Here is a 72,089-nt window from a genome sequence, read left to right as displayed (position 1 = left end):
CTTACTAAACTTATTAACATAAAATAAAATATTACAATACATTAAATTAAATGTAAAATCAATATGCTAAAGAAATTATATCACTGATTTACAGATAATACTCTAATTTGCAATTAGCTCCCCTTGGGCCAATCTACTTGATAGTCAAAACCACATAGTCCTGTGAATGTATTTATGAGAAAACAATGTCGCCTGTCCTAATGTTATCTTTAAATGGAGCAATACCAATTAATCTCATTCCTTTGCCATAAGTTGTTACTATGAAATTTTTTATTCCACAGAGATGATTTTTACACTTTTTCTATTCCATTCACTGCTTTCAATGTGAGATCATCTTGGAAGACTGCTATCTGTTCATTGGTGCAATATTTACTTCATGCTCTCTTTGGGGAGAGCATGCTTTTTATTATTTTGCTGATCTCCTTACGGTTGATAACTACTGATAATATGGGAGCACACTCTCTAAAATGTCTCTTCCCATTTGATACTTTGCAGTATCTTCACAGTTGTGTAACAGGGTAAGATTGCTAAGTTTTCCCAACCGCTCTATCTCTTACAAGAGATAGAAGCATACAAGGCAGTCTTCTAGCTCCTGTTTGAATGCATGTAAACACTTAAAACAGCCAATGCTTTTGCACAGTCAGTGTCATACATCCTTATTATTTCTGTCCTTTCCATGGCTCCCTTGAGTTTTCTTGTATTTTTACAGGGAAACTGAAAGACCAGTGGCACATCCCCTGTTCCAGATCCCGTCTGTCCAGCTTGGGTGATCACGGTGTTGTGCTTGCACCACCATTGCCATTGGATTATCTGCAGGACCATGGGAACACACAAGCTTTCCAACCACATCAAGCTCAAGAATTCGCTGAATGTTTGTGTTTTCCTGGTTTGGGGGAGTTTTATTGTTGTTTCTAATATCAGTGTGTTACTTTTGAACTTGAACAGCTTACTGTTAAATATCAGGTAGATAACAGAAAAGTCACTAACTTGTAATTATTTATACACTAAATGTATACACAGGAGGAGTAGATAGACATAGAACAGCATAAGTAAATGAAGAGGTGTGCAGGCGCAGTGAGATGCATGCATACCACAGCAGGTTTTATTGGAAAAGAGGCAGAGGTACTAGTGGTAATAAACATAAAGAAATACTGCACGTTTTCTCACTTGCTTGTTCTCAGACCCCAAATGAATTATCACTAGGTCAGGTCAGTTTGTTTATTTCATTTTTATATCCATGCAGAAAAAATAAAGACGGCAAATGTTTTGAATGAAGAAGTAATTATTAAAATTGCCAGGTTAATGCACTGGTCATGAAAAGAGAGTGAAAGCAGTCCTAAAGATCCATTACTGGATCTTCTGCACACAGTCACGCTGATAATTGTGATACTGATTGATGGGCAGTCATTAAACTCAACATGAGGTTGCTTACTGGTTTGTGGCTGTTTGTTCATAAATAGCCACCTTCTCCTGAAACTTCCTTGAAACACCTCCCAGGGCAGGAATGTCTTTAGTCCGTTCTACAGGAAGGGAAACCGTTCTACAGGGAGCTGTGAAATGACTAGTCCAAGATGTGGATTCTGCTGAAAAGGCCCAGAAAAATATTTTCATCAGATGGGTCCTAATACAGCTTTTGACCCTCAGCTGATTTGTCTTTCTTAAAATATTGAATCAAGATTAACTCAAAGCAAATTGTTTGCCTGTGCTTCATACTGCAGTAATCATTAAATCTTAATTTTTGAAGAGTGCCACACAGAGAAGCCCCACTGTAGAGTTTGCCAGAGAGCTGGCGCATTAGCTGTTTACAGAGAAAAGCCTTTTAAAAAACAGCATCAACAGCATAGTGGAATGGTTTTATAGTCAGCATCCCTTTTGCAGCTTACTTCTCCATCCCTGACGTGCAGTTGAAACGCTATCTTCAGGAAACGCTATCCCTCCTCTTGGGTTTTCCGTCTGAGGGATGTCCCTTCTCTGGTTGTACTGAGGTTCAATTGCCAAGGTTGCTCCACCAAAAGACTTATAGCAAAGCAATGCCAAAAAGCCCTGGTAAGGGGAAAAAGTAACAGAGTTGCTGCTGCTGCTGGGGCAGCTTCCCCCTTGGGCTCAGTTGCACGCTGTGTATTGCTTTGTCTGATGATGGGGTAAGGTAGTTCAGCAGCTGGCCAGAACACCCTGATCCTTCACTTCTCTCATACGTGTCTTTGAAGAAATGTGGGTTTGTCACAGTTTTCAGGACCAGGAAAACTGTCTAGTAGAGCTTGAGTCCCCACTGCACCTTGGAGTGACCTCTGGCCAGGGAGCCAGAGAAAGAAAAGTCTGACATCCAGGGTCCCACTTCAAGTCACAAGAGAGCATCCTGAGCCTACCCACACTCAAACCATGAACGGTAACAGGGAATTTGTTTTCTGTTATTTCTTCCATTCCCAACCCATCTTTCAAACAAAGTGGAAGGAAATGGCACAAAATATTAATTTTCTGGGGTTATAATCTCAATCCTAAAGCTTTATGTCTACAAGCAACATTCTTAGATCAAGAAACACACAGAAACACTAATTTTGTACATATTCCAGATATTTTATACAGCATTTATTTTTTACAATTATTCAATGTGAATCTGCAGATATATGAAATTGTATGTACAACCAGAAAACTTGTAAAAGCACCTAAAATTCCCCTACAGGGAAATCTGTACCGTGTAACAGAACAGAAATCCCTGGACTAGTACTGAGCTGTTACTGTTAACTGCATCAGTGGCATGTTGCTTTCAGACTAATTAGCTGAAAAATAGTTACGTTATTTCAAAACCTTACCTATTGTTTCTTCATGGTGCTATACATGCCTAAGAACACATCTTAGCTCAGGTATCAACCACTGCATGGCATCATATAGATGTTCTCCTCAGTAGGCTTGGTTTTAAAATTTAAAAAAATAGTGTCCTTGTGCTGAAAACTTTGTGGAACATTCTGATACAAAGCTGTATTAATTCTATCAGGAATGATTTATTGTCCCACAACCTAGGTACTTTAAACTAATGGCAAACAAATGTAAATATTTTGGATAACAGGTGATGGGCTTATAACTATATAATGAGAATGCTAAGAAGCAAGATTTAGTCTGTTCAGAAAAAATGTGAATCTGAATGTGAAATTTTTTGTTTTAAAGCTGGGGGAAGAAGGAAGGAGAGGATGTTGGAGTCATGTCATTTGTCTTCCCAAGTGTGTCTACCCTTATGTGTGATGAAACCTGGCTTTCCTACAGATGACTGAACACGTGCCTGCCCATGGGGAGCGGTGAATGAATTCTTTGTTTTGCTTTGCTTGTGTGCACAGTTTTTGCTTTGCTGGTTCAACTGTCTTTATCTCAGCCCATGAGTTTTCCCACTTTTACCTTTCTGATTCTCTTCCCCATCCCACTGTGGGGGAGTGAGTGAGCAGCTGGGTGGGACTTGGTTGTCGGCTGGGGTTAAACTACAACAGTCCTTTTTGGCACCCAACATGGGGCTCAGAAGTTTTCAAATAAGAACAGATTTTACTGAAATGTGCTAGGTCAGTTTTATAGCTGTTATTGCTGTTTAGCTATTAATTGGCAGGCTGCTGTGCTTGCCATGGGCCTTGCTTGCCCAACCTGCTTGCCCGTATTTAGAGTCCACTGTTCATTAGTGGTCACTCTTTGCTTTCACTGCTGCTCTAGTGCTGTGCCTGGGAACACTTGGATAGCAGAAACAGCAATGGGCCTGGGCTGGCAGGTGGCCAGGGCATCACTGCTAGTTCTGTGCTGCTGTACAGGACAGGCTGGAACTCCAGTGTGAACTCGAGTCAAAGGGACCATCACCTGTGGATGAAACCACATGGGAGCAGGAAACTGCATCTGTGGTTATGTCTGTGTCATAGCAAGTATAGTTCTGAAGGGGTTGTGGCACAAGGATAAGTCTACATGGAGAAGGTACACCTGTAAACATCTGTGGCTGTGCATGTTGTCATTGCTGGAGCACCTCAAATTGTGTGGCCATGGATAAGCCCACGACAGAGCAGGTACTCCCCTGAGGGACTGCAGCCGTGGGCAAGGCCTTATTGGAACAGATTTACTTCTGAAGGGACTGTGGCTATGGTTAAGGCCATGCTGGAGCAGGTCTATCTCTGAAGGCATTAGCCCATGGAGAAGAACCTTCTGGGACAGGTGCACCTCAAAGGGATCATAGCTGTGGGTATGTCTATGTTGCAGCAGGAATAGCCCTGTGGCTCGTAGACTAGGCTCCACATGGAGCAAGTACCCCACTGAGGGATTGCTGTCTGTGAATAAGCCCATGCCCAACTTACGTTATCCAGCTCAGATCCCTCCATCTAGGAGAGCTTTCGTTTCAAGGTGCTATAGAGCTGAAAAGTTTTGTCAATTTATTTTTTGCGCAAAGTTTTTGAGGTTTTTATACAATAAGTTGTCCCTGCCCTTCCTATTAATTTCAGCTTTTCCTGATCTATACATTTCTTCTTCAACCATTAACAAATATTTGAATCACAGCAATTCTTTAATGGTTTCCATTGACTTTTGGCCCAAAGGTGAAGGACAAAGGAATGGACTCACAACATCACGATGATTTGGGTGGAAGCAAGCAGGCAAGGACTTCTGGCTCACCTTTCAGCTCAGCTGTACACCCATATCAGCTGAACCCAAAAAGGGACAGTGGGCATCTAGGAGATCCTATCATATCTTGACTTCTACCTGTCAGCTGCTGAGACTTTATTTTATTATGCATGTTCTTTGGTCTTCAGCTCCATGACAACTTTCAAAAGTCAGCAGTAGAATTTGTGTTTTACTGCCTAACAGGTAAGCCTGGATCATTTCCTAAGCATTTGTAACAGTACCTTCAAGTTACAAATTTTTATTTAGAAAGAATGAAATGTTTTGCCTTGAACTTGGAGAGAATAGATGATTCTTCCTTCCTAGCATCCACCTATAACATCCAATCTTACAGAAAATTAGATAGCATCACAGAGACAATAGTAAGGGATTGTTGTTTTATAAATTATAGTATTTAGCATAAGATTAGGTCATGGGCAATGTGCTGTAGGTGACTCTGCTTGAGTGTTGTTTAGCTAGGTAATCTCCTAAAAATAGTTATTAATAAAATTCAAATGATTGTTTTATATCTTCCCTAATAAAATATTTGTCTTCTAGAGAAGCCAAGCTGAAATACGTATAGACATACATGCTGGTTATATGGTGTGATTATACGACAATGATACTCCATTACAGGAATATCACTGATTTAAGTACTGACTGGATTTTATTTTGATATTCTTGTTGTATTAGGTCAGTAATGGTAGGAACACCAAGGAGTCACCTTCTCCTCATCATGTAAGCCTTATTGTCCTCATGGGATATTAAATGTAAGGTGGAGTCTGTAATGTAACACCTGTGGGGTTTTTCACTGTGTGACCTACAAATATAAAAACAGAATCCATAAAATATATAAATTACAGTTATGTTTATCTTCTAGCTAATTGGGAATAATTATGTGAATTAGCATGAATACATTATTCTTTTACTCTGTTGAAATGTGACCTTTGGTCTTTGGCAACTACTCCCACGTGAAAAGCACAGCGCAAACATCACAAAGAACAGTGTAAAGTTTCTCCCTCCTACTGCTTTGATGTCTGCAAAGCCCCTCATTTGCCTGCAAAAATATTTCTTGAATATTTCATGTATTTGCTCTGGCATGCATTTTGCATATTTTGCTAGCAATTCAACTCCTTATCCATATGCTTTAGTGAAGATGTTTGGAGCTTATTTAGGACAGGTAAATAGGTGTAAAACCACTAATCTTGAAACACTTTATGCCAAATTGCTGTGCACAGTCTTAGGGGATTTACTGGGCTCCTCAGCACCAACTTGGCTGAGCATACCTAAGGGCATTACTATGGTCACCTGCTTGGCATAGACTCCTGCCTGCTGCAGATCTATGGGTATGAGACTGCCCAACCTCACCAGATTAAGCTAGACCCAGTTCCCAAATTCTTATTTTTTTCTCACAGCCTCAATCTCAATGGCTTTCAAGCTCTATAGCTCATCTTTCCAAAGGCAAACTTGATTTGATTCACCCAGGCATATTTTTGGCAAGGGTTCAAAACCTCATCAATCTTAATTAAGCATGAGAAAGAGCCACTTGTCCAGACAAAACGACAGCCAGCTACACATACTTTGCTGCCTTAGCCGAATGCTGGGCAGTCACTTATGTCCAAGGGACACAAAAGCACTTCCCTCTCTCTCTCTGTTACAAACTTTTCCCAAAACACAGAGTTCGTTCTCACTCCAGCAGCAATGAAAATCTCTCTCATCCTCAGTTACCAATGAGACACCATCAGTATGATCACCTTCTCTTCCCTTTACACAGACACTCCAGTGTCAGTCTTCTCAGAAACCTGCCCCAGGTAAATGCATTTAGTTTGCTTCCTTTACTAGGCTTCAAACTAGAGAAATGTGTGTATCCCACACAGAAGCCAAATCAGTAAAGACAGTTTTCTTAGGCTTCTTACAAATAAAAACATTAGTAGAAGGCAAAGAAAGAAAAACAGCATTTCCCTTGAGGAAAAATATAGATAAAGGAGTCACACATGAGCCTGGTAGTGATGTTGCTAAATGTAACTCTGGAAAACAATTAGGCACAACAATCTCAGATGGGAAGAATGGGATGATCTTTTTTTTTAATTGTCAAATACATGAAATGCAAAAGATGCTTCAAATTTAATCTAATTAACTCTTCTGGAGGTGCTGTATTGGAAGCACAGATTTATTTTAGTTCCAGTGGAAAAAAAGCATTATGTCAGTTTTACTTAGAAAGACACTCCCTAATTTATCATACCATAACCAAATTAAGTTTGAGAACTACTAATCAGTTAGGTGTCTATTATACAGCAGAGCATTAGCCTTAGCATGTACAATGCCTTCGGCATTCAACAGGGCACATGCTGGAAATAAGAATTCCTTTGTCATTTGGCCAGGGAAGCAATTATCTTCATAGTTCATGATTTGGATAATAATCAGTTAAAATAAGGTGTGTCACGTGCAGAAGCTCATGAAAAAAAATAAAGTTCTGGTTCTTATTTAGCAGCTGTAACTTCTTAAATACTTGCAAATTCCGGAAAACAGCGACTGTCTATTCTTATAACACAGTTTCTCTTTCTGCAGTGGTTCTTCTCCCTCCTCTCCCCTCCAAAATAAACAGCTTTAAAAGAAAACTAGAAAACTCCAATCACATTTAGTCTACAAAATTCCTCACATTCCAAATTTCTTTCCCCAGTTCCATGTATGCACAGGTGAACTACATATGTTCACATGTTTATGCATGGCATCAACTCCTTGCTGCTATTTCCATAGCAGCATGACAAACGTTTCAGGTCAAATGTCTGAACTTGATATGTCCAGTGAGCTCTATCTCACCTTTGGGTACCCTCGGGAGGCACAGTGTCCCTGAGGGGAGCTGCCTCTTCCACTCCCAGCTTTCCCTGTTCCTGGAGGAAGAAGTGATACATGTGCTGTGGACAACACAATTAGCAAATTGTGTCATCTTGTTAAGCTGTTTTATATGCTGTTTATTTAGAGCTATTTACACTAAATAAAGTGTAAGCTATTATAAACACCATTTACTTAGTGTTTACTTAATCCCCACCCATCTGAGTGGAGTTACTGGGCATGCAAGCTATGATAGTCAACATGTCTTTGAGCCCAAGGTCAGGTAGCTTATATTTAATTTCCTTACATAACATTTGCTACAAATTACACCAGCATTTTGCTATTAGATAATAGCAAACTTCACTAATAGAATGACATCAAGTGACAGAAACTATACCTATACTCCTTCTTTGGTGTCATCATTTTACTGAATAGAATAGTACTAATAATTAATATAGAATAACTAATCATCTGGGATCAAATTTCAGACCACCGTCCATATGCCTTCTTCATAAGATACTGCATTTTAACCATTAGGGTGTTGCAGGCATTCATGAAAATCCATATTAACAGCCTCCATGATAGCTAGAAGGTCTCCTGATTGCTCTGATTAAAACTATCTTAAGAATTACATCATTTGCAAGTATGATATCACAAGACACAAAATAGAGTAAATGATGTCACAATCAAGAGTTTAAAGCATTTCTATTTCTTATTTATTTCAAATAACATTATTTCTCCATCTACACCAAGACTGCATTTGTTAGGATGAACCCCTGGTCTGATGGATCAAGCCAGTGCCATGCACCCATTCCTGAGATCCCGGGTAGCTTCCACTTCCTCTTCCAAGCTGCTGTCACCTACAGAAGCTCTGATGACATCATGAAAAATCTGTTTCAGTGTACTGTTTTCTGTAGGACTTCAAGAAAACTGTACTCTTGCCAAAAGCCCAGCTGTAACACAGTGAGCAGAGCATGCACACAAACACATGTAAAAGGGCAGGAAGATTAACCTATTACCATTTGAATTCTTCTACATCATATTGTGAAACTGCACAAAGAGAAAAGAGCTTTTCTGCTCAGAAAGCACCATTGTATATATAAAGTACACAAAATATACAACACTTTTCCAATTACACAGCTCATACATGGTAACTGGGGAAGAAATTAATTCATTGATTTACAGGAAGGAAGGGATCTTTGTGGCCTTCTAATCTGATACGAATAGCCAAGATCATGCGTAAACTCAACAAAGGGGAGAATCACACCTGAAATCAGAATTACCTGAAAAAATGTTATTTATTACAACTTTACTTTTGCTCTACTAAAAAGTCATACAAATCTTTCTCACTGGTATCAAAAGTATTAAATGCATTGACATTTCAACACAGATCATCTTCCTGAAAGGCTGAATGCTGTGAAGCCACAAAACACAGAAACGGTTTCTGTTTTCCTATTCATGGGAGTCATAACCACCTAATAAAGTTAATTGACTAAAATATTGTTTTTATGGAGGGAAAGAGGATACTTGGCTACCTGCCTTAAAGAGGAAGCCAGTCTTTGATGGCCTGTGGTCATGCCGGAGCATCCTGTCCAGTCACCCAGTCAGCCTCTCTCCATGCAGCGATAGCCCTTAATAAGTGGATGCGATATTTCATGACAGGTGTAATATATTGAACTAAACACAGCACTAACAACACAGCCTTTCTGATGCCAGTAAGATGCCATATAGTCACTTGTATACATTTATCTTTCCTCTAATAAAGTATCTGCATACCAAAACATGCATAATGACACCTTCCGTACAAACTTATTTGGTTGATTTGTTGACATTTATAACTTCATTGGAAGATGAAAAGTTCTTCAGATGTCCTCTTGTGTGAAATTGTTACTCATTCCTGAGTAAGGTGGAAATTGTATTGTCTTCCAGGAGAATTTTTACTGAGTAAGAATCTCAGCCTTTTCTGCAAAATTCAAATATTCATGCAAATTCACTGTTTAGCTTACTTATCTCTTAAAAACTCTAGATGTGATAGATGCTGGTACTTTTCAATACTATCAAGATATTTCTAACAGCTAGATATAGAAATAACAGGGAAGAGAAGAGAAAAAAACTCATATTTCGAATGAGGCCAAAGGCAGGCAGTATCAGTGTCCTTACAATCTCAACTGCTAAGAGAAAAAAATTATTTAAATAAAATATTGATAATCATGTTAAAAAATGAGCTGCTAGTACTGAGAGATAAAGTTTTTGTTCTCTATAGCGCTCTTGCTCAAATAATTGAGTGAGGCTTATGAATGGTCTAGCTGTACCATCAAAAAGAAATCCGTAAGAAAACACTGAACAGAGCACTGCAACAAGAAACAGGATTGTCTCTGCTTGTTTAGCTTTAAGTCGGTTCCCAGGACAAAATTATTTTCTCTACAAAAATGCTATTGTTTTTCTTTGCTAATCCTCTGTGCAGCTATGACAACGACAGATGATTGCAATAGATCTTTTTCATTTTCTTGAGACAGACTGGAACAGTCTTGATCACAGTTGGTGACTCATAAGCAAATAAAGAGAGAGGCCGCCCATAAAAAAGATCTCTAAAAGTGGTTTTTTAGAAGATGATAGTTGGTGTTCTCTTAAATGAGCTATGTTCTTGTATGTAGGATATTGTTTCACATATTTTGATAATGTTCAGAGCAAATATTTTTATTAGGTTTGATCATTATGAAGCTAAAAGTTTCGACTATCTCTATGATATTGTGCTTTTGCTTATTCACTGAAATTGGTTTTAATTAGAGCTCAGCAAGAGCTAAAGGAAAACTCCTCTCTGCTTCTGGGTGACAAAACTATATTCACGTGTAATCTGCAGTTGATCAAATATCTCATAAAATCTGTGAAATTGTTTTGGATGCTGTAGTGTGTCATACAAAATAGCTGAGCTTAGGTAGTGTCTTCTCTAAAATGTCTACCATCCAAAAGGCAAACCTGCTAGACAACTCTCTAGGGTGGGGACTTTTTGTGAATAATTAGCCTTGAGCAATGAAACTCCAGAGCCACACCTAGGCTGAATCTTTGATCTGTCTTTATAGAGTTAGAACCAAGTTAGAGAGTTTATGCATTATCTTGATGTTGCAGGTGATAAAATCTTTACTCTTGCATACATACTGCAACAAATATACCTGTGTGTGTATGTATACATGTATATATACCATATATATATATTTATATTTGTATAGTAAAAATGGATGTTAACGCTAACCATTCAATTATGTTTCTTCATTGTTCATTCTGGTGTGGCTTAATCGCTTTTAGGATTTGTTATTTTTTCCTATTTTCACATAAAAGATGAAACTCAATGACACATTGTTTCTTAATAGCATTAGAACAATATGTACAACAATCAGTGTGCTGACAGAGCAGAATCTTTACCTGACCTATTTAGTAGGCACGCTTGTCAAAAACGATAAAGTAAAACAAATTAATAATTTACAACATGGATTTGCTGTTTTTCACATAATACCCATTTTTAATGCAAGTTTTATTAAATAACAGAAATGGTCAAATAGTCTCATGTGTCTGATCTAGCTGCGTATGGTCGTTATTGGAAAGTCTACAAGAAGTGTGAACACAATGATAATCAGTTTGTCCTCCATTTTAATCCTTGATGCACTTCCAGCTTTACATGTGGCCTTGGGCAAATCCCTGAACTTCTCTGTCTCTCTTACACACAGTAAGAACTATCATAATAATGAATTAATTGGTTATTTGTTTGCCATTTTGAAGATTGTTCTCTTACTTATACTAATGTAATATCCCAAGTGAATGAATTTGTGAACGTGCAATTTAGAAAAATTGAAACAGAGATTATACTCTCATGCTTAATGTTGTACATCTCTTCTATCATTAGGTTCTGCAAATACACAAGGGAAATGCTCACGTCGTTATGAAAATTGTCTAGAATATAAGACTTTGCTTCTTCTATCCTGTGTAGCAATAAATGCTTCTGATTTAAAAAAAATAATTGTGTATTCAGTTAGTAAACTAGGCTCAACGCTTCGTCGTGAGTGTTAACTCTTTGCTGTTTGCAGTTCTTCAATAACATCAATATGTATCTGTATGCTTCAGTCACACTCCTCCCATAAATATTCAGATTTACTGAACTGATGTGGTTGATACAACTAAGAAGTAATCACGCAGGGTCACAGCACCTAGGGTGGGGAGCACTCCCTAGCTTCCTCTGCAAGAAAGAAGCCCTCATGGTTTTTCAGATCCAGCAGATACTTACATTCCGTCATCACCTGGTCTTGGTTTTGTGCTTAAACTCGTGGCTGATTCTCCGAGAAAGTCCAACAAATCTTGCATCTGAGTGAGGTTTCAGTCAAAACCTCAAATAGCATTGGTTAGCAATGTTTACAGTGCTGTGGTTTCAACTGCAGGCTAAGTAAACAAATATTTAATGGGCAATAAAGTTTTTAAGATACTTGAAAAGTAGGGGAATGTGGTTTTACTTGGCTGCATGCTGTCTCATGCTGAGATACCAAGTAAAATGTTCAGTGCATGGTTTCTTTTTAAGACCCACACAAAATGCTTTTGGTAAGCTGTTCCAGGACTAAAATTCACTTCAGTTAGCATTTTAGTGTTGGACTCATATATTCAAGCCCTCTAAAAGTTTGGCTAACAGGGTTGATAGCAACAGAACCAGAGGACCAGGTGATTTTTCCAGTGATGGCACGATGCCCAGTCTCCTCATTAGCTTTATTTCCAGTCACACTTCACAGCTCTTCTTATAGTCTTCTGTCCTGCTGTGGGTGTGGTGTGCTTCCCTGTTTCTCAGGTATGGTTTTAAAAGCTGTGACTGCAGCATGAACTTTTCACTTGCATGCTTAAAGAATCACTTTTTCTTTCTGTTTTTCTTTCTCTCTGATTTGCCCTGTTCCGCTAAACCCCAGCCTACAACATTCGACATTAGTACAACACATGCTCCAGTGCAAATTCTGAACAAAATTTAATTCCTGCTTTGTTACGGGTTTGAGAATGATGGTGCAAAAAAATCCCAGTGGGAAAAGATGAGAAACCTCTATGATCTATAAGGAACAAGATAACAGGTGTAAGAATTTCTTTCCCCCTCAGATTTCTCACAGAGTCAGCAAGACTGGCCCAGTGTTTGGCCGCTGTAATTCATGGTCAGGTGCATTAGTCAACATCCACTTTGGTTGACTTTAACACGCTGGGCTGTGAACTGCCACGCTTGAGGAACAGGTTCACATCCACGTCTGAATCCTGGCTGTGGGGAGGCAAACACAAGCAGAAAGGTAGTGCAGGCATCCCCAGTGCTACCCTTCTAAAATGCCTTGGCACCATTTTTTAAGCATAAGACTCTTGCAATTCTAGAAATGGTAAAAAAAAAAAAAAAAAAAAAGAGAACACAGTAGGAGTGAGAAAATACAGGAAAAGAGATTAAGATTTCAGGCTTCAATGTAAACCTTGCCTTTTACTCCAAATAAAATGGAACTAGTTAAACAAGTTAAGCTGTTACTTTGTCCCAGCTGGTTTGCCTTCAAGAGGGTGAAATAAGATTCACTTTAGAAAGGTGAGATCGTACCTCCCTCACTGTGGTTAGCTAGGCTACACTCCATGGCTCTTTACATATTCCCTTTCGTTTAATGTTGTGATCACCTCTTTAAAGAAGCAGGCAGAGCTGATTGCCAGGCTGTGCTGATTGTTGCAGATGCAGGCTTCTTAGCATTCACAGGAGGCTCATGTTTCACCTCTGTCGTTGTAAAAGAAATTCAAGCTTGCCAGGTGAAATATTTTAGGATCGTGTGATGTTTCATTTCCTCAGGTGGTTACCACCTTCAGACAGCAAATGCAGTACCCTGGTCTTCTGAGTTAGTTAAAACAAGAAAAATCTTTGAATTTGCTTGAAAATGTGTCTTTTGTATGTGTATTTTGTATGCAATGTACAACATATATGCAATATAGGTGCATTATGCAATATACAAATAAATATAAAAATCACATATATCATTATAGGTAAAAGGTTTCCTGCATTGTTAATGCATGCCCATCTAAGAAAAAGTCTGCTTTGATTAGTGAGCAGGAATGATTTATTACAGAAGCATTTCAAGCAGTTTTTTTCATTAATAGGAATAATTTCTTCTGGAAATATTGTTATGTAATTAGGCAAACAAAAGGTCTTTGTTGTTAATACCATTTTATTGGGCTATTTAGGACTGATAATGTAAGTAGATTGTATACTAACACCCCTCCCACTCCATTCCTCAGGGTAAACTCAATCTCCATGTGTTCACTAGGAAAGCACACACATCTATGACCAGATGCTGCCAACACTAGGCTTGTCCTAGCCCACCTCAGGTGCCACAGCAGGGTTCAATGTGCATTGCCTACTCTGCCACCTAAGGTGGTGTTCAGTCCTAGGAGGAATACAACTCACGTTGTAATACATCACATGTGCAGAGGGGTAGAAACTCTGGAGTTAGAGCTAGGAAAACCAGAGCAGTCAGCAAAACTCATCGAGGTGCTTCTCTTGTCAGTATGATACCAGTTTTGGTAAAAATTAGAATTCATAGAAACAGCAAGCAAAGTGTGTAGTTGTTTTTGAAAGAATGAGTAATATAGATAGCCAAGTAATTGTATCCCTTCAGCTAGAAAACAAAAATTCAGTGTTTCTACAAAAATTATGACATAACTTTTTATTGCATTTTGGATTGTGCATGTAGTTCGCAAGTGCAGGATTTTTCTTAATATATCTGATGTGGAAGCACATCAAATTCTGTCTGCTTTTCTTGAAAGCAATTGGAATGTGACTTAGATTTGCTGCTGGCAGTAAAAGCACATAATGAAATATTTTATTCTCATCTGTTGCTAAATAGATAGCGAATATAAAAACAAGCTCCAAGTTTCTGCTTTGTGTAGCACTCACTGCTTCACAAACTTTTATGGTATAGTCAGTAGTAAGATTAATCATTCAGAGTATATGTTTCTTCTCTGATGTATAGAATCATTTCAAAACATTTTTTGGTTGAGTCAGAGACTAGTGGTTAACATTTTTATTCAACAACTTGAAAGTAATCAATTAACCCTGAATTTATTGCAGGAAATCTGACGGTTACTTTTATGTTTAATAATTGCTTCCTTCCAGGTATTCAAAAGATAAACATGCCTGTCAAATATTGATTTTAGTGTTTGTCTGGTTACAGCCCAATGGTATTTCAGTCCTTATCTGTTGTTTGATTACTCTTTATTAGTCTTTAAGAATAGTTGTTTCTCAGCTGAGTCTCCTGAGACAGTTCTGAGACTTGAAGTGTTATCTTTTAGTTCCAGTCATATTACTAAACAAAAGATCTTTCTCTAAGTGTGACAGTACATTCACTACAAAATGAAGCCAAAAATGCCTGATAGCACAAACGAGATTAAAGAAGAAGCTTCTCGAGGGGTTTAGAATGGAATAGAACAGTTCAGTTGAAAGGGACTTACAACCATTATCTAGTCCAGCTGCCTGATCCCAGCAAGGCTGACCAGAAAATAAAGTATGTTGTTAAAGTCATTGTCCAAATGTCTCTAAAGCACTACCAGGCTTGGGGAATCAACTGACCCCCTAGGAAGCCTGTTCCAGTGTTTGAGCACCCTCTTGATAAAGAAATGTTTCCTGATATTCAGTCTGAACCTTCCCTGGTTCAGCTTTGAACATTATCTTATCAGTATTGTATCATAAGTTTAATATTTCCTATATTTATGGTCAACAAAGATCATTTACTCCAACACATCCAAAACACATTTTAAAAAGAGTTAATTACATGTAAGATTTCAGTAAGACATTTTATATGAATAATACTAGCTATTTTTGGCCTTACTTTCAGTATCATTACTCAGGGGAATGCACAATGAACAATTTTAAGCCAACCAGGAGCACTGTTGTTCATACCTACTTTATAAACCTGATCATGTTGTATGTAATTGGTCATAGTAGTCTTGCAGTCATGAAATGCTTTGAAGAATAAAAAGGAAGATGTCTCCAGAAAAATGTAACTCCCTCTGCAGCACTCCAAAATATTTTGATTGACACTCAAAGACTACAGTCTTTACTCCATCAAATTTACTTTCAGAATCAAGCGCTGTAGCTTAGGTAGTCATTTTTCCCAGTGGAAAGTGTGCAGAAAATAATTACAGTTACAAACACTTGTAACATGAAATATATAATTGCTACTTCTCACTTTATAAATGACTGTACAAGAAAAGATGGAGGAGAGAGTGATGGAGTAGAGAATAACTACTTAATGGCATGTTCTGTGAACAACTGTAACAGCAGTGGGCCTTGTTTCCTAATTGATTGCACCTTTTTACATCTGCGTAATACTGTTGATCTTTTTGAAACAGGTCTTGGTAGCACTGATAGTAATGATGTGAACTGAGAAACAAGCCTACTCACTATTCTTTAAAAATATTAATATGCATGATGGAACACCTTGGATTGCATGCCTGTTAAGTAGAGAATAACTTGTTGAGACTATTTTTTGGGTGTTTTCTTGGACTGTATTATTCAGTCAAAGCTAAGCAACAGGTAGTATCTTGTTCTGTATTTAAAGTCTGTGTGCCATAAGCTTCTGCACAATCTCTGAAGTTTTCCAGAGCTTGCTGATGCATTTCTTCACTATTTACCATATTTACATCATATCAAACCACATCAAACCTGAAGACGAGTTTTCCTTTTCACTGTTTGTATTTTCTTTGTGTGTATAACACTTTCATGATAACTATTCCTCCACATAGAAAATCTAACTTAGATCTGAAGCACTCAGTTGCCCTTTGTGTGGTTAAATGAAATCCAGGAGGAATGGTTAAGCAACCCAAATCTACTTCCAGACAGTTTTGCTAACCCTTACTTATCTTTCTTTTTTTGCAAGAATCCAAATGAAGACAATAGTCTGTAAATGAACATTAAACAGCAAGTATATTCTACCTTGTGAAAACTACAAAGACTGAAAGCTTTTGTACCAGTTTAGGCTTTCTTTTCCTTCCCTTTTTCTTGTTTGTTTTTTTTTGGTTTGGGTTTTTTTGTTTGGGTTTTTTTTGTTGTTTTTTTGTTTTGGTTTGGTTTTTTTGGGTGTGTGTGTGTGTTGTGTTTTTTTTTTTGTTATTGTTGGGGTTTTGTTGTTTGTTGGGGGTTTTTTGAGATATTTAGATATGTTGTACTTCTAAACTAGGCTAATAGGAACTGAAAAGAGTAAGGAATGCACTGATCCATGCTAGTGGAATGCTATGAAAACCAAGCTGCAACATGCATGCTGACATGCAAATGCTAGTAGTGATTTATTAAGAAGATTTCCACGTACTTAGGTACTCTATTCAATGAACATCAGCACATGCAAACAAAAAATACACATGCAAACACACATTCAAGTTTACTATTAGATAACTTATATCTACGAGAATGAACTCCTTTTAGTGCAACGACAGTGACTTTGGCTTTAATGTTATTCAGCAATACATGTAATTTTTAAATTTTAAGGAAGGAAATAATTCCACCTGTGTTATGTCAAAAATATTCTGCTTATGCATAAAAATACTTAGTTTTACAGTTATGAGATGGAAAACGACTAACTAAGCAACAAGATGCAAAACAGGCTCTAAGTTTTTGAGGATCACAAGCTGAACTGGATCCAAGATTGGATCCAAGATTTTCAACTACTGAAGAAAAGCAGCCTGTAGGAACAACAGAATTATTATTCTCCTGATAACTCTGATATATAAACAGAAGCACTGTTTGTAAGACATAGAACCCAACTTTCTAACCTCCTAATCTCTTATAAGGCTTTATTCATGCGGGACTTTTGTAAGATGCCTGCAAGAGAGATATAAGGTTGATCAAAGGCCAGGGAAACTTGGCCTGTGATAACAGTTTGACAGAACTTGTGTTGTTTAGTCCAAAGAAGGAGAGACCCAGAGGAGGAATCATAATTTGTTCAGAACTGCTACAGGAAGAAGAGAGTAGAAGAAGAGAAGGTAATTTCAAGATAAGCACACCCATGGGAGGATCTGTGGGAGGATCTCTATACAGAGGTCTGACACAAAACAGAGGAAGACCCTTTTCCGCAACATTTATGAGCATCTCCCAGCCCTTCAAAGTGTGCCTGCCTATCTTTCTTTCCCTATCTTCACTCTGCTGGACCATCTCTCCCATCCCTCCCTAAGTGCTGGAGAGGTAGAGCTCTTCAAGAGCATCACTGGCCCCTCTTGACATAAGAACAGCTTCCTACTGCCAGTCCCTTTTCTTTCCCTTGTTCCTCACTCAGCCACTCCACGCCCTGAATTAAATATATATTTGCAAAGAGACTTGAACAGGCTCTGTGTGAAGGTCCTCAAGGATTTCATGGTTTTTCAAGGATCGCATGTAATTCTGAACCAATGGGCCATATTTCATGATATAATTCACACCTAAAATTTTAGCACAACTTTCAGATTCTAAACTGAAAAAGATATATTAATAAAAATGCACATAACTTTTGTGTTTGAAGTTTTCCTGGATTGATCTGTCATTTTGTCTTTACTTCTATTTATTTCCCTTTCCATTAATTAATTCTTATATAAAATGCAGAGATGTAGAAAAGTGCGATAAACCAAAATTTTCTCTTGCCTTTGGAGAAGCCAAAGAATCACGCAGTAACTACAAGATGTTTCTTCTTATTAGAAGATACTAATATGAAAATTATTATTATTCCACAGGTTTTATAGCTGATTTGATTCCTTTGCCTTTTTACCTTCACTCACACTATTTTTCTTAAATTCAACCATGAAAAAGGGTAAAACAAATGCTGTTGCACCTGAGGTGCAATACTGCCACAACAGAAGTTGTAGTCAAATGATAAAGGAAAGGGCAATACTTGAAAACTTAGGGTGTAACCCATTTGTTTCAGATTCAGAAGGGGAAGTGTTTGAGAGTGAGGCTGTATCTATGTATTTACACCATCAAGGCTATTCTCTTGCTATTGAGTCCAACTGTCCAAAAACATGTCTGCCTCAGGTTCCTATCAAGACAAAGCAGTTGATGTCTGATAGTATCCTCTCTTTCTTTGCTGGAGCCTGGCAAATTCCTACTGAATCGCAAGAAAGAATCCCTCTGACTTGAGCAAGAAGTTAAATTGGGCTTTCTTGGGCAAAACATAAACCCACTGTCCCATAAGTAATTTAGCTGCATGTTACCTTTCAATACTATAGCAAGCCAAGTTTATAGTGCATTTGAAGTGTGCAGTTCTTTATGCTGCATTTCAAGCAGTTCAAAGCAAAGTCTTATTTCAGGTGGCTATATATAATTATAAAACTGCAATTATCAGATGTTAGAAGCAGATAAAATCTGTAGGCTACACAAGGATATTACAGAGTTGTTGGGACTTTTTTTATATTAAGATAATTGACTTTCTGTTTACTATATCATCTGGAAAATGGAGAACGTAAGATAGGGGTTGGCAAACAAACAATAGTTTTCATGATTTACATTTTTTTCCCTTATAATAATTTTAAAGTTATGATACGTGGATGTCATAATACTACATTACATTAAATTTTTAAAAACTGAAAGTAGGGAAGAATGAATTCTACTTCTCATAAAAGAAAAACCATCGTTAATAAGCTGAAAGCCTTTTCTTCTGATATACAGTTTAGGCAGGGAAGTTCCAATTTCTAAGCTAATTTATAGGAAAAATAAGTAATAACATACATATATATTATTATTTCAGCTGAAACATAGTTTAAGGTATAGAGAAAGAATGGGACTAATACTTTCTTAGAAACCAAAGTTGAAGTTATATCCTATAAAAATCAGATTAATCACAGAATCAGGCTTGAGACTCAAAAAGTATTTAATTGTTTTTACAGTGTGGACCAAGTCTGTTTGGTTAGGAGTATTTGAGAAAATCAGTTAAGGAAACATTTAATCCTCATTTCCAAGCACCCAAGGTAAGTATCATAACCAATCCCTGAAATTTAGTTAATGTGGAGAATTGTGTGTGACTCATCTGACTAAATTAGTTTGTGTTTACTACAGCAACACAAACATCTGAGTTTGGACTTTTTCAGAATCAGCAGAGATCTGGCCAATAGTAGATGGATATGTCTCATTCTAAACTCAATACCTACACTGGGTCAGATTAATATTGCCCTATGTGGCACTGATTGTATTTACTCTACTTCCACTGGCTACAGATGGTGACAAGGTGACCCTAGGTTACCTGGGTGACCTACACTTGAGACACTACAAAGTTAGATAAATGAATATTGTTTTTTGATACTATGAATAGAGGAACCCTTCCAACTCAGCACGTTCTGTGATTCTGTGAACAGTGTTTTTGTAGGATTTACTCGTACATTAAGCACAACTAATATGAGAGCACGAGCAAGGCACAGTTTAAATAGCCAAACAATTAGGTTACTTTTTTTTTGGAATAGGAAAGACTTTGGGACAAATCTTCGTTCCTGTTTATTCAAAACAAGGAATGAAATCAGCATATTTTACATCCTATCAAAGTCTACTAACTACGGGACTACCATAGTTACTATTCTGATCTAAATGGCATTTAAAATGTTGAAAGATCCCCTCTTTGTTACAGTACAGGACTCATTTGAAAATTTTTAATGGTTCAAAGGGATGGAAAAATATATTTTGCTCATTTCAGTTCCACACGATTATTTGTTACAGTGAGTGCCTCCAAGGCATAATTGAACATCTAAACCTTTTGATCCATCTGGTAGAATATATACACAGAGCAGGAGTAATTTTAAAGTGGTTTTGATTTACTGTAATTTACACATTCATATAAGCTTTCTGCTATCTGCTTAACATGGCACAGCCTTACCCAGTCCCTTGGCACACTAATTAAGCCAACTTTAGATTGCTCTAAGATTTCTTACCCTTAGACTCTGAAGGATAAATTCAGAGATAAACTGTCATATGAACAGGGAATTCAGTGAGGATCTAAGGTGGTTTACATGCCTGGCAAGTTAGCTAAACTTAGATTATCACTGGAATTACTGCATCTCAAAACTGCAGTTACCTAAATTTAAATAAAACTTAATTCCTGAAGGTGGCAGCATCCTGACCAAACCTATGTACAGTCTTCAATGCATGCAAAAGCCTAGAACATGACCATGCAATTATAAGTGTTAATTTAACAGCAGTGTCATATATGACCTTTTAACACATATAACTGGAGTATGTTCTGTGTTAGCAGCTGGTTCGAGTATTTCCCACTGAGTCTTTCCCATGTTTTTCTCCTGAGCTGTAAAACTTAAAAAGAACATTTTTTCCCCTTATATATCTTATAGCATTTCACACTACATGTCTTCATGAACTACTGTAAGCATTACATACAAGAAATGCTCCATTTTGAAGATTTTTGTTTGATCCTTTGTTTCACAAATGTCATTTTACATAACACAGGCACTGTAAAAAGAGTCATATCACAGACGTGACTTTAAAGCCCTCTTCATAATGTCAAAGGAACACTGTAGGAACTCCCTATTTGTCTACAAGGGTTTTTGTTTGGTTTTGTTGGGGTTTTTTTCCCTCCACTTTATTTTTTATAGTTACTAGCTATGCCTGTGTAGACTAGCTGGTTACAAAAAAAGGAGGGGATAAGGGTTTCACCCACTCATATTCCTATGTATAATGAATCACCCATTTTTACATAAGCAAGTTTTTTAAAAGTGCCTTGGGTAACAAACACTTGAGAGCACACTAAAATCGGAGGCGGGGGTGAAGTTCCATTCAGCTTAAAGGTCATGGGATAAATCTTTTCTTTGACTAGACTCAAATGAGAAAAAGCAGAGAAGAGTTACAGGTTGCTGCTGAAAGTCCTTGTGAAATCCAGAGAGAATTTCAATATGTCCCCAGAGGAACACAAGCTCTGCTTCATCCCCATCTACTCAAAAAAATCAGGCTTTTCAGAGAGGGCGAGTCCAGCCTCTCACATTTGGGTAAGCAGGACAAACCACCCCATGCAGGGTGGTTTTTTACCTTGCTATGGCAAGGTAAAGCAATATATGGACACGTTCCCCCGTGCTTCCTCCTGGAACAATTTGCATCATTCCTTAGTAATGGCTACACCTAAATGTTGCAAACTAGCCCTTAGCTGTTCTTAGCCATTTTCTGATATGCAGAGCATATTTTCCAGTCCAGCAGGACTGTCTCCCTGCTGTAGCACAGGCCTCTAGTTGTTGGGTTTCTGAAGCAGAAACCTTCAGATCGGTGTTCTGCATTTGGGTTTCATTCAGCTGGAGAGAGTGGCCTGGCTTCCTTGTACCTCTCCCAGTGTGCTGCTCTCTCAAAGGCACCCAGCAGCCATCCAGCTCCATAAAGCACAGAGTATCTAATTAGAAAAAAAGCATTTAGGAGAAAACATGCCTTAAAACTGTTGAAATAGCATGACTAACACTTAGCTTACCTGCTTGTCACATGTATTTTTCCACACCGAAATCCTTTAGAGGGTTTGCCTTTGTCTTGCTCAGTCTTACATCTCTCAGTGATGAGATGGGTAAAATGCCTTTTCTCTCACGTCAGAACTGAGATTCACTGCATTTTCAGATTCTCCATCTTCTGACACTTCCCAAACCTGGCCAAACTAGTCTAAACTAGTCCCACAGGGTAATACTTCAAAAGGCTTTTTTTCTCCTTAATTTTAGCATTGCAATTTACCCTCATTATTTTTAGTTCCTACAACAAACATTCCCTGCTTTAACAGATAAACCAGGGAGGCTTCAACTAACAGCTCTGTAAAAAATTTGTATTTTTTTACATTTATTATATAACTTCAATAAAGTCAGGATGGTTGCTACTGAGTATGCTGTGTTCCTACAACATCTGCAGTATTAGCACAGGTGAAATGACACTGGTGCTGACAACCTGTTATTTGTGCTGGGGAGTTCCTGATGCAACTTCTTTAGGATTTCATTCCAAAAATTTTTTATCAGTTCTGTCTGGCAAAAATGTAGCCATCAGAAATCCCCTGTATTACCTCTGGCCCCAGCTCTGCCAAAGCAGAATTAGCTCATCTCTGGCATGGTTGTATGACCATCAATATTATAGCTGTGGTTTTGTTTTCACCTAGGCCACTTTGCCCTCCAGACGTGCTTGTAGACTGAGATGTGAAGACAACCTGTCAGAGTGTATCTCAAAGAAAACTGGAATAGCTGAGTGACATTACCTCAGCTAATGGCTAGTGTTACTGACCTGCCATTCTGAATAATCAGCAGGTCAAAAATTATTATTTCAAGGAGAAAAAAAAATTTATAACAAAGGACAAAATTAAACAGAATGGAAATGAGAACTGTGTCTTCCTTCTGTTTCTGAAATAAGGTTGGACTTGTAGAAGAGCCCTGAGTGTAACAGGGTGTATTAACTCGACTGTGCATAGGCACAGCAGGGTCATTCACTAGAACGCAGTCTTTCCCGTGCACTCTTTTTCAAGGGCAGCTTGTCTGGGTCCTACCTCTGTATCTACTCATCTCTGATGAGTGTCACACAAAGAAGAAGGGAAGCCCCAACTCCCTACTCCTCCCTCCACTCCTTTCTCACTAAAGAGCAATACTTTCAGAAATCTGTTTTCCTGTTTTCTACCTTGAGCTTTCACCTAGGCTATGACTAGATAAGCCATAAATACTTTACAGACTGTTCATATCTATCTTAGTGATAAGACAGGTTGTCTAGTTAGCTGCTCCTTAAAAGCTTTTCCGATGTTTTATTTAAATCCTCTTAGTCATAAATAGAAAGTTTTTCCTTTACATGTGGTTGCTGCACCCACAAAAAAACATTCACAATATTTTTCTGACAATGTGAAAGTGGCTGGAATTCTTGGCAGAGATTTTCTCCAGTTAAAATTATTTTAAAAAATTAGAAAATGTATTAGAAGTACAATGTAACCTTCATATTAAAAAATAATGCAGATCCTTGTGCTTGATGATCTAATACCTATAAACAGATATTTTCAATTTCTAAATATTTCCTTTTATTAACCTAGAAGGACCAAGGTATAGTGCAAACGTGTCTGTGTGTTCTAAAACATGTTTGTGTATCTGTTTTCATGGACTTTAGTCAGAGAAAACTTCCATATGACGTGCTTCAAGTGTATCTGAATATCCAGTTATTAAACAGATATTAGGCTTTCATGGGAACCGAGAGCTTCAGAAAATGGTTTTTAAATCAGGGTGACTTGGCTTGGGAGTTTACATTGGCTCCTATCCAAGCAGAAATATCCAAAAGAGCAAATTACACCTCCACACCCAGTTAGAAAGTCTGCAGGTATTAAGTTGTTTGTTAAGTAGAGTCATTGCGTTAGTAATTTTAGACGTGTTTGTTCTTTGTGGAAGGCAACAGGCTCTTCCAGATAGTTTCAAAACACGGCAGGGCAAAACTTGATCTTATTAAAACTAAGTTTCTACATGAACTGTTGCTTCTCGCTTCACAGGTTTCCTCTGCTATTCTCAGCCAAAATTATTGCTAGTGTATCTTTCTCTGTGAAATATTTTTTCACAAACATTTTTTTCAAAAACTACCTTAAAAGCCTGTTCTTTAGGGAAAACAAGCAAAATCACAATGTTCTCAGCAGACTCCTTTGCCTTATTATTTTATATTTTTCCCAACTGGAAGAAAAACTGCACCTCTCTCTTGCAGAAAAGTTCTGTTGACCTTTTTTTTTCTTACATTTAAAATTACAAAGTCAGTTAATCAGATATAAATGCTTTTTGGGCTTCATTAGACTTCTGAATAGAGTGCCTCAGGGCTACTTAAAGCTGTAGCTCAATTCTAATCAATGAATAGCTTACTAGAGAAGTCTGATCAGAATTTTTTTTCCTGATAGATTTGTCCTCACAAAGCAAGAATGACTAAATGATTACAGTAATAAGAACTTGTTTCACTTGGCCCTTTGCTGTTGTACTAGGAAATTTCTCTTGGAAGTGAGTGAAAAAAGCTGTTGTCTTTCCTCTGTAGCAGCAATGAGACTTCCCAGCTAGTTTCAGGGAAGGGCAAGACTTAACTAACTCACAGAGGTGTAGCTGAAGGTAGAGTTCAGTTCAAAGGCTGAGATATATGTAACCAACAAGCCCAACTTGTTCCTCTGGCTCCATGGGACTCCTCGTATGAGGAGGAAAAGCAGGATTGTGTTTTGCAGAGCGAAACAGTGCTTTAACACTTACAGTATGAAACCACAATGCAACCCAAAGGAAGTCTGCTGTGCAGTGCCTAGTGAAGATAACCTTCCTAACAGAGGACTCCAGTGCAATGCTGTGCCCTCAGTCAACCATACATCTTCAGGGTGTCTGCAGACTACTGACATAACCTTATGAGAGGTGTAGCTGTGGCAACCAGACATGCAGGACTTGCAGGCACAACTCTTTCAAACTTCCTTTGCCTTGCATGCCTCTGCAAAATTGCTGTGCAGACTCCTTTCCTCTCACCAAGGAGCTGGGCTGTCCCTCAGGCTCAGTGACTACTGCTGACACCGGCTAGGGCAGTTTGAATTATGCCAGCTCTCAAAGGTGATTCATCCTTCTCTTGCCCGTGTCTCAAAGCATGCTCAAAATCAGCATATTTCAACTCACATATGGTTTCTAAACCAAAAAACATCCAGCTGCCATTGCTGTGGATCCTATGGTTAATTTCCAAGTTTAAGAGTCATGAATCCCTCCTTGTTGGCTGAATTTCTAATCTGCAAATGACAGGATAGATTTTCTTTTGCCTTCTCGTACCTCTGTGGAATTTCTCATAAATTCAGCTGCAGCATAGACACCAGAGCTAGTTTTGCAAGTTGTGCAGAAGTGGGCTGGTAACACAACTAAACAGAGCATAAGCCTTGAGGCTTCTTTTCCAGCCAGCTGTCAAAGCTTTGAAACTATCATGTTTTTAAGGCACTGAAAGGTCCAGAGAGCATGAGCCTGATGGAATGTGTGGCATTCCTTTATCTCTGGAAGTTTACATGTCCTGCTCAATGAATTAGAGCTATAAAGTGATGAAATGAAAGATGAAAGAAGCTGCACAGGAGTGAGAACTTCTGCAGTTATACAAACTGTTTGAAAGCTTGAGTTCACCAAGCAAAACTTTTAATTGAAAGTACTTTCAGAGATGAACAATCGATTTTGTTCCTGACCAGGTTGCACCCTGATGGTGCTCAACTTCAATATGATTTCTATTGGCTGGTCTAGAAAAGGACAGTATTTTCCATTTAACGGATAGTGTGAGCTCTGAAGCTGAGTTGTGAGTAGATTCCTGACCCTGTGTCACAGAGGAAGGGTGACAGGAGAGGAAATGAGCCACAAGAACACCCTAACCACAAAATCATCCTTCTCTCTTTTCAGGAGTCAGCTTTAGCTCTGTCTTTAAGTGTCCAAAAAGTTCTGCTGATGACTGGGCAACCAATTTGCAGCTTATACTGTATATAAACAACCAATATGGCAAACTACTTAGGAGCTAAGAGCAGTTTACTCATTTATGTATTTGCTTCAATTTTAGCCAAAATGGCAATCTGATGCTGCAAGGTCACTGCAAAAGCTGCTGGAGAATTGATTTAAAAATCCAAAAGAGAGAGTTTAGAATTGAACATGCTATGCAGCTCACTTAAGTCATACAACATTGTTTCTGTCGTCACACCATGTAGAATAACTTCTATAAGTGGAGAAATATCTGTACAGTGTATTTCTTCAGAGGGATGGAAAGCCAACTCACTGTAGGGCTTAAACTGACGCTCTGACTTACCAAGTGTCATCACCCTGTGCTCCCTCTGTAGTCACTGGGATGAGATAAGTATCTCCAACAAGTGATTGAGATCTTGAATGCTCTGATTCAGCTTCTACAGGTGACCTCCTCTCCACTGGTTGCACAGGGAAATGGTGCTCCTTTTTGATTTACCCAAGTTACGTGTATAAAGGTAAAGGAACTAAAGATTCCTCCAAACTAGCCAGGGGAACTTCAATGTTTTCTTCCATCTTTATTTCTTTTTTTTGTCCTGGAAAGCAAGTTACACAGAATTTGTATTTAAAATATGTATATTCCCTTGGGCATATATATAGACTGGGCATGATATCCTTTTCTCACAAAAATAATAAGGTTTGTTTTTCTTATTGTTATCCCCAACTGCAGTAAGGTTTTACTCCAAAGATTTTGGGAATGGTTTGGGACCACTCAACCCCTTTCCTCTTTAGCAATAAATCTTATGCTCCTAAGCTGAAATTTCCAGCCTTACAGATAGATTTGACTTAAGGAGTGGAAGGAGACAAAAAAAACTCCTCCTCCACCTCCTCCTCAGATATGCATACTGCCCTTCTGGTTATTTCCTTCTAGGAGAGGGAATCTCTCTGAGGGATCACTTTTCCATTGAATGATTGCACGATGAAAGGAGAAGGGTGAGCAAAGCAGACTGTGGCCTGGAGTGAAGGGGATTTATTGTGGGTAGAATGGGAATAGCACAGGAGTGTTTGGATACAGAGTCTAACATCCCCTCATCAGTCACTGTTGCAACGACATCCAGTTACAAGGAATTTTTGTATGCCTGTTGCCCACCTTTTTCGCTTCTCTCCTCTCAAAATCTGTTATTAGTAGGATGTAATCAGCCATCTGTGTATTTAAATGTAATTTCATACTTTGGACATAAAGAGAAGGAGAAGAGGGAGCTCTTGATTAAAAGATAAAGACTGCTTCTATAAACAGAGACTGAGAAAAATGTCTTGCAGCTCATGACTTCTTCTAGGAGGAACAGTGAGTTATGCCTGTTGCTGTTGGTGTCACTTGTGACTGGGAGCAAAGAGGTCCATAAGTATTTTCATGGGCCAAAATTATGTACATGAGTAGAAAACTTTGGCATTAGACTACTCTTTAATTTCAGTAAACTAAGCAAAACCCCAAATCTGCAATTTTTCAGATGGAAGTAAAATAAATATTAAACAAATAACAAAGGGTAAGCGATGGAATCTCCAGCACGCAAAGGCTTTAAGTCAAGACCAGATATATTCTGAATTATGTATTCTGCTTCTAATGTATGACAAATAAAATTATTGTAATGGTCCCCTCTAGCCTTAAAACATATGAACTGCTTCCTCTGGTGCAGCAACCTAACACAGCAGGCCAAGGGGAGAAGGAGTTTATTGCGCCAGCCACTGCTCTTAAATCCACACCCCAAAGGAAATGTGCTTGAGAGGAAATTGGTGCAGTAGGTTAACAGAAGGCAACAGTGACCAACACAGACAGAGAGATTCACACATACTGCTTTCTGTACAAGCACCCTTTGCACCAGCTGGGGCAGAAGGACCAGGAGAAGCAGCTGGGAAATCAAAGCTGAGAGTGAAAACCAGGATTCAAGAACATTCTTCCATGCTGGTGGTTCAGCTCTCTAGCTTTGCATCCTATGTCTGTGCAGAGACACGATCCAATTGCCACCTTTCATGAAGGTGGTACCTTTCTCCCCCAGGAAAAAGTATCAAGTGCAAACTCGGCTCACAGTAGCCACCACAAATTACTGTATTTGCAGATTCCTCTCCGGATAGCCTCCTCCTATTAAAAAACTGTCTGAACCTGCACTGTATGCCTTTTTGAGGTAACAAATAAAATCTAGATTTAGAAAAATCTGAAGGTTTTGATGACCTTTCCTCAAATCATTTCAACTTCTTGGTAGACTGTCAATTTTTTTCCAGAAAATGAGAAACTCCGAGATGGTGACAAGAGGTATTAAATGCATCAGATAATATTTTCCAGTCATTTCTAGAGATTAACAGCAAAGAAAAGCAGAAATCATGTCCACAGTGGGAGCTGGGTTTGGTAGGGTTGGTTTTTGAAGTACTGGGTTTTTATTCATAAATCATGATTGAATTTTAACAGGATTATTAAAAAAACTTCCTTCCCCCAATTTTTTGTGGATTTGGTCTAAGTGGAAAGAACTGTGTTTACTAAAAAGAATGACAGTCTGCTTTTTGTTTTCTTAGCAATTTCCATACCAAACTACTGACTGCGTCACTGCCTTTCTCAGCAGTTTCCTAAATCCAGTTGTACCAGTAAAGTGAGGTTGACTTATTACACTTCTTTTAGCTTTTCTGACAACTGTTAAGATAAAGACTATTAAATTATTTTAGAAGACCATTTATTTTACACAATGGGACTCAATACTATTCATAATATATGAAGTTCTCCTATAATCTTATTATAGGCACTTAGTCCCATTATCCAAAATATTCAGAATTCTTTTGTTCTAACAGGGTTTTTTAAAAGATTCTTTACATTTCTGGGTTTGTTTCCCATTCCTTTCTACTCTGAAATACCTGAACAATTGTTTTGAAAGAGAAAAACCCCCAAATATTTCTATTACAGAAAGATTTTATTGCATATACCACACAAATATTTTCTTATTTCCAAGGCCAGAACTCGGACTCTATGATACTTGTGGATCCCTACCAACTCAGGTTGTTGTTATTTTATGATTTCTCATTGTTATTACCACTATTAACACCACTGCTATTAATATAAAACAATTATACAACACTGTGATTTTTATGAACATGACTAAACCCAAAATATTTTTCCCAAAGAATAAAAAAGAGGAGTTAGAGATGAACACATGCCTGTAGATTATGATCTTATTTGCAACATGGAGACAGTGGCGAGATGTCTTCTATGACCAGAGTGTTGGAATGCAATGACCCAGGCTCTTTAAGAAGGACAGATAGGAGAGGCAAGAAGGCAGTGTGGCCCTCTAAGTCATTGACCAGCTGGAGTGTACAGAGCTCTGCCTGGGGATGGATGAGGCTTAAGGGTCAGGATTAAAAGGAGGGCATGGACAGGTGACTTTATAGTGGGCATCTTCTGTAGACCCCATGAACAGGAAGAGGGAGAAGATAAGGCCCTCTTTAGACAGATAGGAGCAGCCCTGGTCCTCATAGGTGTACTTCAATCACGAGGATATCTCTTGGAGAGATAAAACAGCCATCCAGGAGGTTCCTGGAATGCACTGAAGGTAACTTCCTTCTCCAATAACAGAGGAGCCAACAAGGACAGGTGCCATGCCGGGCCTTGTTCTCACCAGCAAGGAAGGACTGGTGGAGAATTTGAAGCTCTGGGGCATCCTTGGCTGCAGTAGCCATGAAATGGTGAAATTTCAGATCCTTAGGGCAGTGAGGAAGGTGCACAGCAAGCTCACTACCCTGACTTCAGGAGAGCAGGCTTTTGCCTCTTCATTCATCTGCTTGGTAGGGTACCAGACAATAAGTCCCTGGAGCAAAGAGAGGCCCAAGAAAGATGGTTTCTATTCAGGGATCACCTTCTCCAAGCTCAGGAGCAATGCATCCCAGTGAAGAGGAAACCAAGCAAAAACACCAGGAGACCTGCGTAGATGAACAAGGACTTCCTTGACAAGCTCAAATACAAAAAGGAAGCCTAAAGAGGGTGGAAGGTGTTCTAGGTAGTCTGGGATAAATACAGAGAATTTGTCTCAGTAGTCAAAGATCAGGTTAGGAAAGTTAAGGTTCTGAAAGAATTAAACCTGGTCAGGGACAAAAAGCTTCTATAGGTAAGTCAGTGATAGAAGAAAAATTAGGGAAAATGTGGGTCCTCTCTAGAAGAAAATGGGAGATCTGATAACCTGAGATATGAAGAAGGCAGAGGTACTCAAGTATTCTTTTGCCTCAGTCTTCATCAAGTACCACCCAAGTCACAGAAGGCAAAGGCAAGAACTGAGAGAATGTAGGAGAAGATCAAGTTCAAGAACAACTAAGAAAACTGAAGATACACAAATCCATGCATCTGTGTGCCCTAAGGGAACTGAACAAGGAAGTAGTTAAGCTATTATCCAGCATATTTGAGAGGTTGTAGCATTCTGGTGAAATTTCCACTGATGGAAAAAAGGGAAACAAGGGAAGCAAGAAAGACCCAAGGAATTACAGGTCAGTGTGTCCTACCTCAGTGCCTGGCAAGACCATGGACCAGATGCTTCTTGAAACTATGCTGAGGCAAATGGAAAATAAAAGGTGATTGTTAACAGTCAACATGTCTTCACTAAGAGTAAATTGTTTCTGACAAATTCAGTGGCCTTTTATGACAGGATTGCAACATTGGTGGATAAGGGAAGAGCAACTGTCTTAATCTACCTGGACTTGTGCAGAGTCCACTGTCCTGCATGACATCCTTGACTCTAAACTGGGGAGACATGGACTAGATGGACAGTCAATCAGTCGATAATTAATTGACTGAATGGTCACAAAAAATTGTGGTCAACACCTCAATGTCTGTGTGGAGATCAGTGATGAACGGCATTACTCAGGATACGGTACTGGGACCAGGCCTATTTAAAATTCTTGTTGGAGACATGGACAGTGGGATTGAGTGCAGCCTCAGCACGTTTGCTGATGACACCAAATCATGTGGTGTGGTCAGCATACTGGAGAGAAGGGATGCCGTCCAGAAGGACCCTTTTAACTCAAACCATTCTGTGATAAGAGGCTTATAAGAGGCTTGCCACTAATTAACAAAAAAAAAAAAAAATGATAGACACAGTTACAGTCCAATCACAGTCCAAAGGTGGGAGGCAGAAAGGATATATATAGTTAGCAGAGTGGCATACCCTTCCTTGCACAACACACAGAATCCTCTATGTTGCTTCCTGGCACTGTGCTCTCCCAGTCAACTTGAAGTCAATGCTTTGCTGAAGTAGGCTTTGGTTTCATATACCTTTCTAAAGCTAGTTTGGCAGGCCTGCACTACTCAGGTGCATAACTAAATCAGTGGATGAAGGGTTCTTCCTTGGTGGAGTTCAGCTTATCAGTTTGGATGTGGGGTACAGAAAGTGTTTATCAGTTTCCTGAGTGACTGGCTGTTTTCTTAGGTGTGTGCTAGTACTCAGTGCACTATAAAGCCACACCTCTCCATTTTCACCACTCTCATTCCCTGTCTAATTACATATGCACTGTCATACTCTTAAGAAACCAACTGGATAACTTACTAATATCATGACAATGCTTCCTTTTTCTCTCTTTTTTTTTTTTTTTTAACTGCTGGCAATGATTTACTTTTTACAGAACGAAGCACCAGTCTGAAATCCAGTATTTGAAGATTTGTCCTCGTTCTTATCACCTGCTTTTCTTTTGTTGGCTTCACCTTCTCATCCTTTGTCTTTGTGTAAAAGAAATCCAAATGGTTTAAAAGTATCTTTGAAGGTCAAAGATGGCAGTCTGTAGGTCACTGGCATGTGGGTTTTTTCTGCAAGAGGCAGCTGTCTCTCAGGGTCAAAGTTCAGTACATCCCTAGTGGAGAAACAGCTGCCAAGGGAAGGCAAGGAGTGGATTATTATGAATTCAGCAAAATGGCAGACAACATTGTCTGAAGTTGCATAGGTATCTCAGCATCTTTTGGCAGATGGAAGGTGTTTATACATTCCCACTATATTCATTAATTTCTGAATGTATGTTCAAGCACCCTGTCATATTTCAAGCATGCATTAGATATACCAAATGATCAGAGGTAGTACCTGGAATAACTTGTGTATCTTCCATAGCAGCGAGGGAGCTCTCCTCACAGATGACACCAGAAGAAGAACTGGGGCAAGTGGGGAGCACTGTAAAGGTCTGGAGAGTGAAGATGCCCTACTGCAGGCACCAGGGAAGGATCTACCACAGTGACAAGGTCTGCCCTGAGGTAGACCCCTGTGATACCCTCCCCCTAAGATGCCACAGGGCTCAGTACCAGTCCCCGTACGTACTGCCACTGGGGCTGTGTAGAAGACACTAACAAGAAATAATCACTTTTAGATTTGTATGGCTCAGGTCTGAAACATTTTAGCCAAAATGTCATGCAAACAAAATTAGAAAAATACATATCTGCTGGTTTAAAAGGGTTTTCTAGAGTCAGGTTTCCCACATAAATGACCAGAAGGGGGATAATAACAACAACAACAACAGAACAAACAGAGAATAGTCAACATGGAGAATACTTTTTTCCCTAGATTTTCTGCTATACCTAGAATGCTTGTTCAAGTGATTTAAACTAAGCATGACTTAAAAATTATCATGTGTTCTTTAGATATCACACACAGGATGAGCACCTGACATCAGTTTTTGCATCCCATTGGCTTCCCCCCATGCTCAGAGGCAGTGATGTCATCATCAAGCTCATTGGGAGCTGCAGCTGCTGAGGTGGTGGTGTCTATGAAAACTGGAATAGACAACTGAGAGAAGGGAGTTTTCATAGGTGTAGTAAAAGATGCGTTAATTAAACTGCAAAGCAGTGGGATCCAAAACTTTGCAGAGGGTCAATGCGTTTCCCCCATGTTATGGTGATCAAATTAGAAAACTAGTCTCTTGAGAATCAAGAAGAAACAGAAACAAGTTGATTTTGTGGATAAAACCCAGAATTCAATAACAACCCCTAATCTCTGCATTGCATATACAATTAATGGAAATTAATAGACAAATATTTTTGTAGGAAGTATTTTAAAAGAGAAGCTTCAATAAATTCCAAACTGTATATTTGCTTGCACAGAATCTCAGTTGTACATGTAATCCCAGTAATTGCTTCCTTCTAATTAGAGTTGTAATAGGTACCCAACCCAGTCTAGATGTTCTTCGGCAACTTGTCTGAGATGTCCATGGGCCAGATTGCAACAGAAGCTGACTCAGGAACAATGGAGTAACACACCACAAGCCTGTCCATCATCAAGTGACCAGTGCAAGGGTTGGCCACATCTTCAGTTCACACACAATTTGGAACTCAGATATGGATAAATCCCACCTATCTGACTCAGTGCCTGCCCAACAAAGGCATCAAAGAGCATCACGTTAATCACGTTAGGAGCACAGCCACTTCAACTTTCTAAAAGTCAGAAAAAGCTGTCTCTGGAGGTTCATCTTTAAGCTGTCTTGAGCAGGTGACACTCTATTGACTATATATATATTTGTGAAGCTTACCTTAGGCAGGTGATATGAACCTAGGCTTTGGAGGGATATAAAGGAAAGCTGGTCCACAGAGCATAGAAAACCAATAGTAGACACACAGCTTACTGTATGCTGCTCAGTCTCTGGTGATCCCCTTTAGGCCCTGGGGGATTTATTTCTTGGCATTAAGGATGTGAAAAATCTCCACCATCTGCTCTTCAGCAGAGCATTTGCAAGGCCTAGAAAACCAGACCGTTTCAGGTCTTCTGGTGTTCAAAAGCACCTGTGTTAGGGGAGTAAATTAAAAACATGATTCACTTAATTTAGGACTCCAAGTTCATGGATCTGTATATGAGTCTTCAGTAGAGGTAATTCTTGCTCTACCTGACTACATAAATTAGGGAAACCCATATCACCTACAGAAGCAGATTTCCTTCCATGGGGCCTATTCCAAAGTTCAACAAACTCAAAGACATCCTTTTCCATGAATTCAAAAATCTCTGGGTCCATCACTTCCCAGAGATGAAAGACAGAATCCAGAACAACTGGAGAGATAAAATAAGCTGATCTTTATTTCCAGCAACGCACCATGTTAATCCTTAATGGTGCATAATGACTGTTATTTACAGGGAAGGCTGACTCTTGATTAAAAGAGAAGTTTAGTAGTCATTCTTAGAAGGTATGCTCTTCTATTTTGTTGTGTAAGGTACCATCATTCAGTAAGATACCAGTAAATGACCTGGAGAAGGTGACTAATTAACAACTACTTTCTGATTCTCATAACAGAGTCCATTCAGTGAAATAATCAGTTCTCATGTTTAAAACAACAGAAGGAAGAACTTTTTCACATTGCTCTTAACTGAATCTGAGGAACTCATTGCCAGAGGGTGTTTTGGTGGCATAAAAGTGTTAAATTAATGAAGAAAGTTGCATCAAATACTGTTAGGCATAGCCTTATGAATGCAATTTCGAGCTCAAGAAGTTCCTAACCACCAATGACCCTCTTGCATGAGTTCCTTTCTGAACTTGACTATTACACTAAGCAACTGCTGTTGGCCACTCTCAAACTCAGGCTCTTAAAGCTAGGGGGAACTCTGGATGTTTACAGCTAGTTATGCGATACATTTTTATGTCATTATCTCCACTTAATACTTTTATTAAGACATCTTCTCACAGGTTCAGTACACATAGATCCTCAGCGAGACATATTGCTTTACAGCCCTTGGCTGAAACATAAAACAGTTCAGATGCCTACATTACTAGTGCTCATATAAAACCAGAAAAGAAAAATGTCATTGTACTAAAGAAGTTGATATGTAATATGTTATGTAAACAAAGTGTAAAACAGAAGTATTACATTATGGAAAACAACTACAATACATATTTCAGGCTCAAGCTTGGGCACTGCTTTCTCACTAGGGAAATAAATAAGAAATCTGACATCTTACAACATTTTCATGAGGGGCATGGAAATTTGTGGTGATTTCATAAAAACTTGTTGAAATTGAGAGAACAGGGATCACTACTTACGAACTTGGTGTTTTCTATTGGTCACAGAGTATTGCAATACCACAGTTCTCCCTATACAAAGGAAAAAGGAAATAACTTTAATTTTACTTAGTGATTTTCATGCCTAATTACTAAATTTTTATGAAAGCACTGTACTAGAGACATGATTTTGACCTTACTGATTATTGTTGCCAGTGGTGATACAGTAATGATGATTGCTGAACCATATTACTTCCACTTTCTCATTGTGTTTCAATGCCCAGATGCAGGCTACACCACAAAATACGCCTTAAAAAAGACAAGGTTATCCATGCACCAAAATAATTTGGAAAGTCAGGGCAGCACCTGAAGTCGTTATCAATGTAGTGATGACTAATTTGGCAAAAAAAGCCCCAAGCAAATGGCTGCTTCTTCAGGGACCCAGTTCATACTTGAATAAAGCTGCATTCAGAATATCTTTGTGCTATTAGTCATGCAATTCACACAGCAATCACCACCTGAGCAGTCAGATTAGACAAGAAATTGCATGCTTTGCGTGTAGCTCACATACCTGGACCATATACTCAGTCAAAAAGAAGCGATCACACTCCCAGTAGTGTCAGGACAGCTGGTTTGTAATTGTGGTGGAAGTGTAAATGCTCCCTGAGCCTCAGCAAAGGAAGCAGATGAAGATTGCTGACCATGCCCTGCAGCAGCATCTAGAAATACCTGGTCATCGCTAACTAAAGCCTGCACTGGGACTTCTGTAATCACCTTCAAACATACTTCATTAGAGTCAAGGCTTTAAGGGCTAGAAGAAAAGGCACTGCTTTCCTTTCTCTCATCTGTCCTTTCTTTCCAGGAAGAAGGGGTAGTTGAGAGTTAATTCTCCTCCTACCACATATGAAGACATTGCAAGGAGCATCCACCCAGAAAAATTCCTGCTACCTCTCCTCTAGCTCCACTGCAGTGCGAGCTGGAGTGAGAGCAGGCCTGTCTGTCTATCCCTCACCTGTTTATTCTACTCAGAAGTTTTCAGGGGGAAGGAGACACATCAAGGTATCTGATATAGCACAGCTATCCAGAAACCCAGGACTGTGTTTGAATAAGATGTGAATATGACTTTCAGTCACATTCTCTTGGCAAGAGGGGAAAAAGGTTGAGAGTAAAACTAAGATGAGAGCACTATGCTGCAGAGGATTACTTGCCTTTGAGTACTGAATGCAGTAAGACTGAGTAACAATATAACATTGCTCAAGTTTCAAATACATGGATGCTTTAGTACAATATATTTGGAGATGCTGAGTTTGTGTGAATTTAGACATACGTTCCTGCCTCATTTGTGGCCTGATGATGGACTTGAATTATATACACAAAAATATATATGTGAATATTGATCTGAAAAAATTCAAATTGTCCTGTCATAAATTATGAGCTTCTGAAGCTTATACACAAATTTCATCCTTGCTGTTTACTTCTCCATTTCTTAAACGATATGTGGCCTTTCACACCCTTTGCTTGTCAAGACAGAACTTCTGCAGCACATGAGGTAGCATTACCATTCAGAAAATGGCTTATTTTGAGGTTAGATGGGAAATTCTAGCTGCAACTGATATCAAAAGGCCAAACACACATATCTTTCAATCTTACTAACATCCACATTGCTGAAATGTGCAATGTCAGTATAGATTTTTCCTTTCAGTTCAGAGAACAAACTGCAGAATTGAACTGAGTAACTCACATTCTAGAAGCACTGAAATTCAGTGAAAGCATTCCTAAAGCCCAGAAAAAAATTTTCATCATGTGCAAAGGGTTAGCAAGTCAACTGAGGAAGGAATACTGGAAGAAGGACTCCAGAAACAGTTTTACAGCCTTGCCCTTTACGCCTAGGCAAGCTTCTGCTCTTCCACTTGCCTATCTGAAGGCAAACCTGATGAAGGTGATCCCTAACTTGGCACCATCTAAATCAAATTCGCCTTTAACTGATACAAGTGTAGGGGTTCATGCTTTACGTTTCCAAGCCAAGATTGTCTGTTTGTTGCCTTGTTGTGTGGGTATTTCTTTTTTACTGGTTGCTGAACTCAGACTTCTAAAATCATCTTCTTCAGAAGAGATGCCGTGATGCTGTTACCCAACATGGTTTTCAAATTCACAGGCCTGATTTTAGCAGCACTAACCTGGTGGTGCTTGAAAGTGATGCCACTTAGATGTCTGGATGTGACTTCACAAGCCCGTTACTCAGTAAGAGCTTTTAGAAATGTTGTTTGAAGTTGAGCCTCCATTTGTCACAGAATTGGTCCTAGGTAGTTCTATATTGCTCCCATAGCAGCTAGATCATTATTTTCTTGCTTCTTCAGCACTGTCTCCCTTAAATCTAGGATTATGATTGTTCTTTGCCCCAGCATGGAGGTTCTCTTCTTTATCTGTAAGCAGGATAGCTCATGAGATTTTTAATGACTTTTTAGTTACACAAAATATACAGTAAAAGCAAATTTTCCAAATTAGTGTTATATTCTTTAAGCTCTGAAAAACTTAGTCTAAATGATAAAACATAGAACACGTTTCAAACATTAGGACTGAGTTTTATTTATCCACATTGGTTTAACCACTGTATTCTTCTCAAAACCTAATCTTAACTTCTCTTGCATGTACTTCACTGTTTTTTTCTTTTGTTTTGGTTTGGGGTTTTTTGGGGGGTTGGGGTTTTTTTGTTTGCTTTGTTGGGTTTTTTTTAGTTTCTGTGATATAATGTAAGCCTTTGGAATTATTAGGTATAATCAGATACCACTAATTATCTTTCACATAACACTGACGGTTCAAAAATATGAAACAAATAATTAAAGATATAATAATGTTACAATATTTGCAATATTATATAAATTGTAGATTGCTTTTTGTTTAATAAGCTGTAACAGCTGAAAGATGTCTGGGAACAAATGTGTATAGATATTTGATTTTGGAGATAAAACTAAATCCTTTGGAAATTACTACACACTTTGAGAAAAGCAGAGATGATGTTCCTGAGATGCCTTTTTTTTCCTCTGTGCTACTCCTTTTTACACACAGAGTACCTACCCATGTAAGTACCTTGATACACGGTACATAATATCACCTGAATAATTATGGGCTTAGTTTACAGCGTCCATATAGTGAATACAACTTTTATTCAGGAATCACTGTGGTATTATTCTGACCAATAAAAATAATTTAAATTGTATCCTCAATTCAGGGGACAGAAAGGAAAGCAGGACTGGTAATGGAGAAGTGGAGTTCTGATTGATTTAAAATACTGACTTGAGATTGAGAATTTTATTAAAACTGTGAATCTCTTTTCTACACTGGGAGCTCCTAAGAAGGGAGACCATGTCACTATGAGTTATTTAGCAGAAAACACAATGGGGGCCAGATACGAAGGGCAACCCCTGGGCAGTCTCTCTGTGCTACTGCCACACACAGGTTCAATCACAGGAGTAATGCTGTGACTTCATTTTGACTTTGATGTTCAAATAATACCAAATACAGCACTGCCCTATAATAAAACACACATTTTATGGCTTCAACTTACATTAAAGTCTCTTCTATTCTGATAATTTTTCATTATTTATCTAGTGGCCTATATTTGTATCACAGTTACTGCAAAGAGCAACTTTCCACTAGCTTTTAATGAAGCAAGATGTTTTATTAAATAATTCCAGAAGCATAACACAGGTTTTTCTTCACATTGTTTTTTTTACAAAACTGCTTTTTACTTTTTCATATGTTTTAAGGTAAGATATTGATTTCCCTCCAGTCCTCGTGAAGTGAAACAAATAGCAGTGCCTCCATTGCTCCTGAATCATGAGTTTGGTTCTTTGTCTCCAACCCTCCATCAGAATAGAAATTTGCAGTGAATTACATTCAGATCTTCAAAATGCTGACAAGATGTTGGCATGGCATAAAGAAAGTCAATTTCATCCATGTGCAAAACAAGTAAAATTCAACCATATGCAAAATATCAGCTAAGATACTTTTATAAATTTACACCTTTTCATATAAAATGGTTAGATCAATGTCTTAGATTAACAAGAAGGAAGTTAACTATACATTGGAAATGATGTTTTAACTATTATAATAAAAAAAAATAATATAAACCATTTATTTTGCTTTCACATGACCTCTGCTTACTGTCTGAATTTAACAGATTTTCTTTCTCATATCAGAAGTTTTTTCTTTATTCAGTAACCTAAGAGAGAGTAGACCACCATACAGGCAGCTTTACTCTTACCATGCAGCATCCCAGATACTCATAACCTGCAGCAAACCAGTACACAGGTCCTGCTGCTGACCTGTCTTGCCTTCTCATACTAAGACCATTTTCTCCCTCAACTCAGCAACAAGTATGCTTCTCCTTTGGTTTCAGTTCCCTACTCCAAGGCTGCTTGTCTTCATACCTAAACAACTCCAAAAAAAAGCAGCTCTAAAGTCACAGACCAAAGCCAGCGAAGATATGGATTCATGATGGCTTTGCTAATTCCACCAGGAATACAGGATGTTCATCTTCCATTACTGTGAACCGTTAAGTGTCTAGGATTATTATTTTCTGTAATTCCTGAGCAAAAACTGTGCAAAAGTTCTGAGTATCTCTTTCTTTTTGTTTGACTTTGAAGTAACAGTTAGGCCCAGCTTTGTTAGTGATGGATACATTTAGAATTTCTCTCTGTAACCAAGAGGCCATTGCCTTCACCTTTCTCCAGCACTTCTGCCTCCTGCTCAGAGCAATGATGCTGGAACTCTCTGTTACTGTCTCTGGTGAAAGTGAGATAAGATTAAGGCACAGTCCCCATAAACCAATACTCTTTCACCAGAAACAAATATCTACTCTGGACAAATACCAGAAACCTTTTATACACAACTGCATCTACTGCTTTGGAAACCCAGGTTGCTACAAGACCAAGGCCAAGCACCCTTGGATCTTGCAGGAAGGAGGGGGACATGCTGCATCTGGTGTGTTTCTGAAAACCAGAGAAGGAATCAAACAAACAGCGGTAAAAAAACAGGAAAGAAAATTAAGGTGACTATCATCCCCATCTTTAAGGAAATAAAGATTGGCCACTGCATATGAACCTCACCACCTGAGCAAAGATCTCTTCAACCTTTACTGCTCCTGGATTGCTGCTGCTTTGTAGAGTTTATTTGATATCTACTGCTCTGTCTTTAGTTCTTCCTTTCTAGGCACTGAATATAGGCTAAGTAAACTCAATGAGAGAAAAAATTCTGCTTAGCCTCTTTTTGTTTAAGAGGTAAAGAAAGTGAGGAAACTTGTGATGGTTCAGTACTGAGTGAATATAAACTTATACCCACAAATGTGTTAGCTCTTCACAGGTTTTCGACCTGTGCCCATATTGACCAATCATTTTCCCTTGAGGCTCTGAAGGCAAGATTAATTCTGACTTCTGAATTAACTATTCCTCAGGAGATAATAATGAATAAGAGAGGATAACTTTGGGGTTTGAGAGAGATGGGCTGGGCTATATTCCTCTGAGGCTTTCTTGACTTTCCACCACAAGACTTGAAGACCTCTGAAGAACTTCACTGGTCAGCACTTCATGTGTTCTCTGATATCACCTCCCAGATTTTGCCACAATGGGGACAGGGCAGTGAATGTTCTATTTTATACCAGAAGTCTGTACTTTGTTACTGCAGACCTGCCTTACACAAAAATCTCAACAGAGCTGGCCCAGATCCTCCATGCAGACAGGTCTAGGATCTGGGAATTGTTCCTATGTCATAGCAGAGAGATGGCAAGCACATTATTGCTGACTTTCAGTGTTGGGACTCAACATCTGGGGGGAAGTCATGGCATTAACTTATGCAGGCAACATTAACCTGTATGTAAGCCTAGACCTTACTGCAAACCCTAGAGTCAGTGAACTTGGCTTCATCAGAAGATAAAACTCACTGGTTGTTCAATATAAATAAAAGGAAAATTTTATCCCAAACTGGGAGAATAAGAAGGCAGCCAGGATATGCTAAGTGCCTGAAAAAGTAGCAGGTGACTACTACCCAGGGCACTTACAAACTTGAGTATTTTCCTGTTGACTCCAAAGGTTTGAAAGAAAGGACAAGCATTATCTCAGAGTGAGCAATTTCATTATTACTTTGCTCTAATCATTCTTATTTCTGCACCCTCTTTCTTGCATACATTCTGTTCCTTGCACCATGTTTAATTTTTCTAGTTTTGTCACGAGGCTGTCTTTCCAATTATGCTCCTCGGTTTGCCTCACACATTTTCAGCAACTTCAGAAACTACAGTTATCATCAGGTTTATTATTATCAACAGTCACTAACAACAGCAGTTGTCAGTGCTCAAACATATTAGTTACCTCAAACAAATGGAAGTCTGTAGTATCTGGACTCTTAGCTGACTCTGTAACATCAGCAGGTGACTGGTTGAATATTTAGATACCAAAAAAAAAATTTTTAAAAATCTTTCATGAAAAGAAAAGTGAAGTTTTGATTAACTGCATTATATACCAATTACATCTTTAATTATACAGTTCTGTTTACACAAGTGATCCATGACCCTTTCCTCTACCATTCCTTACGGTGCTAACAAGGGTAAGAGAAAAAAAAGCTTAAAAACCTTCATATAAAATATAAAGGAGAGAAAAGCTCCAAGAACACAAGATGATTGTTAGGTGGATACCACTAATTCTATCTTATTAACTCCAGTATTCCCAAATGGGTAATGGTCAGTGGGTTAGGATTTTTTCTTCAAGCCGGATCAAACTACTGTATCTTTTTAGTCATTTTCATTTAGACTAAACTGTTCTTTTAAAAATTGTTAATGTGCAAAATATATTTTTCGAAGTTTGAACATTTGTTCTGAAGTCTTATTTGAAATTACATGACAAGTTTTCCCATTAAAGAATAATTCTAATATTTTTCTGATAAGTCCATGTGCAGTCTTCATGATGAGGTGTGGCATAAAAAGACATAGTGTAACAGCTGTAGCTTTCATTTTTAGATCTTCTGGGGCTATTTTCGTTGTTTGAGGCATTTTGTCATCTTTCGTAGATCAAACTATCCTCTCATGAAAAATTTTGACACAACAGAAATGGGATACTTTGGTCTGTAAAAGAACATGCCTATTTTACATTTGCAAGAAATAACTTCTATTCAGTAGTCCAAATGGAAATTCAGCACTGCCAGGAGTAGTTTTGAGCGAGACACACTTTCAACCTTTCTTGATTTCTTATCAAGGCTCCATTATAGCTTTCACATGGAGTGATTTCTTGATAGTCTAAATAAAATAAGTTTTATCAATCTTCTTTCTGGGATACTCCAAAAATAGTCTACTGACTCAGCTCTCTGAAAGTCTGTAGAGAAGCTTGAGAACCACTCATTCTGAAGCTGTGTTTGCCCTTTTTCTGTGACCACTGGCCCACTTCATACTGCAAAAACATAACTGTGTAGGCCTGACACCAGATACACAGAGAGTCTATTAACTATGAGCGTAGCTTATTTAGCACAGTTTATTGAACACTATATATATGGCTCTTTTGGATTGTCAGTGATAAATGCATTAACTGCAGAATTGTTATATATGGTGCTAACAATACAGTTGCAATTACAAGCTCAAATCTCAAGTCAAAACACTCAACGTAGCTAAGGACACAAGGCTTACCAAAAAGCATGCCTTTTAGGGAGGATGAGGAGGACAAACCTGCCAATATATCCCTGCAAATTTTGTGTAAACAACTGGGTACAGGTATGAAATTGGGGTACACTTTATGCCTTATTTATCTCTATTGTGTAAAGTGCTGAGAGTAGGAGTGCGGTCAAACTTTCCAGTCTTTGTAGTCATGTTATGCATAATATTTCTTGGTAGGAGATGTAGGAGATGGACTTGGTTTGCACAAAACATTTCTGGGTATCAAGCAGAAGAATGAGACCATGCAACTTCCACCCCACTCCAAGTTTCTCCCCAATGCCATGGCAATGCAAAGTACAAGACCTCCATCCAGTTTCCATATCTGCACCATGGGCTCCATCATGTATTGAGCTTTGCATTTTCTTCATTGTTTTATGCTTCCAACACTTCAAACGCTGACTATTGAATTGGTAATATGGATATTTTATGTGTTACTGCAATAATGATCATATCAGTCTGGTATAAACCAGTAAAAAACATATGAAAATAATGCTTAAAATTCTGCAAAGCAAAAAAATGTAACCCTCCAAACCAAACATTTGAAAAATCTAGAACAAAAAATGTTTTTAAATTGTCATTTTTGAATATCTGATTAAACAAAAGTTCTGAAATAAGATAGTCTGGTTCATAAAAGAACATGCATATTTTATATGTGCAACAGATAACATTTTATTTTTACTTAATCCAAAAGCAAATTTCAGATTGTTAAAAAATTCCCAGAAAAGGGAAAATCCAGATGTGATTCATTTAACTTTGCCTGTCCCAGTTTGCCTCACTGACTCACTGCTTGGCACGTTTAGCTTAGTACCAAGAGCTGAGTGACAACGGGGACGTGCACGACTGGCTTTGGCAGCCCCAGCTAGCTGCAAGACACCAAAGTATCCATGCTAAGTGGCATGGAGGTATGACATGCTGCAAAGCTGCTTACCCAGCAGGAGCATGGGACCTCATCCTGGCAGGTGCTGAGTAGTCCCAGAGGTGCTGAGCCCTCTTTTCCCAGCCTGAATCCAGTTCTGGGAGATTCCAAGTTCAATGGAGGGCTCAGCAGGCTCAGGAGCACACCAGTCATATTGCATTTTGGGGGATGAAGTGTGTACCCTCCTCCCAGGTTCAGTGCCAGAGCAGAGGATCACTCTAACTTTTTCTTGCCATCACAGGGTGGTTCAGGTGTCCCAAAGACACAAGGAGGGACTTACAACACCTCTTCTGCAGAGAGGGCTTCTGCAAAGAGAGCTATTGCAGAGCAAAGTGGGGAGTGTTCTTTGGTTTCTCTGTCCCCCAGTAACTGTACTCTTGCACTCAAAACGAGGCCAGAAGCGACCTGTGTGGGCACATCCTCCCTCTCCTCCACTTCCTGTTATTTTGACTGGCTCTCCAGTTTCTCTGGGACAGGGCATGTGTGCAACTCCCTCTCCACTGTGTCAGCGAGAGCACAACCCATTGGAAGAGAATGGTATGGCATGAGGAGGCTTTGGAGCTGGTGAAAGAAGAAAGTCTTCCTCTGCTTCAGACATTCTTACGGCCTCATGAATAAAACATGATTCCCCCTCCCCAAATTGATATGTTACCTCTTTAACAACAACCCCATTCTGCTCTGAGTGTTTCACTTCTGTGAACAATGTGCATGGAACTGACTTCTTTGTGCCTGGAAGTAAACAGGCTTTTAATTCAAACAAATAATTTCTTAAAGTCCATATTCTTCATGGTAATGTTCATTACGTTCTTCTATTATATGGGGTGCAAGAAGAAAACTGGCAATTGCATTGAAAGCAATGATAAGTTATCATTTTAATAATTCCTTATGTTGTGAGTAATTTATAAATCACTCGGTATCTTCTCAGTGAAGCTTGCCTTCTGTTTTTAAAACGTACCCTTTCGTATCCAACAAAGGGTTTCAGTGCAATAAGAATTAAGGTGTGTCTCTTAGCTTTTACCTGCAAGCAATAATGATGTTGTCAAGCGTTTCAGGTGAGACCAGCCCAGGATTTTGGGGTGGGGAAAGACACTCTGTTATACAGCATCTTCAGTGCTTCCCTCAGAGGGAGGCAGAGACACTTTGAAGGGCTGAGTATAAGGACATATACCAAGTGTCTTTTTAAATAGTCACTAGAGCTGAGGGGGAGGGGAACAAGAACAGGCTTGTAACCATAACTCAGTTGGACTTGTATCCGAGAAGTCAGATGCCATGGATTGGCTCCCTCACCGAACGGCTGCTTTTCTGTTCCTTTTGCTGGTAAGTCAGATTTTAAAACAGTATTTGTAAACTCTGCGACTCCGCTGGTTGAGTCTTCCCCAGGAGACCATTACGTTTACACTGTAAACTAGTCCCCCCAAAATATCTTATGAAATTTACAAAAAGAACCCCAAGGCTCTGCTTATTTCAAACAGCACTTGTGAACATTCTACAGAATTAATTTAGTTTTTCATTAAATAATGACAAATGTTACTTTCTTTGTTTATGTTCTGCAAGTATGTGGCTTTCTCTGTTTAATGTGTGACTTTTCAGACATATGTTGTTTGTGCCTACTATTTAAGGGGTCACTGTTATTAATAAAAGACATCATTATAAAAATTGTAATGATTGGATATAATTTGGTTCTACATTTTTACTTTTTTATCAGTTGAAGGAATATCTTTTTCTAAAGAATTCAAATCTCTTTTTCTAAACTGATTAAACTGATTAGCAAGACCACTTTAGAGCTGACCAAATCCTACAGCTATATTCATGAGAAAAAACCCCAAACATTTAGGGAAGATCTTAGTTGAGTAAAAATCAAAACTGGGCCTATTTTTTCAGAGTACAAAGAATTCTTGCATTGTAGTGCATTAGTGTCTGAGCCGCCATGTGCTGAGCAAGTGAATGCATGATGAAAGTGTTGTTCTTTGGGTTTGTTTTTCTCACTGTAAGAGGAAAGTTGTGGCTATGGTCAAGTGGCATAGTTGTACAATGCAGTCATCAAGACACGGAAATTACCCAGAAGGGACTGAAAAGGACTATGGAGGCTTTATTGCTCCTGCAATCTGATTTTTCTGTGGATTAATTTTACTCTTCTGTGCTGCTCTTTTGAAACTAGGTAGAGGTTTAAGGCCTGGAAGATTGAGTGGGATTTCTATTACAGTTATGTCCTTCTGTGATTTTCATGCAATTTTACATTTTACACAATGTATTAGTAAGCACAAATGTTTATTAACTTCTCGTTACTGATGTCTCTAGGAATGTTGCAGTCTGAGAAAAAGTGTGTGTTGTAGAATATGAAATCCTAAAACGAATTTGAAAATAGAACCCATTAATTTTAGCTGACAGCTCTTCGATCAGTAAAGTAGAACTAATTAGCGCAGGGCAGCTGCCAAGCAAACAACAGCAAAACTTGGCAAAAGCAAGTCACAGTTTGGATATGTTTCTGCTTGTTTAGGGCAGCGCAGAGATCTCCGAGACAGGCCTGTTGCACATCACTAACACCTCTGGATTTTCATGTTGCTCTAGTGACTATCCATTTCACTCAGTTACCTGGTGATGCATACTCCCAACGTGTCAAAGTTCAAAAAGCTTGACTATACTATGTCTAAGATCTGTCCATTCAAAAGAGATTTTACTGCTTTACTTCTCTCAGCACCTCTGGAGCCATTTTCATTCTTTCAGTATATTATTGTTGCAATTGCCAGTGATGGAGGGTATGTGTTGGGTCAGAAAAAAAGAGCAATTGTGAAAACTGCCATTATGTTTTGATGACTATCAAATATTTGAACTTCTACTGCCCAGATGAAACAATTGTAATTATTATGCGTTCTTTTGCATGGCAATGTCCATGATGGCCCATACAGCTTATTAGCATCTTTCAGCACTTTATAGAAAGCTGACAAACTGTAGAGATCAAATAAATGATAAATTTGTGTATCCAATTTTAGTGCATTCTGAGAAAGAGTCTTAGCTTTCAGCTTGTTTAATCTTTCATGAAAATCACCTGTCTGAATGGTTTGTCTGGTTAGTATATTGTTAAAAAGTTGCTTCAAATAAAAGTACTGTGGAGTTATACATATTTTAGTGCACTACTACACTTTCAAAAAAAAGAAAATTTACCAGCCCTGAAACTAGTAATTTTCTACATGGATTTCACCATTGGTGGGACTGATTCTGCAACCCTTGCTCACGTGACTTCAAAGGCATTATTCTCATGAGTAAGGGAGTTCTGTTTGTGATACTAGCACAGACACGTTTTATGGAAATAACCTGTTTGATCAGGTATGACTCTTCTCCTGCCAGCTATCATGTGACAGCCAATAATTTTAAATTCACCACATCTCTTATGCACTTTTGTCTGGCTACATTTTCCCATGTGTTATCTATGCTCTTTTTTTTTGTTTTTTCCCTCCAGTTGTTAGGCTATGGTTACACCTCTTACTCATAACTTGGTTGCACATAAAAATATTAAGGGGTTAAACTCTCTCCTTGCATATGCATACGAAACATGTGCCAGGATTTATTCAGGAACTTGCAGGGTCTTCTGCCAAATGATTTTGTTGTAGAAATAGAAACTAAAGCAATTCCACATTCAGGAATTATCTCCTAAGATAAGGTTCTTATGCCTGCAGTTTTACATTCCTAAGCAAAATGGCCATTAAGCAAACATGCATTTGCAGCCAGAACACTCTAAGCCATATCAGAATTCAGGTTTTATTGCGGAGATTTATTGAGGGCACTTAGCTTGACTAATTTGAAAAACTCAAATTTGAATGATAATGGCATACACCCTACACTGAAATTACTTTTCTGTTCATTTTTCTAATGGTTACTGTATGGGAATTCATTATATCTGTATGACTTGGCAGAACAGAAGCAATTGCAGTGAAAACTTTCCCAAAGTGTTCAGTTCTTTGCATAAACTTATTTTAAAATAAATAAAACTTTGGGACATATTCTTCTAGCTGACACAACCATTGTCATAATTCTGCTGAAGTAGCAATGGATCCTGGGGGCAATACAAAATATTGACATCAGTTACTGATACAGTAACACCTGACTTCCTCTGAATTAGTAAACAAAATGCCAGAAAAATCATCCTGACAATCTTTCCATTTAAATTGGAAGAAGTACATTAATTAGTGACCTATGAAAATGAAAAGTATAGAAAAAAACCCACAATGTTTTAATTAAAAAGTGATTAAATTTCATCTTTTTAAAATATGAGGTTTTGTCTTATGTTTGAACTTTGCTTCATATTATCTCCTGTGCGCTGATTTACCATTTTTTAAAGAGAGTCGGAATGAATAAAGGGAAGGGTTCATTATTGCAATCCTTTACTAATCAGAGCTTTGGATGAATACGAAAGACGTAAAAGTCCCAAAACGCTGACAGTACCAGAGCTGCCACTGCACCCGGATGACTAATGCAACACGTTTGAGTTCTCAGCACTCCTCCCATCCAGGCCAATAACAATACTGCTGTTGACTTCAAAGACAGAAAAGCAGGTCCCATATGAATAATGCTGGGAAGATGTTAAAGGCGTGTTCAGTCATTTAGATTTGAGTAGGTGGAGGAGGGAGGATTCCATAATTGCGTATAATATTGCTTGGCACTCAATTAATGATTAGTTAATTCTTGTTTGTAAATTGCTTTGAAGGTGCAAAGAACCATACACATCCTATGGGCCTAATTCTATTTCCAGTTACATCAGAATAAATCCAGAATAACTCCAGTGTGACTCTAAGGTGTCATTTTGGACACAGGGTTCAGGCACCATTACAATAAAAGACAAGCTTTCAGACAGGACACTGCGCAAATGACAGCCACCATAAACTTGTTCCCTGACAGCACGTCTCCCAGCCCGAAACAGAAACAGCTTCTGCAATCAGCCTCTAGCTTCTCTGCAGTTTCCTTTTTTTTTTCCCCACAGTCTTACAGAGATTAACAGACCATCAAATCTTGGCATCGTTCTGATCGGCTTGCCTACCCTAAGGTCCTCAGGATGCATCCCACACATTCCAGTGGCTCCTATTGCTTAATAATGTTCATTGCTGTGTCTGTAGAAAGTGCTGTACTTGGACACTGGTTTAGAAGGAAATTTTTTTCACTACCTAGAAATATGATCGAGTTAGCTGCTAAGAGATAGCACTTCTCTGCTGGAAATAGCAGTAGAAAAAAAACAGGTTTGTCTCCCAGATAGATATTAGAAATAGGTAACTGATCTGGGGGAAGACCTCTAACTGCTGGTGATAGCAGACAATGGGAAAACAGTATTTGGGGAGGCAGAGGAGCCTCCATCCCCATATCAAGTTGGATAAGTATCTCAAAATTGTTGAGGTTGGTGAACTAGACAGCTTTTTCTGGTGTCTGCCTGCCCTCCTTCCTATAACAGGGAGGTAACTGAGAGAGACACACCAAACACAGACATTAAGTTCATCGGATCAGCCTTTTCATATAACACAAATCGTACTAAGGACTCTGGATTCAAGATCTTCATTAGCCACAAGTAGCAGAGCAAGGTTTTCCTTAGATAACACAGGATACGTGTGGAAACAAGGGGCCTAAATTTACAATCCCCAGCATCTGCAATGGACAAAGTCCTGACATTCTCATTACTGGTGCTCAAAAACGAAGGATGAGACTCCAGTGTAAAAGACGTATTTTTCATTCCTTGGAAACAGAACTCCATATAGGTTTAATCAAGTGTTTTGTCAGTATTCACGCCCTTAAACCACAGAATTCTTTACTGGCATAGTTCTTATTTCAGAGGTACTCAGAACAGTTTTTCAGTTAGGCCTGCTGAGTATGAGAGTGATGTGTGAGTGATGTGTCTGGGTGTGAGGTATCAGTCTCACTGTTGAGTAACAGGATAGGCCACAGGATGCAGACAGCAGACAAGATTCACTAACATCTCACTGGGAGGTGTATTCTCATACTTTGCTGGGTCAAGACAATTGCTTGCATGCCAGAAGGGATTTCAGTGCAAGGGTGGAGAGTATTTCATTGTGCTCACCAAAGAGTCTCTGCTCAACCAGTGGGATTGATTGATAAGAGACTATTCAATTAGCTCTCTTTCTGGTAGACCTCATCACTCAGGTTCTCTTTGAGGGTATAGTCTGACCCTTTCACTTTTCCATGTTCCCCCAGGTTACAAGGGGGATTATAAAAGGACAGGCCTGAGCTCCCACTGGGGTGGAAAAACCCTGCCATTTACCTGAAGTCTGATATTGTCCCTTCTCCGAGATGAGTAATGGCCACACACGAACTTGAACCCTATTCTGAAGCCCAAGATTTAAATAAGCCCAAGACATAAACTCAGAAGATATATTAATGCTTTTAGTACAACATGATCATATTGCTATCATTTTCCTGCAGAGTACTTTTCTTAACCATTTATGTCAATAATTTGCTCAAAGAAACAAGGGGAAAAAAAAATCCTTCCCCTATGAATAGTCAAATAAATTTCAACATAATATGCACATCACATGGGCAAATGACAGCCTAAACTCCCTCATTCAAAAGCAGATTAGGGCAGCCATTATGTGCCAAGGTCTCAGGGAATGTTCTGGGCAAGACCAGATCATTGGAGACATTGTTTTGTAAATGGCAGATGGTGGACCTCTTGCAGAATAAAGGTAAATGGGGAAAAGAGAGAGAGCAGAAGAAGAATTAAGCTGCTGTTCATTAATCTGTTCCATGTAAGAAGTTGTCTTAACATGAAGTAAGTGGAAAGAAGTCTGTGTCCATGTTCCGGCCTTGCCAGAACAATGCAATAAATTTGACGTGAGGAAATTCCCATGATGTCAACCATAGGATAAAAGATTGACACAGATTTTATCTAAGTACAACTGGCATCAAACAAACAAATAAACAAAAAAAGCTATGGGAAATTATAAGGAAGTGGAAAATTTATAAATGCAAATGTTAACAACATCTTTTGAGAGAAGAAAATCTCTGAAATATTTTTTGAGTCACCTGGATATTTTGTTTCTCCCAATGGTGAATGAAAAAAGCATCCAGTCCTGCAAATCCCATCTTCTTCACCTTTATTGTCTGAAGAGAGGAAAACCAGGTCCTAAACCCAAAAAAGATGCTCTGAAGAGGTTACACCTTATTTAGGAATAAGATTAATTAAACTGTGCCTTCTTTTAAATTGTACTAATCAAGAAATTGAGGCTTCTCTTATTTAAATTTTAATTTTAAAGTATTTATATATTTCATCTGATCCTGTCACCTTCATTTACTCAAGACTGGTTGCATAGTTAGGTCTCAAATCAAAGCCCACTGCACTCCAGGAAAATATGCTTGATGACTGCAGTTCTCTTGCCATCTTACTTTGAATGTCTTCAACTTCACTGAGAAGTTCCAAGAAAATATTTTCACTCTTTTTGGTTAAAAAACCTGGTTAAGTATTCTAGGTTTATTGTGGACAAGAAAAAATAAAGAATAAATTATTTAGGATAAATACTCCTTCTCTAGTTTCCTAGATATTTTGGTAACAAGTCTTGCAACCAGCTAAGGAGTTAAAACTAAAAAATCTGTGTGAAAGCTGTATTTTAATGTAGGTATAGCTTGAAATTTGCTATGGTGTATCCATTGAAACTCAAAGTTCTGTCTTGAAAGGCAGAATTAATTTTGAAGGTTTAAACTGTCAAGGAATTCAAGTGTTGGAGATAGAAGAAATTGAATTGCATAAAGTTATTTCTGGAAATCCTGTAGCTACTGCCTAAATAAGCTATTGCAATAGACTTGAGAAAAACTACTCCAGTCCTGCAGTATAACAATGTCTTGCAGTTGAGCTTTGCTTACTGGATCTTGCCTTGCATTTTTACAAGCCAATCTTTTTACTGTTCTTGCAGGTACTCTTGGATTTCAGCACAGGATTTCATGTAGAGGTAATATATATTTCTTTAGAAACTGGTTTTCTGATCAAATGAAATGTAACCAATGAAAAAATCAAGTGGAAAATACTGAACTAAAACACTTCTGAACCTGAAGATTGAAAACATATTTAAATATTAAACAGCTGCAGGTAATAACCTGCTCACTCCCTTGAGAGAACTTTTCTTAAACCTAAATGAGTATCTCACACAAAGGAATAATTTTAAAGCAAGCATGTACACTCTTAAGAGTCTGGGACTCACAGACATGTAAAAAAATACAAGGTCTACAAAAATCTCTTTCCTCCTTATTATTGAAAATTCTAATTGTCTGTATTAATTTAAAATGGATTGACATCATATGACACTGGAACTCTGTGTCAAAGGTAAAAGAATGGGATGAAAATGGAATGGCAAGATGGAAAACCTTCAGAAGACAAAAACGTGAATGGATCAAATTTGCTGCAGCTTGTAGAGAAGGAGAAGATAATTCTAAGAGGAATCCAATTGCCAGAGTAAGTAGAAAAAAAACCCCAAAAGTTTCATTGATGAGGAATTTTTTTGCAAAGACAGGCTGATAAAAGCAGAGAGATTCAAAAATATATTTGCTTAGAGTAGTTGAAGCAAGGAACGCAGAATAAAAGAAAGATGAGCAATATTTCCAGCTCTGTTGAGACAGTCTCAGAAAGTAAAGCCATGTGGCTGCTGAGGAGTGACCAGAGGCTTCCTGGAACACTGTCATCAGTCTACTCGCTGGGCAGGTCCAAATGGTGTCTTTGCATGCAGCGTCTGTGTACCAGAGCACACTATTTTTCTTTTGTCTCTCACCCTGATAAACTCCTAAGCAGAAGTTCAAGCATTGTGCATGACTTCTGTGGGAAACAGAGCAAAGACCGTATCTTCCTGTCCCGTCCTTTCACTTACCGAGGTCCAGCCACAGTGTGGTAGTCTTGGAGGTTTCTCTCTTCACTTGCCTGCCAGATTTAAGAGAAAGCCTATCCAGCACTTAAGGGGAGACAGATCTCCAGGTTAATTGTTTAGTAGAAGAACCTTCCATTGGTTCTGTCAACTGAACCTTGTGAAAAGGGGTTGAAAAACAGGAAGTACATGGAATGTTTTACAGGAACTAATATTAGGAGAAAAGGCCCTGCAGGTATCCTCAGTAAATTTCCATAAATTATGATTTGTTGCTGTAGATCCGATCAGACTGTGAAGAAAACAATCCAGTCACGTACAGCATCTCTGGAGTTGGAATTGATCGTGCACCCTACGGAATATTTGTTGTTAACCCAAGAACAGGAGAAATTAATATAACATCAATAGTGGACAGGGAAGTAACCCCAGTATTTGTTGTAAGTATTCTCCTTTTTTATACTTTTATGATGATGGATCTAGGGTGGGCAGACAACAAATTAATTTGTTTCAGATTGCTATTTTGCTTACTTTTTGTTTTAAAATGTTTTAAATCTCTTTATCTAGATACGTTGCTTTGCTAAACACTCAGTGACAGGCATGGATTTGGAACCACCTCTTGAACTTCGAGTCAGAGTTCTGGATATAAATGACAACCCTCCTGTATTTGCACAAACTGTATTTACAGGATCTATTGAAGAGAGCAGTATGGACAGTAAGTAACCACATCATGCCTTTATAGTACTGCTAGCAAAGCTCCCAGAATACAGTAAATATAAACCTGGGGTGCTCCTCCTGCTTTTCCTTAGGCAATGACATAGATTGGTCAGGGCTACTGCAGAGCAAGGAGCACCAGATGCTTCTCCAAGTGCTGTTTGAGCCAGGGCTGGAGCTCGTTGCTATAAATTAAGCAGCAGTGCTTCCTTCCCCCTTTCTTCCCACACTTGAATGCTGAATGTTCCAGTTTCTAACCATACCATTATGCAAATTCTTTCAGATGTGAAAATGAAAAATAAATCAGTTCATTCAGGAAATAAAAATAATACTACACTAATTTCCTTAGAGGGTATATAAAACACATTTTTTCCCATTTTTCTCTTTCAAATATTTGTATTTGTAGCCTGTGTATTGCAGTCGCAGTAGAATTACTAAACAAACCCTTATTTAAATGATTAAAATGGTTCTTTTTACTAAAAGTAGAGAAATCAACTGAGGTAATGGTGCATAACACTCATTTTCTACTTTACAGAAATTGTCATTTAAAACTGTGGCAATTTTATGCATTAATATTTGCAAGCTTAGTACTTAATGTATTTACATATTCCCTATGATGATTTCAAGAAGTTCAGTGAAAATCTGTGTTATTCCATCTGACCTTGATTTTTTATTAAAGTCATTAACAGAATCAGTATTAAAAAACTAAATTTTTTTGTTTGCTTTGTATATGTCAATGAAAGCCATCTATCATTTTCATACAAGTTTTAGCATTGTGTTGATGAGTTGTTTGCAGGAACACAACAGATTTTCTGATGGTTTTTTAATTATTTGTTATTCTTAGACACGCTGGTGATGAAAATCATTGCAACAGATGCAGATGAACCTAATCACTTGAATTCTAAAATTGCCTTCAAGATAGAGAGTCAGGAACCTTCAGGTCCACCCATGTTCATTATGAATAAATACACTGGAGAACTTCACCTTGCCAATTATCTTGACAGAGAGGTAACATTTCCCTTTCCAAAGTTAAATAACATGATTTTTAGGTGCATATGTGTTATGAGAGCATGAAAGAAAATAAAAGAGAGAGAAAGGTTGTGTTTTTTACAAAAATTATTGGACAAATGCATGTTTTCAATGCGTTACAATGAAATGTCTAAGGCAAATTCCTATATTAGGAAATAGTAGAAAGACATGAGTATTTATAAGATGCACAGCTGGTTTTCTAAAACACTCATTTCTCTTTTTGTGACAGCAACATAGTAGCTACACTCTTGTTGTGAAGGCATCAGACCGGGATGGAGCTGCAGATGGAATATCATCCCTTTGTAGCTGTAACGTTAAAGTTATTGATGTCAATGACAACTTTCCAACTCTTGCTCAAAGCTCTGTAAGTTTTCAATACCAAAAGCAACATAACTGTTTTAAAACCCTGTTAGAAAACTCCATGGATAACAGAGCCCTTACTAACCCATGGAGCACTTTCACATTTGAATGCTTCACTGGAATAAGAGGGTTGTCCCCTTGAAGTGTGCTCAAAACACAGTCCATGTACCAATTCTGCTAACATTCGCATAGATTATTTTGGCATTCAGAGAAGTCAGTCCTGACACTGTCAGGACTTCTTTGTATTCAGAGAAATCCAGTAATTCAGGTGTCCAGACCCCTGCAGTATGGCCAGATTATGTAGATTAACCCAGTCTTTTTAAGATCTTTTTCTATAGAAAGCACAAATCCTCTCCCTCTAAGATGCCTCTGCAAACACTTGAGGTGACATAGCTCTTCAGATCTGCAACCAGAGTCACAATTGAAAACACTTTTTTCTATTAAATTTGCATGGGCTGTGCACAGGACATCCTTCAAAAAAAATCTCTGCAGACAGCTATGTTTTCCTCACATTATATATACTAGAGTTTGCTAACAGGTACTTATCTGTCATTCCAGTTTTCAGCAAGCATTTCAGAAAATTCACTCAGTTCAGAACTACTACGAATACAAGCTTTGGATGCTGATGAAGAGTTTACAGACAATTGGTTAGCAGAGTTTTTCTTTATATCCGGTAATGAAGATAACTGTTTTGAAATTGTTACAGATCGAGCTACAAACCAAGGAATTCTTAGAGTAATTAAGGTATGGATAAATATTGTGATTCAACTCTTGAAATAACCAAAATATTTTTAATTAATTGTTAACAAAATTAAATGGCCAGTAAAAATATTGTCATTCAACCATTTAAAATAAAAAAAATTTAACAAAATTAAGGAACTTTTATGTATTATCTACTTCTCTTTGGTTTATCTTTTAGGAACTCGATTATGAACACCTCCGAACCCACTCACTGATGATTGGTGTCAGGAACGTAGCTTCTTTCCACCACTCTGTTGCACAGGAGTACCAAATACATGGAACACCCCTCACAATAGAAGTAAAAAATGTCATTGAACCACCAAGGTTTCACCCATCTTCAGTCGTGTTTTCTCTATCAGAAGGCACAAGAGTGAATTATGTTATAGGGACATACACAGCCATCGATGAGGATACAAGAGCTATTGCATCAAATGTTGTGTAAGCTCTGCTCTGCTTAACTTCCTGGATAGAATAATTCTTTAGAGATTTCAGTGGGATGAGGAATAGGTATTTTAAAGGATGCTTAAAAAAAACCCCAATGTTAATCGACTGGCACCAGAATAACAGCAATACAATCGTATATAGTTCAGCCCTTTTTTGTGCTACAATTGCTTTCTTTCCTGACCTACTTTCCTTAGCCTTATGTACAAGACAAAGAAAATAACACTCTTCCAATAGGCTGTAACTTACATAAATAAAACAGGTGAGGTTTTTTTTCTTATCTGGCCTAAGAATATTTTTTCTTGAAATGTTTGCTACAAATAGAGAATTTGTTAGCATCTCTAAAAAAGCAAGCAGAAAATCCCAATAATGGCCAGTATTATCCAATCAGAAGAGGTCACTACTAGCTCATTCTATACTAAGAAAAAAAAATTATTTGACACTTATTTCCCTTGAAATCAATGATAATAACTGGGATCAGAATTTGCTTTTTAATGTATGTAGAAATAAATACAGCTTATTAACAAAGGTTTGGAAAAAAATCATAAAACCGAGAGATGTGTTAACAAATACAACTCTAGAATGTTACAGGAAGAGCTGCGGATTTAACCACTGATATCAACTAGGATTCTAGTAAATGTTTACAGAATCCAGAGAGATTTAATTTCAAAACTATGATGCCACTTGCAAAATGCAATGGGCTTCTCCACATCTACTTTATTCCTAATCACTTTTCTGATCTACATTTTTTGAAGTCTACATGAATTTTGCTTGAAAAGGGTAAAATGCAATGGGACCTAGCACAACCTAAAGAAAAATGTTCCAAAGTGCCAAATATTATTTGCAAAATAAATATTTAATTCATATATTCTTAACATAATGCTGAGTATTTTCACTTCACCAAACACAGATATAGTATAGGACGTGATCCAGCTGCCTGGTTCAGAATCAATCAAAACACTGGTGAAATCACACTCAACAAAGTCATTAACCGGGAATCAGTCTATGTCATCAATGGGCAGTACAAAGCAGAGGTTCTGGCTATCACCAGAGGTAAGAAAAGAGATTAAGTTTTCTAAAAGAAAACTCCTTTTGTTTCAGATTTCTATCAATGTTTTTTCCTGTTTCTAATTTTCCAACCTAAACTGCATTATTTATAGTATCAATACTCCCTCCTGACCACAAATATCTTCTTTTTACAGGGGTTCCTCGATATACTGCTACAGGCACCATTGTGCTTTCAATAGATGATATCAATGCCAACTGCCCAATTATTAATACTGAACTAAGGAAAGTATGTATGCATTCCCCATCAGTGATTATCACAGCAAAGCACAGGGATGGAGATCTGTATGCTACGCCCTTTACATTCACCATACATGGTGAACCTCAAACTACATGGATAATCAGATCAATAAATGGTAAATTAATCTATATTTTTAACAGAATAAACCAGAGTAACAAGTTCTTATATAACTGAGTAGGATAATATTTTAAAAACCAGTTATTAGAATGTATTCTAATCTCATTTGTGTGATTTTATGCTCATATGGATCCAAGAAGTTGCTCCATATCTGCTTATAAATATATAAAATCATGTTACAACTAGAATCAAAATTATTGCATGTGTTTTTTAAAGGAAACAGAATTTTTTTTTAATAGGGCAGCAAAACTGTATTTTGAGTATAACTATGACAATAACCTCTGTTGGTCAAAACATAAGGAGTAAATCAAAAGGAGTAATTTGATACTTTTTATTTCTATCATATCTAAAAAATCCTAAGCACACAACAAAACTCTCAAAATTTTGTATTAAAGAATAAAGTTTTTAGTTGGCAGACCTTTACTTATATGAGAGGCATGTGAAAATGGCAAATAAAAACTGCAACTTTTGTAATTTATTGTACCAATTAGACTTACTTGTATTTCTGCAAAAACTGTTTTAGTCAGTGTCCAGTGGAGCTTTTCCAGTTTCTTCCAATTGGACATGACAAACCAATGAATACTCAAATCTCATACACTACTAAATGACAGAATTTGCATAACTTACTGTATGCATAGAAGACTACATTAAATGTTAAATATCATGATTACAGCTATTTTTGAGTCCTAAGCAAATGCATCTGTGTAACTTTATTTTTTAAACCTACTGGAAAAGCTTTTTAAAAACATATTTAAAATCCTTGTGAGAGGAAAAAGAAATGTATAAAACTTACCATTTTTATGTTTACCATTGTGCAAATAAAAATCAGGAAAAGCAGCAGTAGAAATAAAAAAGTGCATTTGCCTCTTGTATTTCTCAAGCTTAAAAGTGATAACTAGACTTATCTGGCTCAGGTTTTACCAAAGAAAATCTAGCATAGATGAGGATCATAAGTTTCAGCTTTGAATAAGTATTGTAGAGGCATAAGTAACTGAAGATCTTAGAAAGGGAAGTCTTAGTCTTATATTTTGCTCTATGAAAATAACTAACAAAAAGTAGAGATTTATACTAAATACTTTAGTACAAACAAAATATTCATCTAAATATTTTTCTCTTTTTTTTTTTCCCCCCAAAGCTTCCTCTGCAGAACTAGTGAGCCAGAACATTGACTTTTACCTTTATAGGATCTATGTCACTGTGAGAGACAGCCAAGGCCGACGCTGCCCTAGACCACACATAATTCCTGTGCAAGCTTGTCAGTGTGATAGTCGGAATTACTGCACCAGTGGGGCCACAAGAATAATTATCATTGGTGGCGGTGGTGCTGCTGGTGGTGGTGGTGCTGGTGGTGGTGCTGGTGGCGGTGCTGGTGGCGGTGCTGGTGGCGGTGGCACTGATATTGGTGGTGGTGGAGGAGACTGGGAAGGAGGAGGACAAGGTGGTGGTGATGGTCAGACTAGACCTGGAGGAGGAGGTTATGGGGATGACACAGACTGGCAGGTTTATACCGATAGCTATGGTGGAGGTGACGAAGGATATACTGCATCCATTGATGATGGTTATGCTGGAAATGGAAATTATGGCAGAGATTACCAATCACCTACCACACTTAGCGGTGCTGCCATTGGCCTGATGTTTCTTGGTGGATTAATATTTGTTCGTAAGTATAAAATTAAGGAAACAATTTTATTACCTTTCTGAAAATGTATTTTTTAATTCTTCTAAAACAAGGTGGCTTTTCTGGTTGGTTGTTAATCTGTTGGCTCCTATGGGCCATTTGACAAGAAAAATTCATCTTTTAAATTAAAAGAATTTTTATATATATTATGCTATACACATTTACATACACATTTCATTCAGAAATAACTACTTCTTTCCTAAAACTTAGGGTTTGGTGTTGGTTTTTTAAGATGTTATTTAGTTCTCAAATCATCACAGAAAGCTGTTCAGTCACTTAAAACTTAGATTTTGCAATTTGTCCTTCCATTACATTCATAGAAGAAATGGACAAGTATCAGCTCCAGGTTGGGTAAGAAATGATGTAAAGAGCAAGATTCTTTTGAACTCAAAGAACTGATTTCAGTATTAGAACAATAAATACTATCATCTTAGATTTTGAGACTTTTGGCTATTGCTTCCCAATATTACATCTATTAAAAACAATTAGTATTTATTATAACAGGATCAAAACAGAACATTCATTCAAGTGTCCTAGTATTTTGAAGAAATATGAGTTTCATGGACAAGAATGACACCAGTTAGAATTTATGCAAGAAGTTATTTCTCAGAACATCATAATCAGATATGATGGACCCTCTCTCATGGCTTGGGCATCAAGTAATCAACAGCTAAAACTTCCCACTGAAGAAATACTAACTAGAAAACCTGAGGATATGGATTTTTTTACCCCTGACTTTTTCAGGAGCGGGGTTTGTTTGGGGGTTTGATCTTTAATTAGTAGGAATCAACAAACACAAAATTCTGTCAAGTGCTGTGTCATGTGTAGTCCCCAGGTGACTAATGCTACAGGACACACTGTTATTCTGCCTGTGGAAATCTCCTCTCCTAGTTGGTAGTCTGGACTAAATGTTTCCCCAGTAGTGCACTGTGAGGCAGCACTTTGTACACTGTTTAGCCTTTCCCCCTTTTCTCTTCAGTTCACTTTGATGTTCAGAAGATCAGAGGGCTGGAGTGACTCTCCTATGAAAACAGGTTGAGAGAGCTGGGGCTTTCAAGCTGAAGAAGGCTACAGGGAGACCTCAGAATAGCTTTCCAATACCTAAAGGGGGCCTACAAGAAAGCTGGAGAGGGACTTTTTACCAGGGCATGTAGTGATATGACAAGGGGAAATGGCTTTAAACTGAAAGACGGTAGGTTTGGGAAGAAATTCTTTACTGTCACAGTGATAAGATACAGACACAGGTTGCCCAGAGAAGCTGTGGATGACTCATCCCTGGAATTGTTCAAGGCCAGGCTGGAAGGGGACTTTGAGCAAAGTGAATGATGGATGAAGCCCATGGCAGAGGGGTTGGAATTAGATGACCTTTAAGGTCTTCCAACACAAACCATCCTATGATTTTTTGAATTAATATTGCATTGCCTTTTTAAAATGAGCAGTGTTTTCAACTTTGGTATTTACAGAATTCTGCAATTTCCAACACTGTGTTCTTGAAACAACAAAGCATAATACAGCACACTGGGAAGCCTGACTCACTCTATGTAAACATTTGTTGAAACCTGGGCTTAGGGATTGTCTCTGTTTTTTTTCAAATCAAGCATTATGTATATGTGATGTGAAAATTGCAACTGGAGCCTTAGCCAAAGATCACTGTAGTCAGATGGGTATCTCTCCACTGATTCTCATATGTCTATTATTACTAATGTGTATTTCTTTTCAATTACAATATTTGAAGAGACAAATGTATGCTCATATATCAGGAATGAATAGCACTAAATGCTATACATCACAAGACTGGTTCTGTTTGTTTAATTTTCATATGTATGCAACTTATATTGATTCAGTTGAGACAGATCAAAGTCTGTTCCCAGGTCTATAGGCATAAATTTGGAGTAACAGCTCTACTCCACCCCTGTCTTGCTCTGCTATAACTAAAGGTACAAATTATTCTGAATTTCTAAATACATTCATTCCCAAAAGCAGCTAATCATTCTGCAAGCCAGACTTGCAGGTTCCTTGGTTTGAAACATTTTATAGACATATTCTCAAAAGTTTGTGAGCACCTGCCCTCTGGGACAAGCAGCTATTCTTGTGAGGAAAAGATATCCTAAATCCCTGTTTCCTCTTCCTTTCCTGTTAAGTGATTCCAATTTTGATGTCAATGAGCGACTGTTGTCGCTGTGGACGTGGCGCTGCAGGTGGAGTTGGAACTGGATTTGAACCTGTACCTGAATGCACAGAAGGGGCAATTCATCCATGGGGAATAGAAGGTGCACAGCCTGAAGACAGGGTCAGTACATTCCATGTTTATAAAATCAGAAGTAACTCATATGTAGAGAAAAGACTGCACTTGACTATAGCAAGTGATTGTAGCACTGTGTTTTCTAAAAGAAGTCTGGCATTGTCAACAGTTGCCAGGCAGATACAAAAGGTGATAATTAACATTCCCAGTCTGGAGTTTGTGTGCTTTACGTTGTGTTCAGTTAGCTTGGCACAACAGTTTGGTGTTACTATTCTCTCAGATGAAATACAATAACTATCTAACTTCTTCAGTGTAAATTTAGGACAAAGTAACACAAACCATCCTCACTGATCACTGTTTATGTCGACAATGAAAGAAAATTGTAGTCTTTGGTTTGGTTTGGGTTTGGGTTTGGTTTGGTTTTGGTTTTAATTTGGTTTTGTTTTAATGGGGACGATAATTAAGAGCTCCCCCCAGAGAGGTGGTCATGGCACTGGACCTGAGTTCAAGAAGCATTTGGACAATACTCTCAGGCCCATGGTGTGACTCTTTGGGATGGTCCTATGCAGAGCCAGGAGTTGGACTCGATGATCCTTCTCGGTGCCTTCCAACTTGGTATATTCTGTGATTCTGTGATTAACAATTTGGACTGCTAATTCCTTAGCATGATTCACAAAGTCTTGGTCTTCATAAGGGAATTTCAAGGTCATCACTAAAAGAGTCAAAATGTTGTTTTCCAGGATGTCTCACATATTCTTGCCCCAACAACAGCTGCAGGAGGTGATTTTGGTGAACCCTCTGGTAAGCAGATCCCAAAATCTTCTATGTACACTGTCATAAATCTATCTTTCAGAACTTCATGCCTCGTGATTCATGGAGCACTTTAGTTTCCCAGCTATAACTCAACCCTTCCAATCTTACATCTGCAGATAGTCAAACTGACGCTAGTAGAACCTCCAGTATGAATAAAGAATCTGAGGGTTAAACTTTTGAGGCTTTCAAACCTCAGGCAATTTTTCTTTATCATTCCAGCTACTGAATGGAGGGTCTTTTCCAGACACCAGTTTTAGCAGAAATCAATCCTGAGACCAGAATAAGGAAATTTGCTTTCATAACTCAGCATGAAAGGTTCCCATTTTCCAGGCTCTGCTTCCCACAAGAGAGAATGTCAAGTAGCTAGGTAATTACTGACCATTTGTGCATTAATCTAGACAGAAATCTGGTACATAGCACAATAAATTTATGCTTCTGAGCTAAGGTTCCCACAGGAATTCGATGACCATAGAGAATAAGTCAGACTGTGCAGTGCCACTTTCTCTTTGTCCCTCATTCCTTACATGACAACAGGAAGGAAGGACGTTGGCACGGATCCATTTTCACTAGCTTCTGACAGGAAGAAATATTACTCTGCAAGACAACTTCTCTCCTGACTATTATTAATATAAAAATGTTCTCGTATGTTTTCATTTCATAAAAATGAAAAAAAGTATAATTTAGTCTATGTTTCTTAATGTAACCACAGTCAAAGCTACTGTATGCAACTCTATTATCATAAAATATGTTGATCATTAAGACCACTCTTTCCTTGTTATCAATATATGAAAAAAATTGGAGAAGATAAAATCCTGTAAGTATTACTTTATAACTTATTGTGAAGACCTCATTTCATTCTACATTATTAGTCAGTGGTTATTTTGATCCACTGTTGTTCTCTCTAACCCCCTTTAAAAATCTACTAGAAAATGTGAAAGGAGTAACAAAGCTCTTTTTATTTTTTTCGAAGACCTTAAGGCAAAATAATTTTAACCCTGATGTGATCATAAATATGCATTTATGTATTTGCGTAACTATCCATAAGAATTATCTGATTTTCTAATGCAAAACCCAGGACAGCATATATGTACATCAGGCAGAAGAATGTCTCCAGTCAATAACCGCAGTAAATAAATTATTTACTACAGCACATATGAACATGCTGCCTAGCCTCAAGAATAAAATCAAGGTCTTAGATGTCTACTAACACGTGCTTAATTATTATTGGAGGTTTAATGCTTGTATGTATTTGTCACTCAAAGCGGTCTAAAGTATGTTTAGAGACTCAGTAGTGTCATTATAGTATTTATAAATACGACTGGCGAATTCTATGCAAATTTTAATAGAGCATGGGAAGGATAACTTTTTCTGTTTTCAGAGATATATAATAACACGTATGGAGGAGGAGGAGTAGTAGCTTCTGGTGTTGAAGAAACTACAGGGGTTGGCTACGGCACTGGTACTGGTTATGGAACAGCTGGAGGAATTTCTGGAACAGGGGAAGTAAAAGGGTCAATTGGAGGAACAATAAAAGAGTATCGAGAAGGAGGAGTGAACATGGCCTTCCTAGACAACTATTTCTCTGAGGTAATTAGTTGATATTCTTTAAGTTACATCTGTGAGACTACTTTTTGTCAGACTCTCCTCCCCAGATTACATGGTAGAAATCCAAATTAACTCTAGTCATTTTGAAACTTCCATGGTATAAGACTGATGTAAAAGCAAAGGTGACTGGACAGGTAGGAAAACTGCTACCAGTGTTGCCTTTGAGCTGCTGCTGTAGTAGATTTGATTGCCCAACAGTGTTTTTGTAAAACTGATGGACACACTGCAGGTATGCATAGAAAGCAACTAAATAATTTCAGCTTCATAAGTGGCCATGTATTTTTCACCTTTATCAGTGTGTAAAGAGATAATAACTTTATGAAATTGTTCGCTCCTACTTCCTGTACAGGTTGAAGTGACTTTAAGCCCTAGAGATGCTGTGAACATCAGTTCACTGTTTTCCTTATTTTTATTGCCATTTCTGTTCACTAAAAGATGTGAACTGCTAGGGACACTAACATGCAGTTTTGCCCTTGACAACACATAAATTAGACTTTAAATATGGTATAAAAAGAAGGAATGGAATTTACATGATTAATGGCTTCATGGGATATGTTTTCATAATAGGCATGAACTGTGGGGCATAAATGTTATTGCGTATGTCACCAAAATATCAATTAATGTATAAGGATTGCTATATTTCAAAATCTAAACAAGGTTCAGTGGAGGAGAGGACAGAACAGGCTTGATGTCCTGAGCATGGACTTCTCCCAGATCCCAATTAATAACTGTCTGGCAGCCATGGGCCTCCACAGATTACTCCTCCTACTGACCATCTCAATCCCCAAACTCTCTGACTCTCCCTCCCAGACTTCCCCTTCCATTGTTTTCTGCTTCCTCCAATCTCACCATGCAATCAACTACTCCAGGGTCCCCAACACTGTCCTAAATCAGCAATCTCCTTTCTGCTCTAAACAGACTCCCCTCTGGGCTCACCAAGTCTTCCCCACAGTGGTCACTCCTCCATCCCATCTCTTCTGTCCTGGTCTCTCCACTGCTCCTCTCAATAACCTCCTTCACTCCTCTTCCTACCCCTTTGTTCACATAGTGCTGCCCAAAGAGTGCATTCGTTCACCCATCTCCTTTGCCCCACAGTCAGACCTACTGATGGCAGACCAAATTTGAGATGCTAAAGGTTGGCACAAACAAGAATAAAACACAGTAATGTTTGAATAAAACTTATTTCACGGTTAAAAAATGTTGATGGTATAATCTGTCCTGTTGATGTCCCGTTTTTCAAGTCAGCTGGGCCTTACTGTGGTTAGGGAAACCTTATCGTGGTTTGAGTATTCATGGTTAAAAGCCTGATGAAAAGTCACTCTGTTCTCCTGTTCCTTTTTTTTATTATTTTCCTGGTTTTGCAAACTACAGAAAGCATTCGTGTATGCAGATGAAGATGAAGGTCGACCAGCAAATGACTGCCTATTAATCTATGATCATGAAGGAGTCGGTACTCCTGTTGGCTCTGTGGGTTGCTGCAGCTTTATTGGAGAAGATACAGATGAAACGTATTTGGATACATTAGGGCCAAAATTTAGGACCCTGGCAGAGATCTGTCTGGGCAAAGAGATCGAACCTTTCCCTGATGTCAACCCGCCCTGGCCAGGCGTCAACGCTGCCTTTCCCAACCCTGAAAGTGATCTAAACCTCCCACCGCCTGGTACCACCATCGTTGTCAATGGAAGTGCACCTATGCCTCCCCCAGTTGGCACTACAACGGTTGTTACCGAAAACACCTACACATCTGGGTCAACCATTCAGCCCCCAAGGCCGATGCCGGATCCCCTGCTCCACGGCAACATGACGGTGACTGAGACCTACACCTCTGGCTCCCCCTCTCTTTGCGTTGACCCTCTGCGGGCATCCAACGTCGTCGTAACAGAAAGGGTTGTGGGTCCTGCATCTGCCTCTGAGTTGCGTGGCATGTTAGATATCCCCGATCTCACAGACGGGTCCAATGTTATCGTCACTGAAAGAGTAATCGCGCCTAACTCCCGGCTTCCAGCGTCTCTGAGCATTCCTGATCTGGTAGATGGGTCAAATGTGGTAGTGACAGAAAGGGTGTTCAGGCCTGCCTCTGGCATGCCAGGCAGCCTAATAAATATTCCCGCAGAGTTATCAAACGCCCACAATGTGGTGGTCACGGAGAGAGTAGTGTCAGGGTCTGGCATGAGCAGCCTGGGAGGAGCAAGCCTGGGAGGGGCAAATCTGGGGGGCCTGAGCAGCACAGGTCAGATGCTCAGTGCTGACAGTCACCTTGGACAGGCAATGGGCACGGCATCTCCAGGTACCTCCCGCAGACGAGTGACAAAGTACAGCACCGTGCAGTACTCCAGTCAGTAAGGCCTCTGCCGACACCCCTTCCCGCTGAAATCGCCGTTTGCACTGACACTCATTAGCTGCCACCCATCAAGAATATTGTTATTATTTATAACTAAGAAATAGCGCTAAAATTTCAGGGATTCCTACTTGTGTGAGGATTTCTGAAGGGTGCCCCATTTCAAGGTTAAATGCAGGACTTTTTCAGTGAAGGGAAAGCAGAAGCTAGCTTTAAATTTAATTATTTCTCTCCACCTAGCACTGCAAGTGTACCAACAGACATTAATGTTTTTGGAGAGGGATCTGATTACAGAGCAGAGCAGTGAGAGACAATCCTTGTGTGCATACAATACATCATGAATTAACATCATACAAAAGAGCGTTAAAGTACTATGCTGCTGAGTGATCTCCCACAATAAGCAGATTTGGGTTAATAGCCCCTCACTGACAAGAAAGGAAAAGAATGTAATTAATAATTAGTCAACTCAAGACTAAATAAGCACTTTCAAATGTATCATTTTACTTTGCATGTAATTCAAGAAGCGCTACAAAATGGCACTTTCAACCATTTCTCCCATCACCAACAATAGTTATAAATAATAATTATATAAACATAATACATTTTCATTGCTTTTTGAAGTTCTCAGTAAAACAAACACTCTGCCACAGCCTGCCATGCTGTTACTCTCATGGTGAGGAACCTGACCAGCGATTCTTCGCAGCTGGTGCTGCCATGTTGACACTTTCACCCAGGAAGATGTTGGGTTTCATCTTTTCTCCATTAACATTACAGCTTTGCTTAAATATTAAAGGACTTCAGTGACAACCAGGAACTCTTAGTCAGAATTTTGTGCCAAACTATGACTACCATTTAAATCTCCAGTGTCAGGTTATGCTAAGAGGGCTGTAATACACCGTGACAATTCGCTTTTCTAATACTGACTAGAAAAGAAAGTCTTAGAAGCTTTGTGATGTCAGGAGGCAATAGCAAGTATTGTATCACTGACACTGGTAGCTGAAGTCTTCCTGAAAAATAAAAAACACTTGGAAGCAATACAAATTTGCTAATAAGCAATGTGGAGAATTTTTATTTCATATGTCAATGTATTTTGCATTGATATTTTGAAAGTTTATTTGAATGTATTAATTGAAAAAGTCTTTATGATTCTATAATTTTAATTAAATCTGGCTTTTATTTTCCCACAAAAACAGCTCTACTGGACTCTGTTATTCTGTCAGTACCTTAACGTGGCTTAGAATACAATCTGAAGGAGCAAAATACTGAAATATAATTTCTATCTCATTTTACTTATGTAACATATGTATAGTAACCCTAGTGTATGCAACACCACTTCAGTGTAAATAAGAGTTATAGAGAGGGACTAGCTTTTACTGCTAGACCACCAAATCAGTAGTTACCCTCAAGTTTTACTTCTTCAACTTTGACAGATAGGCCACTGAAAAGTTTAAGAGTTGTGTGTGAACCTCCCACTCCATAAAATGGAAAAGAAATTTGCGTATCCAGACTAACTTATCTCAGAAGAAATGGATGACAAGTTTCTGAGTCTGATATCAAGAAAGGGTTTTTTAAAAGATGCTTTTCAAAATGCAAGTAGACCTGCTGTTAGTAACAACCTGCAGTGCCCTCTGAGTCAATGCCACTGCCATTAACACCAGTAGTCCCCAGGAGTTATGACCAAATCCAAGGCTACCTTGTGAAAAGGCCCCTTCCATAGCCTCAAGTTCTTTTGTAAAGCAGCTGTGCATGCTAAACGCTCTTCCCATAATATCTATACTGCTGTTGGTTTTGCTTCTTTCTGCAGCCTTGCTTATCTCAAGTATCACTAAAATTGCATTGATTTCAGAGGGATTAGTCTCTCCTATAAGTTATGCACCAACTGTAATTATGATTCCTGGAACTATTCTTTAGAGAAAGAAAAGAGGTACTAATATATAAAGCTATATCCTTTTATATCTGGAAAATTTGTGTGGAAATCACTAAAATGCTGACAAGCTCCCTTTCATTTGGGTAACTACCTGTTCACATAAAAAACACCAAACACCTGAAATATATATGACTCTCGGGACATTTAGAAAGCCTATTCAATGCAGTCAAAGCCTACTAGAGAGATTTTTTAATGTAAAAAAAGAAAAATGAAGTCTTGTGTAAATATTTCCATAATCATCTTATGCAAATCAGAAATATTTTTCCTAATTGTGTTCAAAGTAATAAAATTAGTCTTCAGGAGCACATGCTGAATTCCTTGAACAGGAATGTTGTGTGAAGTATGAGTGTCTGAACTATGGTCTCTTGCAGGTCTAGAAATAAAAAGGGGAAGAATTAATAGAGAAAAAAAATGTTTCAGAGGACAGATTTTGGTTATGTAGTGGTTGTCTACTTCTAGTACTATCTTCTACCAACTTTTTAATTATCAATTATTGTTAATATAATTTCTTGAAACATTTCTAGTATCTTTTAATATTGGTTTCTCACATCAAACAGCAATTACATTATCCCTCAGTGCATTACCAGTGCACTTCTGAATATTAATTCCTATTGCAGTGTAACTCTTACAAACTGTCTTAAAATTGTTCTATTAGTTAAATGAGGATATTTTTAGGCTACTACAAATTGCGGGGAAAAGAAATTTATCTGAAGATGTGAACAAATCCTTCGTTCATTAAATATTCTCTGCAAATTCTTTTTCTATCTTTATTATTAAAAAAACAATAGTATATAGTTTAATCCTGACTAGCAGACACCAGTTTTGTTTCTTTTTTTCCAGTTGTAAGTTAGAAGCCTGCTTGCTGTCTTAGATTTAATTATATTGTCTAATAATGAAGAATGAATGGTTTTCAGGAAAGAAAACAGTAGTGGTATCAATCCTGCTCTAAACCATTCAAGCAAAAAAACTCTTACTAAAGTGTAAGCAGCTTGCAACACCAAGTTTATGACTTTCTTATTTTTTTACCTTGGGTTTTCTTGGAAGCAGGATCCTACAGTTTTAAACAGGCTCACTGACATCTTGGTATGATGAAAAATATACTGCCACAGAAGAAAAGGGAGCCACAAGCTGAGGGTCTCATTAGATTTCTATCATGGGAATAAGGTCTGAATTTGAACTGCAAGTTTCAATACTTTTTACTCTGTCCTGGTTTTGTGGTAATAAATAACACTTTTAAACTGTTGTGAGCAGTACTCAGTACGTGCAATATGAAAAGACTACACAATTTAAGCAGCAATAAAAAGAAGTCTACTGTTTTGCTTGAATTAACATGATTGCATAATTCAAATGATCCTCACTATTGAGTCACTATATGCATAATTTTAATTTTATTTAAAATATAGTTAATATTACAGTGGTTGTGTGTTTTCATAAATAAAATATTAGAGATTTGTTTGTAATAATTTCTGAATGGCACTGAAAAAATACAATAAATTATCATTTGGAACATCATGTTTCAAGTAGAGTGGCTCAGGGTATTTTTTTTTCCATTTATCAGTGGGAAATGTAGTTTTATTAAAACTGATGGTTCATTCAGAAAATATCTCATTCTTTGAGAAAAAAAAAATTATTTAGCAAGTCAGGGATCCCAAGAAAAAACTATTTCAGGTGTCAAATTGACTAAGATACTTTGGTTTAGGTTGTCAAGCAGAAATTTGTGCCAGGTCTCACAAGAATTACAGTACAATTTCCTCAACACTAGAGGAAATCAACATTCTCTGAGTTGTTCTCTCTCTTTAGGAGGCTTTTTCTGTGATACCCTTCTGTCCTGCAACTCTGAAACAGTGCTTCAGAGGAGCTATAAATTAATGTTGGAGCACAAGCCAAGAAAGAGAAGAAAGAGAGCAGAAGGCACTAGAAATCCAGTACCTGGGCAGCAAAATCGCAGGTACATTCAGTGAGTACTGGTCAAAATGAGTTGAATCAAGCAAAAGCACTTTGGTTCTAAAAATAAAAATGGAACATTTTGACTTTCCTGAATCAAATTTCTTTCTAATGTTCCAGGCCAGTGTTCATGTCAATAAATACTTTTTACAGAGATTTTTAAAAAGGTTTATGTAAAATAGTGTGGTTTTTAAAAAAAAACATGTATTAAGTTAATGTCATCTAATCTATCATTTTATTTTGCCTTAACATTTTGATATATCTTTTCCTCAGTGTTTCATACAGAATGATTTTTGGCACTCACATATATTTCAGATAATGATTTAAGTGTCTTTTCAGGAAGTTAAGTTAGAAAAAAAAAGTTGTACACCTTCAAATTCATAGCAATGACATTGCTATTGGTCTGATGGTACTCCAGTTCCAATGCAACAAAGATAATTTTTCATTTAACTTCTGTGTTATTTAGAAATTGCTTAAATGGATTTAGAGCAAAATTATGTTTAACCATACCAGTTGTTATGCTCAAGCAACTTTCGTTGAAATCTATGGGAGCACACGTACAAGTTAAAAATGGGTCAGTAGACAGTTAATTCATATTCCAAGTGCATTGAAATGTTACAAAAGGGAGATTAATGACAAAATTACATTTGGTGACAGTTTGGGATGCACATTTTGTCATATTTTCTTATTGTGACCAGTGGTCAAACAGCTTCTTGTAATTCAGGATACAGTGCAATAACTTATGAAATGGAACAGTCATGATATTCCTATTTAGGAAACAAAAGCTGCTTAATTGACATCCACTACATACCCTGACTTTTGATGTTCATCATACACTGTTGGGCCTACCTGCAAATTTAGATAACTATCTGTTTAATCCTTTTATTTTTCCTACTTTTTGGGAGAGCTCTAAAATATATTGAAAAAAAAATACATATACATTACTTACAGGCTCTTTTCGATCTGCTTCATTAAAGATTTGTTTCAAGCCAGTCAAAATCTAGGTAAAATAAATAGTAATTTTATACCTGCGGGCTTAGATTTTACAGTGATCCGGTAGCAAAGGTCTAGGTGAGGGTCTGTCTCTGTGCCAGTCACTGAAGGCTCAAGTTGTCAGAGAGGTGAATTGTGACACCAGACTGGAACTCAAGAGACAAAGTCTTCCCAGGACCTCAGTAAGTTGTTTATTTTTTCTGAATTTTCAATAAACTGTCTGTGAAATGGGGAATGGCAATTTAATCTCTTCCCCTTAGGAGTATTATTATAAATTCATCAACGTTTTAAAGATGCTCAGGTATAAATACATTGGCAGCCATGTGCCTGTAGCACATATGCAGAGGACACTTCTCAAGCCTTTGATGACGAATGTCTATTAAAATGAATGCCATTTGACTGTAAAATCCGCTTTAGATCAAATGTTCGTATACAAATAGCAAAATAACAGCTGTTGGACATGAAAAATTCATTAATACTAGTAGGAAAATGTTTCTTGTGTTGTTTCTGGGTATGTCATCAGACTTTTTTCTCCTTGACTTTTTTAGTTAATATGTTACTGAATAAAAATGACCATGGTAGGCTGTAGGTGCACCATCAAAAGCTTAGAAAGGGACGGGAGAAATTCATATGTAACAGGTCTATAAATACAAACTAAATAGACTCATCTGGGTGAGTACTAGGAAACAAACTGCAAGCAATGGCCAGGACTGTACACACTTCCTAAATGGCATCTCCAGCTGCCATTCTCAGAGACAGAATGAAAAGAAGTACACCCATTTTTATTGTAAGTCTTATCAGTTCTACTCCACTGTCATGTTGGGGGTGCCCTAAAATTTATTACACCTAAGTTCAGAGTTTAATCTAAAAATTCCACTGCGAGACACTGAACAGATTGCCCAGAGAAGCTAGTTCCAGATGGGTGCCCCATCCCTGGAAGTGTCCAAGGCCAGACTGGATGGGGCTCTGAGCAACCTGGTCTAGTGGAAGGTGTCCCTGCCACTTTTTGTAGGGCTGCTGTCCCATCACTTCTCTTCCAATTTATACTTGTGCCTGGCTTTACTCCATCCTAGGTGCAGAATCCAGCATTTCAACCTGTTAAATTTCATCCCATTAATCACTGCCAAATGCTTTAATCTATCTAGATCTCTCTGCAAGGCATCCCATCCAGGAGGGCTGAAACTAGATGATCTACATCAACATCTACTAGATGATTCTACATCCCTGATAGCTAACAAACAGCACCTGACTACAGCAGCAGTCCTTCTCAGATCACCAGGAGACACTACACAGGAAAGCAGAGTGGTTTAAAGGACAGGAGTTCACTTACAGTCCCATCTAACTTGTTTGTATTTTATTCAATCAAATTTGCCTAATGCAAATGGGAACAGAAGGGACTCAACAGAAGATCAATTTTACTGCTAACTTTACTGACAAATAGCCATCCTAACCCTAAGAATTTCTAGTAGTGAGGATTCAACAGCTTCCCAGTTGTCCGTTAATTACTACTGGAAAGTTCAACTGATATCTTACTTAAATCTTCATTTTTATTGTTTGTC

General features: G+C 38.1%; 1 protein-coding gene across 1 annotated transcript; it reads left to right on the top strand.

The window, feature by feature from the left end:
- The first annotated feature begins 44,714 nt into the window (after nucleotides 1-44,714).
- Nucleotides 44,715-65,671, top strand: LOC126642284 (desmoglein-1-like). The gene is made up of 16 exons (XM_050319728.1): nucleotides 44,715-44,762; nucleotides 51,350-51,385; nucleotides 51,757-51,885; nucleotides 52,567-52,722; nucleotides 52,850-52,997; nucleotides 53,841-54,004; nucleotides 54,255-54,389; nucleotides 54,944-55,129; nucleotides 55,305-55,564; nucleotides 56,478-56,620; nucleotides 56,770-56,988; nucleotides 58,126-58,650; nucleotides 60,810-60,958; nucleotides 61,651-61,711; nucleotides 63,102-63,310; nucleotides 64,700-65,671. The coding sequence occupies exons 1-16, from the start codon at nucleotides 44,715-44,717 to the stop codon at nucleotides 65,669-65,671; spliced, it is 3,540 nt and encodes a 1,179-aa protein (XP_050175685.1).
- Nucleotides 65,672-72,089: the final 6,418 nt, after the last annotated feature.

This window comes from Myiozetetes cayanensis, unplaced genomic scaffold, assembly GCF_022539395.1.
Source record: "Myiozetetes cayanensis isolate MyiCay16 unplaced genomic scaffold, myiCay2020 scf1, whole genome shotgun sequence".
In the NCBI taxonomy this organism is placed as follows: domain Eukaryota; kingdom Metazoa; phylum Chordata; class Aves; order Passeriformes; family Tyrannidae; genus Myiozetetes; species Myiozetetes cayanensis.
The sequence above is the reverse complement of the archived record's forward strand: the minus strand, read 5'-3'. Positions and strand labels throughout refer to the sequence as shown.

Coding starts and splice junctions, on each gene's coding strand:
- LOC126642284 (XM_050319728.1), top strand. CDS start 44,715: ATGGATTGGCTCCCTCACCGAACGGCTGCTTTTCTGTTCCTTTTGCTG. Junction 55,130..55,304: donor GAATTCTTAGAGTAATTAAG/GTATGGATAAAT, acceptor TTTATCTTTTAG/GAACTCGATTATGAACACCT. Junction 63,311..64,699: donor TAGACAACTATTTCTCTGAG/GTAATTAGTTGA, acceptor TGCAAACTACAG/AAAGCATTCGTGTATGCAGA.